The sequence below is a fragment of the Sciurus carolinensis genome, chromosome 12 (assembly GCF_902686445.1).
Source record: "Sciurus carolinensis chromosome 12, mSciCar1.2, whole genome shotgun sequence".
NCBI classification, from domain to species: Eukaryota; Metazoa; Chordata; class Mammalia; order Rodentia; family Sciuridae; genus Sciurus; species Sciurus carolinensis.
The window spans coordinates 35,528,528-35,600,616 of record NC_062224.1 but is presented as its reverse complement, the minus strand read 5'-3'; the positions used below and the strand labels follow the sequence as shown (position 1 = coordinate 35,600,616).

Here is a 72,089-nt window from a genome sequence, read left to right as displayed (position 1 = left end):
CAGAATTCAAGAGAAGTCTCAAGCTGGGAGGAGTAAAACTCAACCAAATTAAGAAAAAATGAAAGAAAGGAAGAAAAGAGGAAGGAAATAGATTATAGATGAAGACTTAAAACTAAATAAAACAAACAACTACTGTTGGGTCATATAGGATTTCTATTTCAATGTGGTTCTGGGGATTGAACCTTTTTTTTCAATGTGGTTCTGGGGATTGAACCCAGGCCCTCATGTATGCCAGGCAGGCACTTTGCCCCTGAATTTTTTGAAGACTGTCATATTGTTTTCCATAGTAGCTATTCCATTTTACATTTCCACCAAGAGTGCATAATGGTTCCAGTGTTTTCATCTCCTTACCAATAAATATTTTCTTTTTATTTTTAATAATAGCCATCCTAACAGGTGTGAGGTGATATTTCATTTACATTTTGATTTATATCCCCTTGATAATTAGTGATATTATACCTTGTTTTCCTCTATGGTACCTGTTGTTAATTTGTACATCTTGAACACCACCACCACATCAAAAGGACTGAAAACATTATAAAATAAATTTTCCTAGAAGAAGAAAAAATATATGAATTAGCAGCATTTCAAAATAAGTTTTAAAGAGTAAGACTTGAAGATAAAATTGAAACTATAGAGAAGAAGAAAAATAACAGAAAGATGGCAAACAGTTTGGAATAGGTTACACAACTAGAAACTAGACTAAGGAGATCCTACCTGTGGGCAGATAGAGTATGGCTGGGGGAGGTTGATCATTGGGGGCATACCTTTGGGGTTTATACTCTGTTCTTGTTGAGCAGAGGTCTCTCTCTCTCTGCTTCCTGGTGCCATACTCCCAGCTGCTTTCTTCTACCATACTCTTTTGCCAGGATATTCTGCCTTATGTTGGCCCCTGTAATGGTTAATTTTAATTGTCAACTTGATTGGATTAAGAAATGCTGATGATTAAGAGGCTTCTGGGTGTGTCAATGAGGGCTTGTCTAGGAATTATTGGAATGTGGGATAATGAACTGAAGTGGAGACCCATGCTTATGCATGGGCAGCACTGCCCAATAGAATAGTGGATTGAATGGAATAAAAATTTAAAGAACAAGGAAGCAAATGCAGATGCAAGTTCAACTTTTCTTGAATGGGTTCTTGATTGCTGCTGTGATATGAGGATATCACACTTTTGCTTCTTCACTCTTTCAAAGCAGACTCTGCCAGTGATTCTAGAGGGAGTTTCCAGAAGCCTTGGTCTCGGATTAAGGTAGCACTGTTGGATCACTCTTGTTCTGGGGCTTCTACCTCTTGGACTGCGCAGCTACTGGTTCTTCCAGCTCTCCAGCCTACAGACAGCCATTGTGAACTATCCAACTTCTGGTTGTGTAAGTCAATCTAATAAATCCCCCTTTTATAACCATACCTCTTATTGATTCTCTTCCTCTAGAGAACCCTAATAAAGCCCTGGAGAAATGGAGTTGGCCATGTATGGACTGAGACCTCTGAAATGGTGAGCCCCAAGTAAACTTTTACTTCTCTAATATCATTCTTCTCAGGACACCAGCAAAAACTACACACACACAGACTAAAGCATACACACAACCACTATTAATGGAATGGAATACTACTCTGCATCAAGAAGAGAAAAACAATTCTACTGTATATATGTATATAACTTAATATCCATTGATTGATCTTCTTATTTATGTCAACTTCAGTGGGAAATTTGTTAGAGAAACAAGTATATACCCTAAAATGTATTGATTCTAAAATTATAAATTTTATAATTTTTATAAAGATATAAATATATACACAAAAGCACATACATATAAATACATGTATATATGTACCTTACCAAAATTCTAATATCTAAAATCCATCTATTTGAATTAATTTACCATATACCTAATCTAAATTTGATTGTTTAAGATTAACTTCTCAATCATGAGAAAAATGTTTCCTTTTAAGTTTCTGGTACAAGTGTTATTACAAAAGGTCAAGAAGTAGACTTACTGAAATAATTGGAAAACATTTTTAGTATTTTCATTATAAAATAGTAATTAGTCATTTAAATAATAATTTATAATAATAATAATTTAGTAAATGGTGGTAATGGTTACACAACAATGTGAATGTATTTAATTCCACTTTCCACTGAGATGCACACATAAAAATGGTTAAAATGATGTATTATAGAGGTTTGGGATTCCCAAAATCTGCTGCCTGCAAGCTGATATGTAATTCAGCCTTAGTCTGAAGGCTTGTCAGGGCAACAAGTGATGTAAATCCCAATCTGAGAGGAGAAATAATGGGATATCACTTGTATACACAAAATGCATTTGACACAAATTGCAGGCCAAAATATAAAAACTGAAATACTATAAACGTTATAGAAGAAAATATAAAATAATGTTTTCATGATTTAATGTTGGCAAATATTGGGTAGGGTACAAGAAGAAAATTTGATAAGCTAGACTACATCAAATTAAAAACTTCTGCTCATCAAAGAAATCCTTAAAATAAATAAAAGACAAGTCATTAAATAGAAGAAAACATTCTCAAAACATGTATCTGACCAAGTAACAAACAAACCTGTATTAACAGAACAAACAATTATGATAGAAAAAAGGCAAACAAATATGAGCATAAATTGGGAGAGGCATTTTACAAAAGAAGAAATATGAATGTTCAATAAACACAGGAAAATGCCTAACATCATTAATAATTAATAGAATCAAAATTAAAAACCACAAGAAGTTATCACTACACATATACTAGAATGGCTGAAATTAAAGTTATAATACAAAAGTAGACAACAGCAAATATGGGTTAAGATACATTGCTAATGGCTGTGTAAAATTACATAACTATTGTGAAAAATGGTTTTACAGTTTCTCATAAAATGAGTAATGCACCTATGTTATGACCTTCTTCATTCTGAAGAAAAAATGCATATGCATCAAAGGATGAATAAAGAATATTCATCTTTACTCTTAGTGTCATTACTCATAACATTCCTCAAAGAGGAATATCACACATATCCATGAACAGGAGAATGGAAATTAATAGAATAAAATTGCTGCATCCAATGGAATACTACTCTGAGAAAAAACAATTCTACTGATACACGCGATAATCTTCAAGAAGCTGAGAGATATGCTGACAGAAGGAAGCTGATGTAAAAGACTAAAAATTATATTATTATGTTTATATGAAGGTTTTGAGAAGGCAAAATTATCATGGTGCAGTAAACCAAAAGAGTCATTAACTGGAAAAACAGTGGGTTTGATTGTCTGGAATGGGCATGAGGAAACTTTCTGGGGGAGATAGGAACATTCTGTACCTTAATAAGGGTGTTTGCTTCTTGGTGAACTTTCCAAGAATGGTCACAGAAATATTTCCAATTCCATAAGCTCTTTCAGAATTTTGCTACCACCATTAAGAACCAGAACAGAGAAACTGATTTCCATTCATCCTGCGTGGGCTTCGGACTATCAAGACTAAATCATAAAAATGATGAAGGTGTTTTTTTGGCTCTTTCTTGAGATAACGTTCTTTGGAAATGATTCCTCATACTGTAAGAGACTCATATGAACAGATTGCAACAAGCAGCATCAACTCCCAGACATGTAAGCAAGCAAGCCTAGAGATGATTCTGGCCCCTTGTCTTTGAGTCAGACATTCAAGATCAGAGATAGCTGTATATACAATGTCTTGTCTGAATTCTTTACTCTCAGAAGCTATGGTCATAAAAATTATTATTTCATGCCACTGTGTTTCAAAGTAATTTGTGGACAGTCATAGTGACTTTAAGAATCATCTTTCATAATTAATCACATATATTTTATTTTGCATTTAAAAATTATCTCTTGAACCAGGCATGGTGTTGCATGGTAATCCCAGTGGCTCAGAGGTTGAGGCAGGAGGATCATAAGTTCAAGTCCAGCCTCAGCAACTCAGTGAGGCTCTAAGCAACTTAGAGAGAACCTGTCTCAAAAAATTAAAAGGGCTGGTGGTGTGGGTCAGTGGTACAGTGCCCCTGGGTTCAATCCCTATTACCCCCTCACTTCCAAAATTATCTTTTGACAACATCAAGAGATAAATAAGTATATATTTGACTTGTACATATTTTAGTGTCTATTTTGCTTTCTGAAGGAAGTTAAGGCAATCCTTATGTGAAAAAACAGCATTGTCTATATGTTGTTCCATTCAATTCTATGCAAAAACCACAAAATCAAAACAATTTAATTTTTTAAAGCAGCAGAATAGTTTGCCAATTTTCTGACATTCTAGTTTTTTGCTTAGGTGGTAAATCACTATAAATATATCCTTCATTAACTTGAATCATTCTATAAGCATGCCTTTTAGAGAGGATATCATAAGGCAAATATAGGGCATTAAATATAGCTAAAGGTAATATGAAACAATTAATGCATATGATTTTTTTCAGAAAACAATGGGAGCATGGCAGGTAGTAATTTAGACATTAACTCTGATAGTATAATTATATAAATCAAATGGAATTATGGTTCTGAATAAATGCACCATGGAAGAGTGGCACTCTGTTCAGTCCGAAAGCTGTTTAAATTTGCAAAATTGTGCAACATGATAAAGAAGGACCAGATTTAGGGATTTGTGCATCTGGTTTTCCATGTGAGAAGAAGTAATACAGTTATTTAACAAATGTTAATTTTCATTTCTTTTTAATTTTTCAGAATGCCTCACACATGCTAAGAAAGTGCTCTACTACCAAGCTGAGTTACATCTAACCCTTAAGCTCTAGCTTTTAAGGTATTTTGCCTTTTAACTTATTTGAATCTAAAATTTCTCTATAAAACTATGAAAATGAAGCAAAAAGTTACTATAAAACAGTTTTTAATTCTAAATTTATTTTAAGACCTGTAAAGCCAGCACTAAATTTGGGAACTTTAACAACGGAATGGGATTTTGAGGATTTCCCATTGGTTAATATTGAATCACCAAAGCATGAAATAGAAATTCTATTGAATTTATATGTTTTTCATGAAATTTCAGCAGCAGAGAGGTTACCTTTGGACTTGCTGATATTCTAAAGTAATTTTAATTCTAGGTTGGAAAAACAGAGAGCAAGATGTTGCTGTATTCTATATTTGATAGGTTAAATTGAGTTTGGAGGCCCTGAATTAAGTAAAGTTTGATTTCAGATATGATTCTGGTCTTGTCAATCTTGCTGACACAGCAAACAGAAAGAACAGAGGGAAATTCAGGGTTCCTTAAAGACACACACACACACACACACACACACACACACACACACATTTCAGCAGAAATCAGAAATGCAGGCTCACATTAGGATCTGTGGAGAATACAGCTTGCTCTCAGGTCACAGGAAGGAAATTCTACTTTACCAGGAATGCAAGTTTGTTGAAATAATCAACTTGCTCTTTTCTTCTTACAGAACAGCAACAGTAATCAACAGTTTCCAACTAGAGAGTTGATGTTTGCTGTGTTGGCTTTCAGTTTTGTCACTCCCTAGCCCCTGCCCTGTACTATGGCTACTTTTACAAAGATTTTACTGATCCAGGGATATTCTCTACAGCATTTTTCACAATTCAGATTCTCCACCAAAGTTAAAAAAAAAAAAAAAAAGGTTTACTTTAGAACACAGCATACCTGGGGGTCCTTTCTTTTAACACATAATGTGTTGGTGAAGATAAGAGAAAAACATTGACTTGAGTTAGCATCTGTAGTGATTCATCTAGGTGATTCTGTACTAATTCTGTATTTGCATGTATAATTCAATCTATACAAAAACATTTACAGTTGAAGAAGCCATGTCAGAAAAACTGAGGCAAAGCAGCAAGTGGAAAATTGAGACTCCAATCCTTATTTCCTATCTTTCAGTCCTGCATTTGTTGATATGGTGCTCGACAATTACAAGCATTAAGTCACTAGTTTCTTGTGAGAGTAAGGGGATGAACAATGGATGAATTAAGGAATGAATTATTGTTTGAATAATCTGTGAAATGCAATGGTCTAAAATCAAAGGAGTATTTCCAAGACTCAAGGAGTTATGGAGTATCTGCATTTGCAGATAAATGGATGGAATTGGAGAATATCATGCTAAGTGAAATAAGTCAATCCCAAAATACCAAAGGCAAATATTTTCCTGATAAGTGGAAAATAAATTTGATACCTCATTTTCTTCCCCCATTTTCTTCTTTCTCTTACTTTTTGAATTTCTGTGAGTACTTAATTTTGGTTTAAATTAAATATCAATTTCTAAAATGCATCTTTAATTCTTTAAATTTCTCAAAATAAACTATAAATGTTAAAATAATTCTATAATAATCACACAAGGAGCCCTGAGAAAGCCTTATAAAGTCTAAATAGAAGTTCACTCAATGATGAGTAATAAAAATAATGCACTATTCAGTAACAAATTTTTGTTGTGCTAGAGAACATCATAAAAATAATGATTAATTGCAAAAAATATGTAAAATGTTAAAATAATTTGAATAGAGATAGAAAATATTTTTACTTCATCTTAATTTTTTTTAGTAAAATGTTATATTAGGCTTAATCTTTTTATTTATTATCCAAATATATTGGGTTAGAAAAAAAACAATTTTATTTTCCAAGTGTCATTAATTCTTAAATGTAAATACCTTCAAGGAAAAGTACAAACATGATATTTAATGAGGTTTTTCTAAGATCATCAAAGCATTACTTGCTAGAACTTCTTTATATTCAAAAAAAAAAAAGAGAGAAAGAAATCATCAGTCTTTTACTTCGTAGCCCCTGTCCCCCTTATTCTTTGCCAGGATGGTAGTCCTTCATTGGTCTATGTAAAATTTTCCACGAAAAGGGTAATTCTAGGTCATTACTTAATTTCAGTGTGGGTTATACATAACTGATTTGTCCAGGCCCTTATATCTGTGCTTGTGAAATCCAGTTTTCTTACTGATTTCTTCTTCTGTCCTTTCATTATCCATATTTTGATTCTTAACAATTTATTCATATACCAGTTTTGAGCAGTAGAAAGATAAAAGGTTAAGTCAGTTTAACACTTTTTTTGTGTTTTGCTTTTAAAAACTGATGAAAGACTTAGGATATTAATTGAGAAAAGCCATAGGACAATTGTTATTAATTATGTTCAATCAGCTCTTATTATTCAGGTCAACAAGTTGCCTTCATGAATGTGGAGAGATAGTAGAATAAGAGTCATTCAAGTTTGACATTATCCTGTGAGACAAGTTATGGTTCTAAATTAAGGTGATTAAATGAATGAGGAGTATACCAACTGAAATTTAAAGAGGTGTGTGTGGAGTGTTAATATCCTCACTTGTTTCTTCTGGCAAAAAGCAGGCACTGCCTGCTTCAGTAGAACAAATTTGCACTGAAAATAACTTTTAGTTGGATTTCATGCTTATGTTAATCACCAGAACATTTGACAAGGTACTTGCTTAAGATCAATCTCCTAATATGCACAGAATTTTCTTGATCTAAACAACACAAAGTACATTTGAAAATCCCCACACAAACATAAAAATGTACAGTATACATATATAGCACTTTTCCATTTTTACCATGTTCTTTGAGTTTTCCAGCTTTAATTATTGCTTTTTGCATAGTCTACCTTTTTTCGTCAGTATGATATGATGTCATCATAGGTACAGCAACTTCCAAAAGATATTTCTCAAAAGTGCAGCCAGAGAACATCTTTGTATAGATGTTCTATGCCTTGCTCTCAAACCTGGACATGTTTTTTTTTTTCCTGAGAGAGGAGTACTATCAATGCTTTTGCTGTTGCAATTGTTGCTGCTAGTGGTTTAATTCTTATTCTTCTCTGGTAATTTATTGTTCACAGTTGTTACATAGAAATCTTTCAAATTAAATCAGAGGATGGTTTATTGTGAGGCTATAAGTTTAAGATGCTACAACAATAACATGCTAAGCATTTTTCATATAAATCTTTACATCTGACTTTATCAGAACTGTACTTAAAGTCAGAATTTATCTTCAGCTTAATCTTTCTAGATGGGAGGTGTCATTGCAGATAAGGGATACTCACTTGTAATATTTGTAGCACACAGACAAATGGCTCAACTTGTAACATTTACAGCATAAATGACTATAAGAATCCCTCTAAGTCAACAGATAAGAAAAAGGATGATAGAAAGTTTGACAAAGACTTGAACAATCACTTCATGAAAAGAAGGCTCAGCCTTTTCAGTAGTAAGGGAAAAGCAAATTTAAGTCACAGTAAGAAACCGTTATACTATATCATTATACACATGACTGGCAAATATGTAAAAATCTCCTAAAGAGTTTACTGTACTAAGACAATGCTTTGGGAGAGTAAATTTATACAAGCACACTGAAAAGTGTGTAACTAAGTCAAAAGCAATATACTCTGGGAGTTGGGATATCCACTCCAAAGTAAATATCCTAGTGAAAATCATGTATAATGTAACAGTATCCTTTATGCAAGAACATTTTTAGCAACATTCTCTTTGCCATTGACAAAACTGGAAACAACACAAATGTTCCTGAGCTGGAGAATAGATAACCAAAGGAGTTTACACATAGTGGAATGCCATAAAACAACAAAAACCAAAGTGCCACAACAACCTCTCAGATGAAAGGGCCCCCCCAAAAAAAAAACATGTTCAACATAAAATGCAATATAGCAAAGAATACTTAGGGTATGGTTCTATTTAGATAAATATTCAAAACCAGGCAAAACTGAATGATGGTTTAGGAGTGCATACTTGAGTGATAAACTATAAAGGTGAGTCAGAAATCAAGTTAGAATGGTGACCTCTGGTAGGGGGAAAGAGGAGGCTGCTGGAATGATCCTTATGCACTGGTTCTCCTCTATGATGGTAGTTATTTACCTTTTGCTTTTTATTTATTAATGCAGTTGTGTTTATGTTTCATGTACTTTCCTGAATATGTTTAGGAAATATACTCACTCAGTACACACCAGTTCCTATTTTGAGAATAGATTATATGTGGGCAAGAATGGAACAGGGAAACCATAAGATGGGGGAGAGATTAACAGGAGCAGGGGCTTGACCAGGACCATGGTCTATGGATGAAGAGATGGGAAGAAATAGATCTATCAGGGTAGTAGTGTTTTCCTGTGCTCACCTTACTGGTCCAAATACAAATGGAGTGTTTCAAGTGCTCCAGTATACAAAGAGAGGTAGCTAGATTCCTGAAGGTACTTAAACAATGCCCTTACAGTCTCTTTTTCTTTTCATATGGTCATGTTTCTGAATGTGGCCTTCCATCCTGGAAATGATGCTCAGACCTGACCATGTGATGTGTTCAGCTTTTCTACTCCCCCTTCTGAAGAAACCAATCAGATATTTATCCTGCTAAATTTATCTGTATTTTTTCCCTTTTATAGTATAACATTTTTGTTTTGGTTTTTTGGTTTGTCTATTTGTTTGTTTGTTTGTGTCACTAGGAAGAACTCAGGGACAGTCTACCATGGAACTACATTCCAGACCTTTTTACTTTTTATTTGTTTATTTATTTTTAAAAAATATATTAAAGTAATCCAGTACAATGGTGCATGCCTGTAAACTCAGTGACTTGGGTGGCTCAGCAACTTAGCAAGACCCTACCTTCAGATAAAAAATAAAAGTGCTAGGGATGTAGATCAGTGGAAAGTTGCCCTTGGGTTCAATCTCCAAAATAATTTTTAAAAAACTATATTTCAAATAGCAATCTTTTCTTAGTAATAAACATCATTGACATATACTTAACAAATATTTCTCTATAAAAATTATCACAACTTCCTAATTTAAATTGGAATTACTATTTAAATTTATCAATACATTATCTTCCAAATGTTTTTCAGTAAAATTCAAATGAAATACATCATAGGTGATATATAAATACCATAATTCTCATATGCCCATCTTGACTGACTTTCTACTATTCTTATGAAGGTGACTGGTAAGTAAAATGGCCAGAAATCACATAAACATACCTCTATCACTTCAGCACCAGGATTCTAGATTGGCCCTTCATCTAAACTATACACCTTGCTGTTTCATCATCATTTGGGGCCATAAAATAGAAAATAAAACATTATACCAACATTATAGTTTACATGCTGTTAAAGTTTACTGAGTTTTTGTGATTTGGACATTATTTAACTTTTGTAGAATTTTTTCTAGCTCATGATATTAATCATCTTTCTGCTATTAGGCTCACAGTAATTGATTGATCTTTATTTATTCTGTCAAAGTTGGATCCTCCATATAGCCATTGCCCTTCCCTCAAGGGAGCAATGGTGGCTTTTCTTAATAATGAAATTTGAAATTTGTTAAATGTACAACAAGGAAAATATCTTTATATCCTTTTCTTTTATGGACTTGAGTTTCTGGCTTGAAATTTATCTTGTACTCTACTTATAAATTCTTTCATTATGATTATAAGAAACAAAAATTAACCATTAACTCTCCTCGAGTATGCCAGTGTTCCAAGTGTCTTGCAGGTACTTGTTTAAATGTTAAAACAATCTACGAGATACAAGCATTATTATCCCTGTTTCACAGTTGAAGAAATTAAAGGATAGCAAGTGGCAGAACCAGAGCCATACCCAGAAAGTCACCCTCCTTTCAGAGTAGGAAATAAACCATAATGTTATGTGGAAGATGGTTTGATTTTCTCTTTAACTTGACATTAAACATGTTGCCTTGAGAGGTTGCACACATTACTCCTATGATAGTATCATTGCACAAAATGTTTCACAGTACAACAGTTAGTTTTTATAAATATTGGTGCTAAGAAATCTTCATCAAATGAGGATGCATCTGGATTTTTAAAAATAGAAGTCATTCAGTTGGGCATGTTGGTGCATTTCTGTAATTTCAGCTACTCTGGAAGCTAAGGCAGAATTGCAAGTTTGAGGTCAGCCTCAGCAATTTAGTGAAACCCTGTCTCAAAAAAAAAAAAAAAAAGGGCTAGGGATGTAGATCAGTGGTAAAGTACACCTGGGTTCAACCCCTAGTACCACCAAAAAAAAAAAAAAAAAAGAAAAAAAGAAAAAAAAAAAAGAAAAAGAAAAAAGACATCAGAGACAAATCTAGTCAATGAAGTCAGATCATTCCAGTTTTGGTGAATGTAATTAGAAGTTTCTCTGTGAGAATGAGAAAGGAGTTCCAAAAACAAATGTACAAAATTCTCTCAGGCACAGTCAACTTCTCTTAAGAATTCCTTTTATGACTGTTTTAAATGCAGTTGTGCTCCATAAGTTTCAATGCATTGGATAAAAAAATTCTTACATGATAACTTTTGTGTGAATGGATTTACATACCTTTATATTTGTATCCACTGAAAATCGTACATTACCTTTGTCAAATATGTGCAGTTATATATGTGTGATGTGTGCAAAGGTCAACCCTTCTAGGAATAATGACAGATTTATTTCAAAGGTTTAAAATAGTAACATTTAAGGTTGGGGGTGTAGATCAGTGGTAGAGTACTTGCCTAGCATGTGCAAGGCCCGAGGTTCAATCCCCAGCGACCAAACAAAAAAGAAAAACAAAAAGTAATATGTAGTGAGAGCACTAAATGTGTTGCATGTTAAGGAGCTTTCAGAACTCTCTCATGTAGTAAATGTAGTAGTCTAAAATATTTTGATTTAAATATTCTTCTAATAAATTTTTTATTTTCTTATTTAAAAAGTTATGTCCTACATCACAATTACCTAGGATAACATGAGATCTGAACAGTAGAAAACACCATATAGCTATTACAAATAATAGCTAGGCATGGTGGCATTCACCTAATCTTAGGGGCTCAGGGAGGTTAAGGCAGGAAGAGCACAAATTCAAAGTCAGCCTCAGCAACTTAGGAAGGCCCTAAGCAATTTAGCGAGACCCTGTCTCAAAATTTAAAAAAAAAAAAAAATATATATATATATATATATATATATATATGTATATATTAAAAATACCAGGGATGTGGCTTCATGGTTAAGCACCCATGGGTTCAATTCCCAGTACCCCCCTGAAATAAACAAATACAATTAGCATGTTTTGAATCTTACATGTTAGAATCTAGGCTGACTGTTTGTCCTGTGTTAATTCTCTCAAACTACCTCTACCCATGACAAGATGACTTTAATCTATTTGACAAATCCTGGGATCAGGTTGAAATATGACATGTTTATATGAAATACTTAAAATTTTCCAAAACAAAAAATATATGCTATATACAGACAGTCCCCAACTGAACAATGGTTTATCTTAAGATTTTTTTTTTTTTTTTTACTTTTTGATGTTGCCAAAGCAACATGCATTCAATAGAAAACATACTTTGGATTTTTATCTTTTCCTGGTCTAGCCATATGCAGTACAATACTGATATTCTCTTGCAATGCTGGGCAGCAACAGTTAGATACAGCTCCCAGTTAGCTGTAAGATCAGATCATGAGGAGAAACAACCAATACTCTGTAGTGTACTGTGTTGTTAAATAGGATATTTGGTAGGGTATTCAGTGCACTTTGATTTATGATATGTTTAAGGTAGAGTGTGGTTTTATTGGAACAAAATCCCATCTTAAGTCATGGAACATCTATATGTACACACACACACACACAAAGAAGTAGCAATTTCTTTTGTTTGTTTCACAGTACCGAAGACAGCATTCAGGAACACTCTACCACTGAGCTACATCCTGCAGACTCTGTTTTTTGAAATGAGGTCTTGTTAAATTGCCCAGGTTGCTTCAAACTTTCGATCCTCCTGCCTCAGCATCCTTAATCTCTGCGATTAAAGGCATGAGTCACTGCACCCAGAGCAATTTCAGTAACAGAAGTATAAAGAGAGTTTGCAGGGATGTGAATATGTGAATTAATGTTGTTTAGCTCATTCCTCTTTCACTTTTAAAAATACTTATGATCATATTTTCTAATTTACATTTTCCGAAGTCCAGAATCAAATTTTATTTCTCACCTGTACAGCGGCCCCCTCACTCACTTCACACAAGTTTGATTTAACACAGACATCTCCTTTCAATTTTTTTATTCTATGCCTTAAATAATTCTTCAGTATTAGCAATTACATAGACTTTCAATCTCAATATTATAATTTCACTTACATTTCCAACAAAAATTTTTAAATTTTACATTATTTTGATTCTGGTAGTGACACATATCATGCACATACTTTGGTCTGTTACCAACCAGATGTAAGAGATGTAAAGTAAGTGCTAAATATGTCATTCTGTCTTCATTCATTGGGTTAAAAGTGGTCATCCCTTAGTTGCTGCTCCTATCACTTGTGTTTAGAAATTTAGGCTTAGTTATACCAACTCTCTCAAATCATTCCTATTTTACAGGTAAATTTGACAGCTTACAGAATTTCTGTAACATCAGTTTGAATTCTGAGAGTACAAAACTTGAAAGAAAATTGACCTGCCTCGTATCTTCTGCCTATTGAATGTTTTTAATACTTTCTCTTTAATATTTTCACCTCAACAATCCTTCCAGCTACGCATTTTAAAAGATGTGATGGAGAAGTTATCAGTTGGTATTTTGGGGTATGCTAAAGTAACCAAATCAATTTTTGTTTATTTTTCTATTCTCAAGGAAATAATGTGGGCATTTCCATTTCTGTTTCAGCTTTTATAGTATACAGGTTGCCTCCATATCTTATTTAGTTTAGATAAATACCCGCTGTTTAATATTTCTCAAAGTGTATCTTGTGATATACCACCAGAAGTGTCCTGTGAGTTTCCTGCCCTCTATTCCTTTCTGTGCTTTGCTCTTTGGTCTTTTTCATCTCCTCTCCCCAAAAAACCCATGGTTTGGAAAGAGGGGAAAATCCAATATAGTTATTACTTAGAATGGGTAAAGTAGGATTTTTCCCCTTGAAAACTTAACCACTTTTAACAGTGGAGATACTAATGGACAAGTTTGACTTATTTTAAAGTAATATGGCTGAACTATGGCAACTGTAAACTACTGCCCAGTGTGTTCTAAACATCTGTGACATTTGTAATAATTTTTTCTGTCCAGACCTCAGTTGTATGAACCTATTCCACTGTATGATGCAAAAGTTTCCATGGAAATTGTTCAGAAAAATCAAGGAAGAAAAAAGCAAGTTGTTCAGTTTTTAAGCATGTTTTTTGACTCACAAGATGTTCAGTTATTTGACATATTTGAAAAATCTTTTCCAAATTACTGTACAAATGATCAAGATATTCTGTAATTAACATTTGAAGGGATACTCTGAAAGTCATTTTTAGTAATTTTTTTTCTACACATCTGCCTCTCTTATGAAATTCTTTCCATGAGGAAAACTGCTTTCAGCAAAATCCACACCATTCTATTGATAATACTGTCAAAATAATGTAATTAGTTACGTGTCAATTCCATTTTGAACACCTTAAATCTTTGCTGTCAGAATTTAAGCATTTGAATATATTTTCAGGTCCCAATGTATCTAACTCATACACACTTAAATTCTGTTGTGAAATATGCATTTGCTTCGAGTTTCTTTAGGAACAAGGATCACAGTAACTTGTCCTGTGGGAGCTGCAGAGCATTTGCGTGAAGGGCTGGGATGGCCTGGTATTGGGATAGGGGGACTGAGCTTGAAGTGTGCTATCTCCCGAGCTCTCCATTGGGTAAGGGGGGGTTGGGGTAGGCTCTGGCCCTGTCACCACCTCTAGAGGTCACCACTGCTCCCGAAAGCAGCTCAGCACCAAGGCTCAAGAGTCCAGATGCTGTACCCTGGTGATGACATCCCTACCGCAGACCTAGTAGCGTTCAGGCATTTCCATGCCCAATGGGGAAGTGCACACCCGCCCTGGACCAAGTGCTGCCCACAGCCGCCTCATCTCACGACAGGACCACGGCCAAGACCCTGGCAGGAGAGCCAGGACCGCCTCGCCACTGCCCGCTCCGCCCGGAGCCCGTGGCGCGCCCGGAGGAACGCAGCCGGGGACCGGGTCACGTCGGGAGGTGGGGGCGGGGCCGGAGCGCGCGCCGGAAGAGCTGCTCTGCGGTCTGTGGATCTCAGCTGCTTGGCGTCCTGGCGCTTTCGGTGCCCGGCTACTCGCCGAGCTTCAAAAGGCCGCCCGACATAGTGCGGCTCCGATGGAAAAGGTCCCGGAGCCATGAAGCCGCCGCCTCCCGGTCTCCGGAGCTGCGGGAGCCACGCCTTGCCGCCCTGGCGGCCGGGCTGCCCCTCCGGCCCTTTCCGGCCGCGGGCGGTAGAGTGGGCGGTCCGACCGCGGCCGAGGAACCCCTTCGCCCGCCTGGACAACTGGGTAGCCGCGGAGGCCCGGGAGGGGCTGCCCGGGGGCCAACAGGAGATGCCGTGCTTGGTGAGTGCCTTCGTGCCTGCCGGGAGAAGGGCTTTAGTCTTTCATGGTGGGGCCAGTTACGAGTTAGGGATGGAAGTTCTAAGATACGGGGCAGGGAAATGGGCGCGAAGAGTTCTGGTCGCCATAGCCTCAGGGTGCCCTGAGCCTTGGGGACGGCTGCTCCTGAAAGGCGGGGTTTGTGGAAGTTGCCTTGCTGCGGGATCCCAAGGGCGGCTTGGACGGACAAAGTCCGGAACCCCTTCCCACCGTGCTTCTTGCACACAAAGCTGCCCGGAATGGAGGAATGTTGAGGACAAATCTCTTCAGACATCATGAGCATTTTTCTTACTCTGAAACCTTTGGGGTCTCTCGGCTTAAGGTTTGTACTGTAAGTTACCAAATGCGCAGAAATGACCATTTTATCTCTTAGTTTTAATATTAAAGTTAAGACCCAAAGTGAAAAATGATAGGATTGATTTGGGTGTGTATAAATTTGTGTGCACTGGCATTTACTGAGAAGTAGTTTGCCAGGTGAGCCTGTCTACACATTTAAAGCAAACTTAAGCATCATTTACGTTGTAAAAGGACAATTTTCTTAACCTGTTTTTAGATACTAATCAAGAAGATGATTTGCCTTGGGAAGAGACGTTATCTGAAAGAACAACGGTTACTGAACTACCCCAGGTAATACTTTTTAAATTTTGTTAGCATGTGTATTTGTATGCTTCTCAGAAGCATTTTGCTTGAAAAATAGTTTTGCAGAGAAGGTTGAAAGTGATTATCTTTACCAGAGTTGAGTAGATGGCATCAGCCAATATAAAGGACTTGGTATGTTACAGTAAGAATTGCTGTAATGGTCACCTGCACGAAAGTAGGCATAGTAGATGAGAGTTGTTGGTTGCTCTTTACTCTCATCAATTTTTTAACACAATTTTTTGAGCTTATCACTCAGAGGAACCCCTCCATACTAAGCTAGTTCTTCAACTTGATCCTTTAGTAAATCTTCAAAACAAATCCTCCAATTACCTCCATAAGTTGTAGCATAGCACTGAACCTTGCTGTCCACTTCTCCAACAACACCTACAAGTACTTCTGTTGTGATCATTTGGTAAATGTATGATTGTTCCTAATGGAAACAGGCTATCAAAATGCCACAAGACTCAATCTCTCCTCTTTGCCTAAGAATACCTTACCTAAAAGAATTCTTGTACTGTGAATAATACTGACTTGAAAAGACAGCAAAATAGGTTAGTGGCAGATTTTTGAGATCTGAAAATGTTTCTTAAATATGGCCTTTAAGGGTCCTACCTAAAGTTAACTGCAGGAAGAGCATCTTAGCCCAAGTTCCAGTTTCAAAGGCTTTAGGTACTTTTTCAGACACTGGGAAGATTTCTACCTTGATAGCAACATCTTAGTACTATATAAAGTGTTAGTTCTATTTAGTAAAAACTAAAAGGTGAAATACGCCCCATTCCAACAACAAATTTTTGCCTCTTAGAGGAAACTACTATTAATAGATTAATTTAGCTCCTTCCAGAATTTTTCAGTATATAGTATATTTTTAATGATATTTAGTATACAGTTCATATAATTTTGCTATTCAGGGACTTCAAATATGTTAGTCAATAAAATCTTTAGATTGAAGGGTTTTTCTTGAAACTCTGATTTTTTTGTTGTTTTCTTTTTCTTTTAAAAGGCTTTACACCTATCATTTTCTGAATCGGGTAGTCTGTCCTCAGAAAATACTGAGTTACCTGTGGACTGCTGAGTATTAAAACCCAACTCCTTGTCACCTCTTCTCAACCCTTTACCGGGCAGATCATTTGAAAGTGCAGGAAGAGGCTCAAGGTCTTGTCCCGCATTGTAGAGCAACAGAAATTACTTTGCCTGAAAGTATAAAGGTAATTATGAATTAAAATAACTGTTTTAAAGTAGTAGATTAAGTATAAAATAGTCTGTAAAATATTAGAGAGATTTCTTTCCATGAAGTTTTTCTTCTAATAGCTAAAGACAAAGAATTGGGGAATTTTGTTTCTTCCAAATGGTGCTTTCATACACATTTTTGATAGATTGTGTGACAGCCCATTAAATGTAGAGAACTGTCCTGAGAATTACTCAGTGATGCAGGCAGGAAGTGTTTGCACAGTTGTAGATGGACACAGTCCCTTTATTTTATTTATTTGTTTTTATGTGGTGCTGAGGATCAAACCCAGGGCCTCCCACATGCTAAGTGAGCACTTTGCCCTTGAGCCACACCCCAGCCCCAAACCATTCTTTTCTAAGGCTTCTTTAGAAAAAAAAAAAAAAATAAAAGGAAATGAAAAGCAATTGACTAGGTTATAAGAGCAGATGGATTTTACTGATTTTTTTTTTTCCTCATAGGATATAGTCTTTTTAAATATGCACTCATTTTGTTACCTAAGTAATGGTCTGTTGTAAATTTAGAGTTCTCAACTGGTTCTGGAGAAATTCAACTTCATTACTTTAAAGCATCTCATCAACTCAAACTAGATTAAACAGGATTACTTAAAACTTGCTATATCTTTTTCAGTAAATTAGGATGATTTGTCATATCCATCATCAGTGTTCACTGACTGCTTCTGAAAGTGTTTTTGTAGGGTACAGGGATTAAATGTAGCGTAGTGCTCTCTGCACAAACATATTTCTACCACTTGTGATAAAAAAGTTTTTGTTAAGGGCAGTAGAGACAGGAGGACGTTGCCATCTATGTAATTTGTGTGTTCCTTCTGATACATGATTTTATTTTGCTGCATATGGATTTCCAGTTTTCCAGAACCATTTGTTGAAGAGGCTGTCTTTTCTCCACCATGTTTTTGGCACCTTTGTCTAGTATGAGATGACTGTACTTAGGTGGGTTTGTCTCTGTGTCTTCTATTCTGTGCCATTGATCTACCTGCCTATTTTGGTCTCAGTACCATGCTGTTTTTGTTACTGTGGCTTTGTATTATAGTTTAAGGTCTGGTATTGTGATGCCTCCTGCTTCACTATTCCTCCTAAGGATTGCTTTGGCTATTCTGGGTCTCTTATTTTTACAAGTGAATTTCACTGTTGCTTTCTCTATTTCTATGAAGGTCATTGGGATTTTAATTGGAATTGCATTGAATCTGTACAGTGCTTTTGGTAGTATGTCCATTTTGACAATATTAATTCTGCCAGTTCAAGAACACAGGTGATCTTTCCATCTTCTAAGGTTTTCGTTAATTTCTTTCTTTGGTGTTCTGTAGTTTTCATTGTAGAGGTCTTTCACCTCTTTTGTTAGGTTGATTCCCAACTATCTTATTTTTGTGTGTGTGTATGTGACTATTGTGAATGGGGCAGTTTTCTTAATTTCTCTTTCAGAGAATTCATCACTTATTAATAGAAATGCATTAGATTCATGAGTGTTTGTTTTATATCCTGTTACTTCTCTGAATTCATTTATTAGTTCTAGAAATTTTCTGGTATTGTTTTTTGGATCCTCTAAATAAAGAATCATGTCTTTAGTAAATAGTGATAGATTGAGTTCTTCTTTTCCTATTTCTATCCCTTTAATATCTTTGGTGTGTCTAATTGCTATAACTAGAGTTTCAAGCACAATGTTGAATAGAAGTGAAGAAAGAGGGCATCCCTCTCTTGTTCCAGTTTTTAGAGAGAATGCTTTCAGTTTTTCTCAATTTAGAAAGATGTTGGTCTTGAGCTTTGCATAGATACCCTTTACACTGTTGAGGTATGTTCCTACTATCCCTAGTTTTTCTAGTGTTTTAAGCATGAAGGGGTGTATTTTATCAGGTGCTTTTTCTGCATCTATCGAAATAATCATATGGATCTTAACTTTAAGTCTGTTGATGTGGTGAATTACACTTACTGATTTCTAGATGTTGAACTAACCTTGCATTCCTTGAATGAAACCCACTTGATCATGGTGCACTATATTTTTAAAGTATTTTTATATGCAATTTGCCAGAATTTTGTTAAGAATTTTTGCATCTATGTTCATCATATTGGTCTAAAGTTTTCTTTCCTTAATGTCCTTGTTTAGTTTGGGTATCAGGGTGATAACTAACTTCATAGAATGAGTTTGGAAGGGTTCCCTCCTTTTCCATTTTATGGAATACTTTGAGGAGTATTGGAATTAGTTCTTTGAAGGTCTTGTAGAGCTTGTCTGAGAATCCATCTGGTCCTGGGCTTTTCTTGGTTGGTAGACTTTTGATGGCTTCTTCTATTTCATTGCTTGAAATTCATCTGTTTCAGTTGTGTATGCCCTCCTGATTCAGTTTGGGTGGATTGTATTTCTCTAGAAATCTGTCTATGCCTTCGGAATTTTTTATTTTGTTGGAGTAAAATTTTCAAAACGGCTCCTAATTATGTTTTGTATTTCAGTAGTGTCCATCATGATATTTTCTTTTTCATCACAAATTTTAGTTATTTGAGTTTTCTCTATTGTTCTCTTTGTTAATGTGGCTAAGGGTTTATCAATTTTGTTTATTTTTTTCTAAGAACCAACTTTTTTTGTCAGTTTTTTGAATTGTTTCTTTCGTTTCAATTTCTTTGATTTCAGCTCTGATTTTAATTATTTCCCATCTTTTCCTATTTTTGGTGTTGATCTGTTCTTTTTCTAGGGCTTTCATATATAATGTTAGGTCATTTTTTTGTTGACTCTTTATACTTTTAATGCATAAGCTCAATGCAATGAATTTTCCTCTTACTACTGATTTCATAGCATCCCAGAGATTTTGATATGTTGTATTGGTGTTTTCATTTACCTGTAAGAATGTCTTCTGCTATCCATGCATCATTCAATAGTGTATTATTTAGTCTCCAGGTATTGGAGTAATTTCTATTTTTAATTTTATTATTGATTTCTGATTTCATTCCATTATGATCTGATAGAATACAGGGTAGTATCTCTATTTTTTTGTATTTGCTAAGGATTTTGGCTTTTGATCTCATCCTTTCTCATCCTTGTTCCCTCTTTGTCTGCCCTCCCTTGTCCCATTCTCCTTTCTCTACTCTACTAGACTTTCTTTCCCTAGTCTATTCATTTGTATTTTATTGTCCTTCATGTAATATTTTCCTTCCCTCTGCTTTTCTTTATTTTACTTTACTTCTGAGTATGAGAGAAACTTTTCAACCTTTGAGTTTCTACCTTTGACTAATCTCACTTAGCATGATACTCTCCATATCCATCCATTTACTGGTATATACCATACTATTATTCTTTTTAATGGCTGTGTAGAACTCCATTGTTTATATAACACAATTTCTTAATCCATTTATCTATTTATAGGCATCTGGATTTATTCCATATTTATCTACTGTGAATCGTGCTGCTGCAAACATGTGACTGTGTTGCTGTAGTATGCAATTTTAAGTCAGTGTGATTTGTATTTTTAGCATATTTCTTTCCCTATTTTCTAAATGTCTACAAATAAATTATTTTTTTTTAAATTTTTTTTAGTTGCCAGTGGACCATTATTTAATTAATTAACTTATTTATATTTAAGACCAAGAATTGAACCCAGTGCCCCACACATGCCAGGCAAGCACTCCACTACTGAGCCACAACCCAGCCATGAACAAATGATTTTTAAAAATGTAGAAATGATATGGAAACAATTTTAGTATATGTTAATATGCTTTCAGTTTAAAAGAGAATTTTATGAAGATAATATGTGCCTTTGTGTGTCTGTGTGTGTGTGTGTGTGTACAAGTATGTGTGCAGGCCCATCTGTATTGGTTGAGGCTAGATAATAAATAAACAGAAGTTCAAAATGTTAGGTAACTTTGTTCATAGCACACAGTACTAAATGTTAAAATGTGGATTAAAACTCCAGTACTGGCCTCTAATTTAAGATCCTCTTGAACCCAATTTTGATGTGGACATTAAAAAAAGCAAATATTTATATATTATAATATACTTATTTCGCTGTAACTATGCATAAATGTCTGTTTGTAAACCCACTAAAAATACGTAAGGGTAACTCAGGTATAGGAAAGTGTATATGAATTTATATAACTCAGATGTATGTGCTTAGAAAAGATGGTTGACCACATTCTACACGTGGACATAAGAAACCCCATCACTTTTACTGTTTGCATGTTATACTCTAAATCATTTCAGCTCTTCAGGATGCTTTCTGTTGTGGTTTGAATCTGAAACAGATAAAGCATTAGGCAATGCAGTAATGTTCACATGTGAAAAATTGGATTATGCAAGCTCAGAACTCATCAGTGGATTAATTTTATTTAATAGATTAATCATTTGAATGGGTGGCAGGTAGGACCCGTAGGCAGGATGGAAGGTAGGATATGGCTGGAAGAAGTAGGTCACTGGGTTGTGGCCTTGGAATTGATATGTGGTCCTGGCCCATTCCTCTCCCTCTCTTTCTGCTTCCTGGATGCCATAATCTGAGCAGCTTTCCTCATTCATGCCCTTGCATATTATGTTCTACCTCAGGCCCAGAACAAAGGATTTTGCTAAACATGGACTAAGACCTCTGAAACTGCAAGAATAAACTTTTCCTCTTGTAAGTTGTCCTTGTCAAGTGTTTTGGTCAAGTGATGAAAAGATGACATGCTTACCTAATAAGTATGGGGTGACTTGTTGCTTCCCATGTGCACACACAATTCTTCACATTTCATTTCCTATATTACTGTATTGCTCTTATCCCTTTAATTTTCTCAGATAGCTGTCTGCATTACCATTTTCATTTCCTTGCTTTTACATGGACACCAACCACTGTAATCTGTTGTGTGTTAATCCTGGCCCTTCCACTGAAAATTCTCTTAATGAGATCCAAGAGATTGTCCCCTTGCCAGTCTCAGTGCTTCAAGAAATCAAAGACATGTGTCTGTTGCACTTTATATTGTGTTTCTCAGTCTTGTCTGGTATCCCCACAACCAGGGCACCTTCTCTGAAACGTGGCAGAGGGAGAAAAAGAGTTCAACAAAGAACAAATATGTTCCTAAAGCTTTTGCCACTTTGTTCCATTGTCCAGTGCAAGTAATATACCCAGGTCTGACTCCCATGTTGTAGGGATATAACATTCTTCCCAGCAGTGTTGGAAAAGTGGATATTGGTGATTAATACTACCAGATCCACAGTCTCCTTTTGTTCACCTGCTAAATGTTGGTTCCTGCCTTGACCTTGACCTTCCTATTTCATAAATCGTAAAGCACTGTGTGTGTGTGTGTGTGTGTGTGTGTGTGTTTAATAACCAGGATCCAAAATCCTTCTGGATTCCAAAATCTCTATGAACAATTTTAATCTCTCTTCTGAATAAGTCTATCCTTGCATTTTCATTTTCTTAGCATTGGTTTCTGGAGAGTAAAACATTTTAAAATAAAGTCCAATTTATGGATATTTTCTCATCTAGTTCAAGATTTTTTTGTGTCATATGAGAAATATTTACCTAATTGAGTTCACAAAGGTTTTACTCCTGTTTTCTTAAAGAAATTTTGTAATTTTGATTCCTACATTTAGGTTCATAATCAAATTTTATATAGGATTTCATATTTATTTGTGGCCTTATTTTTATATGTGGTATGAAGTAATATTTGATATTCTTTCCTCTCCTCTTTATTCTTTTCTCTTTATTTATATAGGTATCTAGTTGTTCCAGTGGTAGTCAATGTAACATTTTTATGTATCTGTTGTGCCTTTTTTCTGATTTTCCTAATAGGGTACCTCTAGCTACACTAATAAGTGTTCCCTGTGGATCCATCTTCTAAAAACATGTGTATAGATCCAGTATATCTTTTTTGTTTCTTAAATATCTCTGAAACTCTATTTATTTTATTTTACTTTTTATTTTTTTATTTTTACAGACTGCATTTTGATTCATTGTACACAAAAGGGGTACAATTTTTGTTTCTATGGTTGTACATGATGTAGATTCACACCATTCATGTACTCATACATGTACATAGGGCAATGATGTCTGTCTCATTCCATTGTCTTTCATGCACTTGCCCCCTCCCCCCTCTCATTTCTCTCTACCTAATCCAAAGTTCCTCATTCTCCTCTCACCCCCCACCCTCATTATGTATCATTATCCACTTAGCAGAGAAAACATTCAGCCTTTGGTTTTTTTGAGATTGGCTTATTTCATTTAGCATGATTTTCTCCAATTCCATCCATTTACCTATAAATGCCATAATTTGATTCTTCTTTATGACTGAATAATATTCCATTGTGTATATATACCACAGTTTCTTTATCCATTTATCAATTGAAGGGTCTCTAGGTTGGTTTCACAATCTAGCTATTGTGAATTGAGCTGTTATAAACATTGATGTGGCTCTATTTAAATCATTATTATATTTTCTATTTTTTTCCTCATAGCTTTGTGTTTTCCTCTCCATCCTTGAGAATATTTATACTATTTCTAATAGCTATTTTAGATTTTTGCCTTTTAATTCCATCATCTTTACCCTTTATGTCTGTACTAGTGACTGATTTTTCTCTTATTAGGTATTCTATATTTCCTCCTTTTTGTGCCTGGCAAATTCACACTGATTACTAGACAGTACATTTTATGTATTGAGTGTTAGGTTTTGTTTCATTTTATTAAGAATCATTGGATTTTGTATGGGCATGCAGTTGTTTGCAAATTGGTTTGAGCTTGTAAAGGCTTTGCAGCTTGGAAAGGGTAAATCTATAACATTCGCTACTCTTAGACAGCCATGCCTATTGTGATGGCTACACCTTTTGAGGTCTTCTTAATGTCCTGAGTATTACAAATCTCTTTACTGTGGCTGAGGAAGCACAATTTTTTCCAAACCTTATGTTAGCTTTGAGAATTATTTGGTCAACTATTACCTACATATTCTTTCCGACTTCATGGAGATTTCCCTCTCACCTACTAAATAATTTCTCAGCCAGACAGTCAGGGGATTTCTCAGTTGAGTTTCTCTCTGGAATTCTCTGGATTTTTCTCTCTTTTCTCTGGTATCCATAATTTATATGTTCAACAGCTTCCCTGAGCTATGGTCTCTGCTTTTTTAATTTAGCAAACTATCCCAACTCTATTTGGCTTCTCTCTCCTAGACTTGAACTGCCTCTAGGAAGCAAACTTGTTTTCTTTATTCCTTCGTCTTGTTTTATATGACATCCGGTACTTCACCTGAGATTTTTTCATATACAGTCAAAACTCATTATTTGGAAATTTCACTTTATTTACTAAAATATATTTGTCACACAAAATCAATACTCATGATGCTTTTGTGTCATTTGTAGTCCTGCACAGATTAGGGGAAATTTTGAGTAGATAACCTGCACTCCCAGCTGAATCCAAATGAGAAGATGCTCTGCCTTTATTTAACTCTTATAGTAAACAAGTGTTCTTTCCGCTCATAGTTTTGTGGTTTTTTTTTTTTTTTTTTTGTTTGTTTTTTTTGGGAGGTTTTGTTTATTTATTTGATGATTTTACTGTTTAAAATGACCCCTGAACATGGTGCTGAAATTCTGTCTGGTGTTGCTAAGTACAGGAAGCCCCTGATGTGTCTTGAGGGTAAAATGTGTGTTAGATGAACTTCATTTAGGCATGACTTAGATTATTGCTGGCCCCTAGTTTAATGTTAATGAATCCATGACATACATGAAATATAGTGTCTTTAAACAAAAATATACATAGAACAAGTTTCTGAGTTGATTGCTTAATAAAAATGTTGTGATCAGAACCTTTGGTTTGCTTCCTTTTTTATTACAGAATGTACAATTAAATTCTTGGTGGTCTAAAAGAAATTGCATAAACACACATACTTTAGGAAAATTTATTTGTAAAAAATAAGTGTGCATTTTAAGTTCCCAGTCAGTAGTCAGTTCTCTCCTTCCCTTTAAAAAATTCCCATATTGTTTTAACACTTAGTAACCTGTTTAACATATGCAATCCATACTTCTTATTTCCAATGTGCACTAGATATCCTGGGATATTAGTAATTAGTTCGTAATTAGGACATAAAATTTGATAGTGTTTTTGTGGGCATGTGTCTAAATCAGATGATCTGTGCACATGAAATATAGGTAGCAACTGAACTATTCTGTGAGCCTTGATAAGATCCTCTCCCGCACAGCCTGAAATACTATTATTAAATAATTCCTTGAATTAGTCTATTATTATTATTTGGTAGTGGGAATTATAGAAGCACATGACCACTGAGCTATATCTCCAACCCTTTTCTTAAGTAGCTGACCTCCTACTTCAGCCTTGAGTCCCTAAGATTTTTCAAGTATACTAGATAGAATATTCTGATTTTCAATGGGAACTGTGTTTGAGGGTTTCACATGTGTTCCCCAATAAATGACTTTTTCCAGTGCTTGCTTTAGAAAATAAAGTGGCCCTTTGCCCAATGCAAAGGTTCCAAAGAGAGCTACAAGTTGTCTCCCCACTAAGTATGAAGTGCTCTTAGATAAGATGAGAAAACAAATTGCAAGGTAAAAAAGCAAGAAAAGACAACTATATGAGAAAGGAGGTTGATATGAGCAGTTCTAGAAAGCCAAGGATTCAGAAAAGCTGTGAGTAAAGCAAAGAGGTGGCACCAGAATTAAAATAACAATTTTTAGTGGCATTTAGAAAAGCCATAATTACATTTTTACTAAACTTCCACCCAATTTATTTTTGTCAAAATATTCTAATAGAATGAAATTAATTCCATAGTCTTATGTTTATAAATTCAACAATTTCCTGACTCCCTGAAACCTGCTGTTGTAAAGTTGTTTAAAATGTTGTTAACATTACTTCGTGTGGTGCTAAAGTATGTCAGCCACAAGATTTACCTATTCTTTACCAAAAGTATGTGGAGATCATGTGATTCTTTGTGTTATGTATGATTTCCCCAGTAGTCTAGGAATTGACTACAGAAAGAAGCAGTGCCCCTCCACAACTTCTGCACATAAACACAAGAGGCATTACTGTAAATATGTGGCACTCTTGGAAAAACCTGAATGTAAACATCCTGAGTGTCTCAAATTCCTGTTTTGGATGTGTCCTGGGATCAGGCCCACCACACATTGGTTTTCAGGCTTTTCCAATGTCCTGAGAGATATGGTCCATAATTGATGCTCGCAGTAACTGTTGCTATGATTAGCAAATTAGCTGATAGATTTTCCCAGGCAGGTATATGTGATTATCTAGAAAACATATTGGACCCAATCTTGCAACTGGTTCAATGTTATGAACTTAATGGAATCCATGGCTTTTTTTTCCCCCAGCTATTAACTGCCTTTGGGATTAGTTCACTTTTTTCTATTCCCCCCTAAGTACTTCACTAATCATAATTCATCTTTCTGATCAGTGGAATAGATAAAGGGGAATGAAAGGAAGGGAGTGGGAATAGAATATGAATCTGACCTTATGTACATATATGAATATACCACAATGAATCTCATCATATGTATTTCCACAAGACACTCATTTTTAAAAAAATAAGCAAATAGCAGAACAGTAGAGTAAAGGGAAGGGAGAAGGGGATGGAATTGGAAACACTGGGGAGTGAATTAGAATAAATTATATTTCATGCTTTTATAATTATGTCAGAATGAATCCTAATTTTATGTATAACTAAAAAGGACCAATAAAAATAATAATTTATCTTCTCCCCGATCAAACTGTAGGTCTCCTGACTTCACACCTTCTTCTGTTTGCTCTGTAGATTCTCCAGGGTGAAGTCAGGCAATTTTTCTAGCATCTGTTCATTTCAGTCATTGGGTTGTAGTATTTCAAAATTTCTCTGCCTCTGATAAAGTCCAGCATAGTCATCATCTGACTCTGCTGGATGCTTTCTCTCTTTCCATCTTCATTGATCTAATTCCACTATTCACATGCTACTTTATGCCTTATATCCCGTAGGAATGCACTGACCTCCCAAATAGTAATTACAAGTGAGTTATATGACCTGTGTTTTCACAGCATTACTATTGTATCACTTCTTTTTTTCTGTAGTTTAATCATCATTTAACTCTGTATCATACTAGGCTATATGTTTGTTTCCTGAAGGTAGCTTTGTATGTTGACTATGACTTTCTGGAAGAGAGCAGAGTAGAAACTTAGTATAATAGTTTTTGTTGGTACATTTAGAGTCTAGAGACCTGTTCATTTAAAGAAAGTGAAACCTTATATTTATCCCCTTTTTAGTATTTGTTCATAGCATGCCTTCTTTCATTAATGAGCCACAAAGAACAAATCCAAAATGAGGAGAAAAAATTTATGGTTTAGAATGTTAAGAAAATACATCAGACTCTAAAATTCATGGTTATTTAAAATCTTGTCTATTTTTCATACTTCTGTGGTGGAGATGTCACAAAGACTAGTTGAACACTTCTAATAACAGGGACCTCACTGTCTTTGATAATAATCTATTTCATGATTGAAAACTTTGATCTTTTAAAAGAATTTTGTATCTTCTAATTTACACCCAGTAGAGTTTTACATTCTGAAGTTTTAGAAATAGCATATTTTCTCCTCCAATGAAGTATGAAATATATGATTAAAAGTTTTTAAAATTCTGGAGGTATCTGTGTAAGTGTGTGTTGGGGGTTGTGTGTATTCCATTAATACTATTATATAACAGCATTCCTGAGGCTGGTTAATTTATATGGAACAGAAATTTGTTTCTCACAGAGCTGGGAAGTCCAGCTACAAGGTACCAGTGTGTTCAGTGTCTGGTGAGGACGAGTCTCTAGTTCTAAGATGGTGCCTCACCTCATTAAAGGCATCAAGCCAGAAAGGGCCTAGACTAGTTTTTCTAGTCTTTTTATATAGTTGCTAAGTATATCATCATGATCTAATCACTTTCTAAAGGTTCATTATTCTTTGTAATGTAAAAGAGATAGAGTTGATGCTTGTCCAATATTTTAAGCAGTGCTCTTTCATCAGGAGTTTGAATGGAGTGTAGTTCAACAGTTAGCAGAGTAAAGGATGCAGTTGGAAATTGAGTGTTACTTGTGAATGGCAGGGAAGATAGGCATGTCTGTGTTTGTGTTCGGAAAGGTGCTTTTGTAATGCATAAAGGAGTGAGAATGAAGGAAAGTAAGTGTTTTTTCTTTTCTGAAATTCCAATGATGCTGACTTTCTTGTCTCAGCACATAGCACTTGTATTAAGAACAGAGAAAAGAAGGATAAAGAAAATGGGCTAAAATAAAAAAGCTTAGAAGACAGGGTGGCAGTCTACCAATATTATGAAATTTATCTTTCCTTCTCTCACTGTACCTTCATGAGAATCAGTTCAGTGCAAAAGATAAAATATTGCTCAGTAGGAGCAGATAAATCTTAAGGTACACACACATATACCTACACAGCTAAAATGAAGATTTTTGAATACAGACTAATATTTCTAGTAAGAAGAAAGTCTCTCTTTAAAATTTATATCTGTGTATTAAATCCAGTATATATGGAACAAGTATAAATTACATTGAAATTTTCTGGCAGTAAAAGAAGATAAAAGTAGAGGCTAACGAGAAACAATACACATCAAATTAATAATCTAGATTTATCCATTCAGTTAGGAAATGTGACCTGCTTGTGAGAAATGGTGGTATTCATAGAAGTAATATCTTCTGTTTTTCTCTACTTCTCTGGTAGTTCCTCTGTATATGAAGATGATTGAAAATTCTAGTATCATTAAATTTTATTTTGAATTGTTTTAATAATAGTGTATTCTATGTTGGGGTCTTAAATGCCATCTATATGCTAAAGGCCTGGTCATCCGACCATGGTACAATTGCGGGTGGAACACTTAAGAGGTGGAGCATAGTAGAAGAAAGTTAGGTCAGTGAGGGCGTACCCTTGAAGGGGATATTAGATTCCCATTCCTTCCTCCTTTCTTTGCTCTCCAGTCATTATGTGGTGACTACTGTGAGGTGAGAGACTTTGCTGGAGCAGCTACTCCCAGTTAATCATGTTTTGCCTCAGCTCAGTCCCAAAAGCAAGAGTCAACCAATCATAGACTGAAACACCAGTAACTGTGAGCCAAAATAAATCTTCTTTATAAGCTGATTATCTTAGGTTTTAGTCAGTGATGGAAAGCTAGCTAACAGTGTGCTTTTCAGAAAATAGTAACCTTCTTTCTTTCTTTCTTTCTTTCTTTCTTTCTTTCTTTCTTTCTTTCTTTCTTTTTTTAAATGTTGATGGACCTTTATTTTTTTCATCCATTTATATGTGGTGCTAAGAATTGAACCCAGTGCCTCACACATGCTAGGCAAGCGCTCTATCACTGAGCCACAACCCCAGCCCTGTTCTTTCTTTAATAAAAAAAAAAAAAAAAGAAGCAAAAACATTACTTACTTTCTCTTGACTTGTGGTACAATGGCAATCTAAATATGGGATGCTGAAATATTTCTGCTTTTAAGACAGTTCTTTTTGCTCAATATTGTGGAGATGGGAAAGTTGGAGAGGGTTATCTACTACCTCATATAGTACTTTCTTTGTGAGAAACGGAGGCAAGAAATTCCTGTGCTTTGTAAAAATAATAGTTACAGATTCCTCCTAGAAATTAGATACAAATTACATACATTGGTCTGTGTAACAAACAACATTTCCCTTTTTCTTTGGGTACTGTGAAATTTATGGCAAAGTTTTGGGGTCTTCTGTGGTGTTGGCAAATATTTCACAGCTCTTAGGGGGAAAAAGAAGTTTTGAGTTTAATACTTGCTAATTTCTGAGGTGCAAACTATTGTACCTTGACTGATTTCAATCTATCCACATAACATCACAAGATGTGAAGTTGAAGATGTGTCTCTTTTTAGACACTTATTTACCTATCCTGTTTCTTGCTAAGACAGAAAGAGAAATTAATATTTCTTTCTTACGTAAAGCCAAAGTTGTGAGTGAAAATATGTCTTTTGTCAAAATCATGTGTCTGGTGTCTTAGGCAATGGAAATTCTATATTCTTTCAAGAGTGTAGATTTACGAAGCCTCTCTAGGCCAAATGTTTTGGCAAATGCCATTATAATTAAGGAAGCAATGTAGTCCAATTACAAAATATGCTTCATAGAAAAATCCTCTAAAAAAGTAAAAATTCTCAAGTCCTTGTGGTAATCTAAAGCATAAACAACCATATTTTAGAGATAATTATAGTTTATTGTAATGTGATTGTATCTGTCCGCATAATATGCACTGACAGAACCTTAGAAAAATGGAATGTTTTAGGCTATGAAGCAAGTTAGATTAATATGCATAGCTGATTGACTACTGGTTGTGCACAAGGACCAGAGTTTTGAATTCTTTGGAAGAAACTAATCGTTTTGTTTAAGTCCTGGAATTCATGTTTTAACTTCCTTTGGGGAGACTGGTGTATTTCATAGGCATTTTAAATTCTTGTCCCAAATTCTTTTCTGAAAGTGTCTTTAAAAAGTTAGCAGAGGAATTATTCCCTCAAAACCCAGAGTGGCTGTGGTACATATGACTTACCCAGGCTCGAAGGTGAACCACAGGCAAAAGTGGAGGCAGAATTGGATGGCTCAGATAATGGCAGAAGACCTTTAAACTTTCTCTTATCTACAAAAGAAAGTGTTTTAATAGATTAATGATAACATTTGATCTAAAAGCACAAGTAATTATCATGGTCAGGGATTTAACATAAAATTGGCCAATAATGAATTATTTCAGCTTACCTTCATTTCCCTTTCTTGGCTTACCTAATGAAGGAAGGACTAACAAACAATCAAATTAAAATAGTGGACAAGAGAAAGGAAAGGCAGAACTGGAGTTCATGCAAATAACCATCTCCTGAATCATGAAAAGTTGGTTATAATTAGAAGTGGAAACAAATGTATTCTTTACCATGCAAACAAATTAAAAGACAAACTCTAATAAAAAAAAATATGTATATATACATATATATTTCAAAGGTATTTCCTTACTCATAGAGACTAAATTTAAAGAAATTAATCTTTAAAATTATATCCTTTTAAAAGCCTATTAGCATTCCCAGTCTGCAAGCATCAGAGTCTGTGATTTCGAACAATTTGGCTCTACTACAATCTTTGTAAGCTGGTAGTTCCAAATAAGATTTCACACTGTGCCTTGTTATGAGGACTTCCTTTTTCCACCAGCATTACTGTGCTTGCCAAGAGTGACAACCTTGAAATTATTCGTTACATTTTCCAATGAACAAACCCAGCTTGGTAATGAAATGGGCAGCCTATTTCATTAGCAAGGAGTACAATGGAAGACTCAGAATTCAGTCTTGACTGGTAGGCCCAGAGTATTGTTTCTGGGAACTTTCTCTCATTTTAGAAAGAATTCAGTATTTTAACTGTGCAGGCAGGCTGAGTACATTTCTGGAGGTTCTTAGGAGAGTGTGCCACCTTCTCTACTATGTGAGAGCTAAAGCTGATACAGTCTTCACATTCCAATCCACATAACTTTTACACATCCATGCTAATTGCACTTGCCACATATTAGTGGTCTTTATTTGAAGCAGTTGACTGGCAATAAAATAAATTCTGGACAGCAACCGATACTGATTTGTTTTCTGATTATGCAATTAATACATGTATACTGAAGATAATTTAAAAATTCCAAAGACTCAAGTAGAAAATCAAGTCACTGCCTTATTAGCCAAAAAGACAGTACATGTGTGAGAGTGAGGTGTATCACTTATGTCTTTGCAGGAGGTTCTACCTCCTCTGTTTATACTTTGATGGCTTTAAAATGATGTTGGAAAATGAGGAAATGAGGTAAAAAAAAATTTGTGACTGGTTTTACTCAAGATATCACTCTTTGGCCCACTGAATTATTATTATTTTTTTTTTTTGAAGAAAGACTAATTCATTATCCCCTGAGGAAGTCACATACTTTCATTCATCTACTTGATCCAACTCCTTGTTAATGGTAGTAGTAAGATTACAGTGCTCACAGATACTTAGTTCCTTCCTAAGCATGAATGGCCATCTGTTTGTCTAGGGCTTGGGCCAACAGCTTTTGAGTTTCTTAGTGAATGAAATAAGTTCATCCCACTTGGGACATGTGTGAACTTAAAATCAGCAAACATTCACAAATATACCCACAGTCAGGAATATATAAGCATACAACCTCATCAGAATGCATATGCCCTGTATTTACCTTCCTAATATTATATTTTGAGGGAGGGGAATTTGCTTTCCTTGAGTGAAAACAAACTATAATAATGGATCAAAAACATGTGAGATGGCAAGGGAAGCTCAACCCCACAATAAAAAGTAAACAAAAAAACACACACAAAAAAACCCCACTTTCATCACAAATACCTAACAGAGGGATTGGAAACATGAAAGCAGATGATGGACTAGGGACATAGTGGTAGAGTCCTTGACTACAGTGATCCTCAGCACTACCTAAATAAATAAATAAATAAATAAATAAATAAACAAATAAATGTCAATATGAAATAACTTTAATGCTTTTGATGTATATAGGTGTGAGAAAATTTTGGAAGCTCATCAACATGTCTTCAGCAATCTTAAAGGAAATCTTGTCTATTATATTTTTAATAATATAAAATATTTGCTTTGGTTAAAAAATGAGTAATTTTAGGAAATAACATCAAATAACCTTAACTTGTTACTCTTTGTATGATTCCCCAGGTGACATGGAGGAATCATTCTGTATAATTACTTGAATGTATTCTTGTAAATCCTTATCCATGGAAGTGGGCTACACTTACATTCTCAAATAAGGATCCTTAAGGACATTTATGGTTCAAATAATCCCCAGGAGCTTTCCCTCTGTTTCTTAGCATAATAAGCAAAAAATTCATAGTGATAAGATCTCTGAGATAATAAACCAAGCTGAGCACAGGACTACACATTCCCTTTCATCTCCTCTCTCTAACTACCACTTTTTAAAATCTTTACTCTTTCCTCAGAAAATGATCTATAGGTAAAAGAAGGTAAATGTAAAATGTATTGAATAGTTCATTTATTTCCATATTTATTGAGCAATTATCATGTGACAATCACTGATCTAAATATTGGGGGTTATAGGAGGGCACAACCAAAACAATGACAAAAACATCCCTTGCATTCATGGAGTTTCTATATTCAAATAGCTTTTTGTTATCTTGCCTCATGTTCAAAGTATTTTTTTCTATCAAGAATTTGAAGCCAATTGCTCTTACAGTAGCTCTTTTTGCCTTTGGAAGACATAACTATAAGCCAGTGGGGAAGATTGAGTTGGGACAGAGTGAGAATCTGACCTGTGAGGCAGATATGCCCAAGATCCAGCTCCTCTTACAACCACTGGGTGGCCAATACAGATTAAGAGATGGGACCCTGGCCTTGGTATTCCAACATCTTAAAATCATTGGTCATAATCTTGGACAAGGCAATTCCAGGTAGGTAAGAGCAGTTTCCTCAAGAGTAAAGCACTTGGTGGTTACAAGGTCTGGAGATGAACACCTTCAACCAGAGAAGACCTGGTTGAAGTACCACAGCATATGCTGCCTCAGTCTCAAAAGTAGGAGAAATATACTTCAAATACATATCCTGTATGTTAGTAATCCAATGGAGCATCCATATCTGTATACCTTTTTATTTACTGACTGCTGCATAAATTAGAAGAAGTAATCTATTCCTTAGGATTTGAAGGCTATTTATCAAATATTTTGCATGTTCTCTAACAAATTTTAATTTTTAAAGAATAATATTTCATCTGGAAATGGAATAATTTTAACTCAATTGAAATTTCCATTCTATTTCCTAGACCAGCTCTATGCTTAGGTTACATTCTGTGAGAAGTGGGATAAGAGAATATCTTATTTTCTTTAAAATATAATACACATACCAAATATTAAAACATATCCTTGAATTAACACTAATTAATCAGTAAAAGGGGGAAAGAAGGATGACAATACAAAACAGGTTTTAACATAAATAGAACGTACTTGAAATACTTTTATATTTTGATAATAAAACATACTGATTTTGTAAATTCAGTTTCTTTTTATTCTGTGTTTATAGAAAAATGACTTGATGAGTGTGGGACATAAAAATTCATTGTTATCCAACATCATTCCAATATTTTAGGTATTTTCCATATTTTCTCAGTTACTATAAAACTTATGTTTGTTTCTTTTCTAAGGAATTTTTTTTCATTTTCTATTTTCCTTGTTCTTTTTAGATATACATTGCAGTAGAGTGTATTTTGACATATAGTTCATACATGGAGTGTAACATTCTAATTAGGATCCCATTCTTGTTGTGCATGATGTGAAGTTTCACTGGTGGTGTATTCATATATGATGAAAAAGAGTAAAGTGTTATTTTGGAAAGGCTAGGCATTATTTAAAAGAAATATTCAAGGTGTGTTCTTCATGACTTACTGAGAAGTATTTTTTTTTTTTAATACAATTAGGAAAGAGTTTTTGTTTTGGGTTTTTTTTGTTTGTTGGTTTGTTTCTTTGGTTTTTTGTTTGGTTTGGTGCTGTCGAATGAACCCAAGACCTCAAATATTCTTCACATGCACTCTGCTTCTGAGCTACAGCACAAACCTCATAGGAAGCGATTTTAACTGATTTTTGGTTCTTAATCCTAATTTATTATTTTTCTTTCTGTTATTGTTTCTGATTTCAGCTTTTCCTATCATTTACCCTCAATGGCTTTCCCTCAGTTTGTTCCTTTAGGAACAGCAGCCCATTCACTTCTTTACCAGTGCAGACGACTTACCTGACAGGTGTCCAACTCAGCATAAGCCTAGTCATAGGAAGGCTGTTTGAGACTCTTGAGAGCCTTGCCACCTGTTGAGTATATGTAGGTGAGAGGAATTTCAAAGTATAAACACAAGTGAAAACATACTGGGTTATTTTGTGTGGACTTCTGAAATTCATTTAATCATTGGCTAGTTCTGTGCCATTAGAAAAATTTATTAGGAATGACGTCTACCATACATTTGATTTTTGAAAAATTTGTTCTATATAGTTATTCATGATAGTAGAATGCATTTTGATGCATCATACACAAATGGAGTATAACTTTTCATTCTTCTGATTGTACATGATGTAGGATCATACTGGTCATGTAATCATATATGTACATAGGTTATTAATGTCTGATTCATTCTACTATCCTTCCTGTGCCCATACCACTTCCTTCCTTTTACTCCCCACTGCCTATTCCATAGTACCTCTATTCTTCCCTGGCCCCCATCCCATTATTGTGAATTAGAATCTGCATGTCAGAGAAAGCATTTGGCCTTTTATTTTGGGATTGGTTTGTTTTGCTTTGCATGATAGTCTCAAGCTCTGTTCATTTACTGGAAAATGCCATAATTTTATTGTTCTTTAAGGCTAAGTAATAGTGCATTATGTATATATACCACATTTTCTTTATCCATTCATCTGTTGAAGGGCATCTAGATTGGTTTCATAATTCAGCTATTGTGAGTTGAGCTGCTATAAACATTGATGTGACTGTGTCACTGTAGTATGCTATTTTTAAGTTCTTTGGATATAAACTGGGGATGGGATAGCTGGGTCAAATGGTAGTTCCATTCCAAGTTTTCTGAGAAATCTCCATATTGCTTTCCATAGTGATCTCAACAATTTGCATTCCCACCAGCAGTGTATGTAATTTTGTACTATTTTGTATATTTGTACTTTTGCCTCATATCCTCATCATTTGTTGTTGATTGAATTCTTGATAATTGCCATTCTGACTGGAGCAAGATGAAATCTTAGGGTACTTTTGATTTGCATTTCTCTAATTGCTAGAGATGTTGAAAATGTTTTCATAAATTTGTTGAGCAAATGTATTTCTTCTTCTGTGAAGTGTCTGTTCAGTTCATAGCCCATTTTTGAGTGGGTTATATGGTTTTTTTGGTATTGAGTTTTATGAATTCTTTATATAACCTGGAGATTAATGCAGTGTCTGAGGTGCATGTGATAAAGATTTTCTCCCTTGCTATAGACAATCATGTTAACAATCATGTTATTGATTGTTTTCTTTGCTGTAAAAAACTTTTTAGTTTGATTCCATCCCATTTATTGCTTCTTGATTTAACTTCCTGCACTTTAGGGGTCTTGTTAAGGAAGTCTGTTCCTAAGTCAACATGGAGAAGATTTGGGCCTACTTTTTCTTCTATTGATTATTTTTCTCAGAAGATTCATTGTTGGAGTGTAAGACAATTAATTATTTTTGTGTGTTTATCTTGTATCCTGATACTTTGATGAATTTGTTTATGAGATAGAAATCTGTTACATCTTTTTTTTGGGGGGGGCAGGTATTCTAGGTGTAGAATCTTATCAGCAAACAGAGATTACTTGACTTCTTTTTTCCCTATTTCTTTTCCTTTAATTTTCTTCTCTTCCCTGATTTCTCTGGTAGAGTTTCAAACACTGTGTTGAATATAAATAAAAGACCTTTTTTGGTTCTGAGTTTATAGGAAATGAGTTCAGTTTTTTCTTCATTGGTAAGATCTTGGCTTTTGGTCTGTCATATATCCATATCTTTTTAGGCATGTATTAAGATGATCATGTGATTTTTGTCCTTGATTTTATTTATGTGATAAATTACATTTGTTGATTTACTTATATACTACCAACCTTGAATTCCTATGATGATTACAACTTGATCATGATGTACAATCTTCTTAATGTTTTTAAATGTGGCTTACTAATATTTTATTATGAAATTTTGTATCTATGTTCATAAGTAATATGGGTCTGTTGTTTTCTTGACATACCTTTATCTTATTTTGCTAGCTACACAGAATGAGTTTGGAAGTTTTCCCTCTTTTTCTATTTCATGCAGTAATTTAAGAAAGATTGGTGTTAGCTTTTCTTTAAAGAAAAGAGCTACTAGAGCTACCTACTAGAGCTAGTAGCTACCTACTAGAGCTCAGCTCAATATCCATTTAGTCCTGGGCTTTTCTTCGTTGGAAGGCGTTTTTTTTTTTTTTTTTCTGCTTTATTATCATGGCTTTATACTCGTCTGTTTAGTTTTTCTACATCCTCATGGTTCAATTTTAATTGGCTGTATGTGCCTAGAAATTTGTCAGTAGCTTTCCAATTTCTGGAATATAAGTATTCAAAAAGTTCATAATGATCCTCTGACTTTCACACATGTGTGCAGTGATATCTCCTTATACATCTCTAATTTTTATTGATTTGGGTCTTATCTCACTCTTTTAGTTAATGTAGCTATGAATTTGTTGATATTGTTTATCTTTTAAAAGAAAAAGTGTTGCACTGATTCTTTGCATTGGTTATTTTATTCTCCATTCCATTAATTTCAACAATGATCTTAATTATTTTCTTTCTTCTGGTTTTGGAATTAATTTGTTCCAGCTTTTCTAAGACCTTGAGATATAACATTAGGTTGTTTATTTGAGGTTTTTTTTTTTTTTTTTTTTTTTTTTTAATGTGGACACTTGATGCTATCAACTTTCCTCTTACGTCCTCCTTCATTTGATGCTATCAACTTTACTTTTACTTTCTCCTTCATAGTGGTCCACAGATTTTGGAATGTGGTACCACTGTTCTTATTTGATTCTAGGCCTTTTTTTTTTTTTTTTTTTTTTCTTTAATTTTCTCTCTTATTTCTTCTGTGGTCCATTTTTCATGCAAAAGAGCATTGTTTAGTGTCCATGTGTTTATGTGGTGTTTATAAGTTTTCTTCCTATTGATTCCTAATTTCAGTCCATTATGAACTAATGAGATATGTCAGATAATATCTTTTTTTTTTTTTTTTTTTTTTTTTTTGCATTTGCTAAGACTTGCTCTGCATTCTAAAACATTTCCTATTTTGGAAAAGGTTCTGTGAATTGCTAGAAGACAGTGTATTTGGCTGTTGTTGAGTGAAATATTCTAAAGATGTCTGTTAGGTCAATTTGATTTATGGTATTATTTAAGTCAGAACTGTCTTTATTGATGACCTGTCTTTATTGGATGACCTATCTCTTGTTGAGATGGGTGTGTTGAAGTCACAAAATATTATTGTCTCATGATTAAAGTCAAGAAGTGCCTTTTTTTATGTAATTAGGTTTACTGATATTTGTAGCATAAATGTTTACCATCATGATATCTTCTTGTTGGCTTCTTCCTATTAACAATATGTACTGGCATTCCTTGTCTCTTAGGATTAACTTTTGGCTGAAATCTGCTTTGTCAGATTGTTTTTGAACTCTATGGAATATCATTTCCATTCTTTTATTTAGTCTATTAATAGCTGCATGAGTCTCTTAAAAAATAAATATAACTGGATCTTATAGTTTAATCAATTCTGCTCTTCTGTTTATTTTAAGTGGAGAGTTGAGACTCTTTACATTCAGAATTATGGGAAGAAGATGTTTTATTATTTCCATTTTGGTTTGTTTTTTTGATTAATTTATTTGTTTAATTGCTTAACTGTTTAATTTCTATTTGTTTAATTGCTTTTCTGGAGCTTCAGTAAGATTTCTGGGGCATATTTTTGAGTTCTTTGTGTAGTATTTCTTTAAAGTGTTTTCTGTAATGTAGGCTTAGTGTTCAAGAAGACTTTTAGTTTATTCTTATCATGAGAAGTTTTTATTTCTCCTTCAATTATGAACAATGAATTTTCTGGCTAAAATTCCTTTCAGAGCTGTGATTATCTCATTACAAGACCTCCTGGGTTTTAGAATCTTGAGTTGAGAAGTCTATTAGTGATACATTCAGATGAATTTTTAAATTTAATTTCTTGTGTTTTTATATCTAGGAGTTCTTATTGGTTTCTTTTCAGAATTTGTATTTCTTTAGTCACATGGTCTTTCATTTCCTATAATTGCTCTTATTTCATTCCTTAATTTATTCTTAGATAATTTTTAGCTCATTAATCATTTTAATAATCATATTTTTGTAATATTTCAATGGAATTTAATTCTCTTCCTTTTCTGTGTATTTCTTTATTGGAGAATTATACCTTTTGGGGGGAGGGTGCTTGTTTGCCCATTTCCTCTTGTATTCAGAGATATTGGATTTATGCATCTGTTGAGATGGATTTGTCTTTTTCTTTTGTGAGAATATCCTTTGGTCTGTAGTTGTTTCTTTTATAATTAGTCTTGCGTTGTTGGTGTCTGAGTTTCAGCATGTTGGCTCAATGTAAACCAAATATTAATTTCAACTGCCAATGCCCCTCAATTTACTGCTGCATGTTTTAGTCAGTTTTTTTTTTTTTACTGCTATGATTAAAAAATCCAACCAGAACAATCTTAGAGGAGGGAAAGTCTCTTTGAGGGCTCACAGTTTCAGAGGTCTCAGTTCATAGATTGCTCCATCTCTCCAGGCTCAAGTGGGGCAGAACAACATGGCAGAAGAGTGTGGCAGAGGGAAGCAGCTCACTTGATGATCAGAAAGCAGAAAGAGAGAGACTCCACTTGCCAAATACAAATGTATATCCCAAAGTCACACCCCCAATGCCCACTGCCTCCAGCCATACCCCGCCTGCCTCCATTTACCACTCAGTTAATACCATCAGGGGTTTAATTCACTGATTGGGTTAAGGCTCTCACAACCCAGTCATTTTCCCTCTGAACCCTCTTGCATTATCTCACACTTGAGCTTTTGGGGGATACCTGCATCCAAACCATAACACTACAGAATTGTTGATTCAGTTCATTCTTATAAATCTGCTGTAACTTTGTGGATTTTTTGAACTTTCTTTTTGGAAACTTTCTCTGGTTTTGCTGTAGGATTAGATGTCTAAGAGTGGGACTTGATTTCATTCCCACTTGTGACCTAGTCACTATTTGAATTTTTTGTCTTCCCTATGCTAGGTGGTAATGTATTATTGAAGTATGAGTGGAGTTAGCTTGTGTGTGGTGGAAGATCCATTGTAATTTTGGTGCATTGTGGGTGTAGTGTAACCATGGAGTCTGTACCCTGTGATCTTGTAGTGTATCATTTTCAAGCCCCTCCCAGAAAAGGGGGAAACAAGTACAGCAACAACTGAAGTGATCAATATACATTTGAAATTTGTGCACTGCCTACTATGACATGCACACCATTGACTACTGCAAAAGGAGAACTCATGGGGTCAACATTTAACAATAGCAATGATGATAAATAGCTGTGAACTGGATGAAACATTAAACAGTGCAGGTCAATTATGCCTTCTCCAGTACTGATAACTGCAACAACAGGAATGGTGAGCATAGTAATTATGTAAGCTGTGTATTAAAGCCAGTAAAATTACAGTTCATTTAGAGGACAGGAAATGAAGTAAGATGGTAAAAAATGTTTAAAATGTGAATAGAGGTAAAGTGAAGAATTAGTCAGAAATGGCTATAAATAAGGTGAAGGAAAATAATGACTAAATAAAGTGAGAGAGAAAGAAAGGAGGAGGAGGAGATTGCCAGTGTTACTATCAAGAAACAGGAGAGAATTTGGCATCACAGCGGCTATGGTCACTGCAATAGTGGTTTCTGCAACAGCAGCACTAGCAACTGCCATACCTACAGCAACAGCAGTCAATCACTTGGCCGAAAATACAGCTGCAGCCTTACAGACTAAAGAGACCCTAAACCAACATCTAACAGCAGGCTTACTCCTTGTAAATCAAAGAGTGGACTTACTACAAGAACAAGTGGATATCTTGCAAGAACTTTTGGGACTGGGATGTGTTTATCCTTTAAGAGCAGTGTGTGTCACCTCTATTGCTTATAATAACCTTAGCTCTGTGGTTATATTATCTAAAAATCTCTCTGTCTACCTTACTGGTAATTGGTCATCTACGTTTGATACTCAGAGTCAATGCCACCAGGGTTCAATTACATCGGTATCTGAGATGTTCTCTTTGTTATCTAAAGCCCTGGGATTGACAAAACAGTGGGCTGGAACAGTAGCTGTTCTGATTATTATCTGCTTAGGGATAGCCTATGTTATACGCAGCCAAATCAGAGCTCACCAAGATGCCCGCTGTCATCATCGATGGGCTATAGTACAGACTTTGACAGCCATTGAGACAGGCACATCCCCTCAAGTATGGCTAAGCATGCTGGACCAGTAGTCAAAGACGGGTAAGATCCGTGGAAATGCATACCAACCTAAGACAGGGTTCTGACGCCTGGAGGTCAGAATTCCAATGACGGGTAAGGGTGTAATTTGCCATGGACAACCTAAGACAGGCATGGTCCCAAGTCATCTTTTCTTTATTTAAAGAATAAGGGGGAGATGTCAGGGGCGGGCTCTGAGGGCCCCAGAACCGCACCCTGGCCTGATCTCTAAGATGGCGCCTGTCAGCTTGCCAGACATAGCTGCACTCATAAACAAGTTTTAGGAAGTAACTCTGGTTGGCTGTTGTACATGAGGCGATCCTGGTATCTGCCTGGAGACTGTTCCTTGATAGGCTGACTTTCCTGGTAGTCTACTCTCTGATAGGCTGATGTTCTCAATATAAGTCGGAGACTTGTGGAATAAACCCCTTTTGGTTCCTGTGATCAAGAAAAGCATACGCGTTGTGATTGCCCACCGCCTGCGGGCGGTGGGCGGTCATAGGAGATGATGATGATTCGGCTATTGAAAGAGGAAGAGAAATGAGAAGGAGTAATAAGTAATAAGAAAAACAAAAACAAGGGCCAAAACAAACAAAAAATCAAACTGAAACATAAACAAAAATGCTTACCCTCTAAAGTCCAAATAAGGCCAAAAAACAAAACAAAACAAAACAAAACAAACAAAAAAACCCAACCAAACAGATGAGGAAAGAAAGAGAAAAATAAAAAAAGGAAGAAAGAAAAGTGATAAAACAAAGAAAAAATGAATATATGTGTGTGTGTGCGTGTGTGTGCGTGTGTCCATGAATCGATCCACATAGCTAGGATACCCACACATTTAAACTCATACTCAATGGAAAAAGGAAAAAACTAGGATGTACTGATTAGGTGAATAAGAAAATCTTAATGAAAAATGAAGAGGTTGTGCTGAGGTGATCAAACTGTTGACAAACATTGATATCATACTGTCAGTTTCTTCTTGGACCATGTAACTCTAAGAAAGAGCAAGGACTGGACATTGTTTGAGTTGCTCACAAAGCTGTCAACTGGAGTGGCTTGCAACTGTAACTGGTTATATTGGCTCTCAGCTTTCCTTCATATCAGTTTAGGTTAAATTAGAATGGGAAGTGCTGACAATCAGAGTTTTGTCCAGTAAAACTAGGTAGATGCCCTTCCAAGACAGGTTTAATGCAGAGTTCTAAATGTGAAGTTCATGCAACTGGTTTTCATTTCTGACTGACCTTCTAATCTTTGTCAGGAAGTGTCTGTTCTAGAGAGAATAGCTTCACCGACCTCATTGCCAGGCAGAAACTGATCTTCTGAGTGTCTGGTTGGTGGAGAGGGGAATACAGTCCTAAGCGTTCCATTCTTGGAACAATTTTTTATTCTCATACTATCTGTAGCCCACAAATATGGTCATCCCATGATCAGACCTCAAGCACAAACTTGCCTGCCTATCCAACTTGAGGGATGTTTCCCACTAATTTTGCAAACCACCAAACCCAAAGGGAAAGTGAGTAGCACTCCACTCTGTATATCTGAACTAAGTCTCCTGGTCACAATTCCTTTGTGTCTGCCTCAGTTATGTCCAGTCAAAAGAACTTTAGATCTCATGGAAGGGGCATGGAGGGATAATTGGAAAATGCCTGATGTATACATCCTGTCTCCCACTGACAGAAAGCCACACGGGGAAAAAAAAAAAACGAAAAGCCATAATGTGGCTTCCCCAAGATGGTGTCCCATGTCAGCTCTCAGCTCTCTGACCAAGAAGTGTGGAGCATCCCTCACACATCAGCTCGTTGCACTGCCTCTGAGTCACTCAAGTTCAGACTGCCTTGCTATTCTGTGGGTTCCCTGTGCTAGATTTTCTTCACAAATTCAGTCTTTATTTCTACTTGGATTTTCCATTTCCTCTGTAGTGGACCAGTACCCATTTTTGCCTGGATCACAAGGTATTCTTTCTTATCCTATTTTCAAATTGTCTACAATTCTGTCTTTATGATTCTGACTTTGAGATTTGGTAGACTATACCTGTCACCCAGCTCAGTGAGAAGCATTATTCCCATGGCTTAAATCCCAAGACATAGAACAACTGGAAATTTTATCTTTCCTCTACTTTATCATTGTCTTACTACTGTGCCTCACTTGCTAACACTTTTGCCCTTTTCCTGTGGAACTTTTAACACTGGCACACAAAAAATGAATAATATGATAGGCATAAACCCAAATAATCATACCAGAGCAGGATTTTGAAAAGGTTAGCATCTTACATCTCTTTCTAATCTTAATTTTAAAGACACCTTTATTTACAGAAGTTGTGGACCAAGAAGAAAATATTTTCATTCGAGTATTACAGACTACTAATAATATCCATGACTCGCCATTTATTTTTCAGAGATTTATTTGGCCTTTCAGTTGTTATCTAATCTTTGTTTTGTTTTCATAGTTATGTATAAAATATTTCCTAGAAAGTTCTGTTAACTTGTGTTAACTTTTTGTCAATCTGACCAAACTATATGAACAGAAGAACTTAGAAAAGGAAAAGGTTATTTAAGGTTCACAGTTTCAGAGGTATCAGTCCATAGATGGGCAGCTCCATTGTTATGGACCCAAGGTAAGGCAAAGCATCATGGCAAAAGGTTGTGGCATACAAGTGCTGATCTGCTCATGGTGACCAGGAAACAGGGGCGAGTGGAGGGGTCACAGGGAAGATGAACCCTCTGGGGCATTATCCCCAGTGACCCACCTCCAGTCATGCCACAACTGCCAACTTCTACCCTCAATCAGTCCATTCAAACTAGGATGCACTGATTAGGTGATAGCGCTCATAATCTCATCATTTTACCTCTGAATATTCCTTCGTTAACACAGAAGTTTTGGGGGATACCTCATATCCAAACAGTAACATGGCTGCTCTAATATTCTTGATAAGCTGTTACATTGTTTACCAGCAGAAAACAAGACAATATTTTGTGAACAGTACTTTGTACCAGGTATTGTTTTGTTTTGTTTGTTTTGTGGGGCACTGGGAATTGAACTCAGGGGCACTCAACCACTGAGCCATATCTCCAGCCCTATTTTGTATTATATTTAGAGACAGGGTCTCACTGAATTGCTTACAGCCTCACCATTGCAGAGGCTGGCTGAACTAGTGATCCTCCTATCTTAGCCTCCGAGCAGCTGGGATTCCAGGTACTGTTTTAGGTACTTATATCCATTTAGTCATTAATTATCACAACTTACGAAGGAGATAGCAGTAAAACAAAGCCCAGAGAAGTTAACTGACTTGTAGCAATACAAGTAATAAATGGTAAAGGTAGAAGTAGAACATGATATAGATAGGTTTCATCTCTCACATTCCTGTCCCCACTTTCTCCTAATATTTTACTTAACTATTGGGAAAGTCAATTGCATCTTTCCATTCCATCCTCTTTTCCATCTAAAATACAAGTTTAGAATTACTGTAGTATTTTAAAAATTCTATTGTTTAATTAATTCATATGCTATAAAAATTGGCATACAAGCTTTTGCTTACTTATATTTCATACCTGTTCCTTCTATATATGGTGTACTTTAGGGCTGTGCACTATTAAACTCTGTTAGTGCCCAGTGCAATGGAATAGACATGGTACCTTGTGCTCTTGTCTCTGTCTTTGTCCCTTTATATCACAATGTCAATGAAGTTGGTAGAGTAATAGTTAATTTCTAGAACTCATTTCCGAAATAAGACAGCAATTCTAAAAATGTATTCTTTATTATCATTCATGGTTGTGAAGCTGCAATAATATTTTCTAATAATGAGAATAAGAAACCTTTTGAACAATCATGCCAAAGCAAAGACTTGTCTTTCTATACTGCTGTGGCCTAAATGTTTATTACTCTCCTCAATTAATATTTTGACAATCCCCAATGTGATTGTATTAAGACATGGGGGTTTGGGGACATGATTACTTCATGAGTAACCCACCTTCATGAATAGGATTAATGAGTTTATAAAAGTGACTTGAAGAAGGTCATTCTTCCCTTCCATCTTGTGAAAACATGGAGAAGAGACTGTCCCTATAAGGAATGGGCCCCTATCATACATGGACTCTGCTGGCATATTGACCTTGGACTTCGCCTCCAGAACTGTAAGCAATAAATTCATTATTCAAATTACCCAATCAAAGGAATTGTGTTACAGATGACAGAAACTGGTACCAAGGAATGGATTGAGGCTGTACCAAATACCCAATACTCCATCTTCTTTTCCATCAAACTTCCTTTCATGTTAACCTTTGGACATTTTGAGGCTCCATAAAAAGAGTAGTTGAATTGAGGATACATTGGGGTTTAGTGGTATATTTTCACAGGTTGCAATTACTGCTTACATAGTAAAGTTACTGCTAGCTTTCCATGGGTATACCAAGGCTTCCACTGGCTGTGTATTATAAAATTCAAGAATAGAGGAATGAATTAAAGATGGAATTTATGATCAAAAGGGATGCAGAATGTAAAGATTTGGAAAATTTTCAATCTGTAAAAAATGAGAAACTACATTCAGGAGAGAACACTAATAGTATATCCAAATGAATCTTTGATAAGGAGATTAGCATGAATAGAAAGAAGCCAGAGATATTCAAGTAAATGGAAGAATGACCCGAAAAGCATTTCATAGATCTTTGGAGCTTCTCCAGCTAGTTACAGACCCAGAATGCCAGAGACTTAGGGTAGAATGATTTAATAGATCCACGTCTTGCAGTTGGACACTCCAACTGTGGTTCAAACAGACCCAAGTATGGCTTTGACTGCCCCTCTAGAGTGCACAATTAACCTGACTATATTCCTTTGGTGTTAACTCTGTGGGCGCACAAAACACATGAACTGTGGAGACAGGATTACCTCAACTTAGATTTCAAAAGATGCCTTGAAGAGCCTTGGAGCCCAGACACAAAAATGTCACAAGGACCATGCCACTGCAGAGAACCTTGACTAGAGCAAAACCCTGTGGAGCTGAAGGAACAGTGCACTACAGAGAACTAACACTCGGGCATTGCCTGGTGGAATCATGGGCTGCACCCATAACCGATAACCTGAGACTGGTAGACACATGGGCACACATTGGAAAGCCATTGGCATCTCTTTAGCCTATCTACATCTCCACAAAGCTATAGAGACCAGATTTCTTATCTACGAGAGCTGCCCTATAAGCTTTGGATCAAGGCTACCTGAAGTCCTGGGGTTCCATCTTCTATCACAGAATTTCTGGAAGGTGGAACATGGGATCAAAGATTATTCTGAGTCTTGAGATTTAATTTTGTTTGCCCTGTTGACTTTTGGGCTTACTTGGGGCCAGTTCTTCCTTTTTATCTTTTCCTTTTGGAATGGGGATGTTTTCTCTGTGCCTGTTCCATCATTGTATTTTGGAAGCACGTAAATTGTTTGAGTCTATAGAAGTAGAGAAATTTGTCTCAAGAGAGTGATACTTTGAATCTCTGTCTTGTATGATTTAGATGATATTTAATTGAGAGTCTAGATTTTAGATTTTGAGTTGATGCTTAGAATTAGTTAAGAAGTGGGAGAGCCAAGTGGATGAAATAGATATAATACTGCATATGAAAAAATAAGTTTGGGGATGACAGAGTGAAATGTAATGATATGAATGCTAATGTACCTCTGAAATTTATATGTACAAATTCTAACCCCCAAGGTGATGGTATTAAGAAGGAGGATTCATGGGAAGTGACTCCTTCATAAGAGCTCTGCTGTCATGAATAGAATTAGTGCCCTTATAAAAGAAACCTATTCACTTTTCTTGTGAGATTAGAATGAGAAGAGGGCTGTCTATGAGGAAGTGGACACTTATCAACAACAAATAAGCCAGTGCATTCATTTTGGACCAACCTGTCTTCAAACTGTGAGTGCCAAATTTATGTTGTTTATATATTACTCAGTCCAAGACATTTGTTATAGCAGCCAGAACAGAATGATATACACTCTTAAAAGATGTTAGAGGTTATAGTCTGTTATAAAAATTTTAAAATGGAAAATTATGAAAATGTTTCAAGTAGATATTTAGAGCATGCTGCTTTCCTAAATTTTATGTTTGTATGCCTTCATAAATTTGTAGTTTGTTATTTCTTTTTTACATTTTAAATACATACTAACTTTCATATCTGCTTTGGCATCCTTATTCTGGTTTTTGTTTTTTTCTTTCTTTGATCCTCCTGTAGATTGGGGACTATTATGTTTAAGTTTTCTGGGAGGATCAGCACATGCTTATGTACTTGTTTTATAACATGTGCCATATATAGAATAATCATTTTTTTATTCCTTATATTCAATTTAAAATATTACTTAGTGAAATAATGGTGTTTTTTAGCTGACAGTTTAAGGCAGAATCTATAATAAAATCTTTCAATGTGAATCTTTAGCATCTTTCCCCCAATTAATAAAAACCCTATCCTCTAATTTACTGACAAAATCTGATAATCCTATGACATAATGTTTGGCAGTGAGATTTATGAGATTTGGTAGTGTCTAAAATAATGGCACTATAGAGACAGGTAAAGAAAGAACTCCAAGCATTTGGGACTATGGACTTCATAGTAAATACTTAACAGATCATCTGAGTGTTAGTCTGTTTTTAAAAGACTTCATTTAATCTTATTATCTTTTCCTTGACTTGTCTAATTGAATAGATTTCATATTGGTTCTACATACCATTTCTCCTTACCTAATTCTCTCCCAGGATTCTTTATACCTTTGAGTTTGCATGTAGATTCATGGTGGTTCATTGAGCATATGTCAGATCTTGTGCATAATTTTAACTTTATTATTTTATTAAAAAATAAGTGGAATGTGGCATGGCTCAGTGGGAGAGCACTTATCTAGCATTTGAGGGGCACTGGGGTTGAATCCTAAGTTTTGCCCAAAAAGTGAGACTCAGACTCGGATCGCTTATCACTTTTCTCTGGATTATCTGGGGGGACCTTAAGAGTACACCATCATTGTAAGACTAAATCAACTGCAAAGTGAAAATTTCTACATCTGAACCACTGGGCTAATATTACCACATGCTTAATATACCAACCTCTAGACTTGCTCAAGATATACTAAGGTATACTTGCTGATAGTGTGTGTATCCTCTAACATGACTTTTCTGGGTAGGCACAGGAAATAGAGCAAGCTTTCTGATATCATTAATATTGGAAAAAATGAAAAATATAGGACAAATATAAATTGTGTTTTGGAGTTACAAGTATCATCCACCTTCATGTAATGCATGATTCTCTTGATATCATTTTTAATATAAGAGCATTGTCACTGGTAAATCACAGGAGATGGGGAATATAGTAGTCTCTTCCAGCATTTCAATTCGTAATGAGGCAGTAATTTTAAAATGCAATACAAATGCGAGAGAGAGAGAGAGAGAAAGAGAGAGAGGAAAAGGGGTAAAAGAATGAATGATAGGAAGGAAGGAATAAAGGAAGAAACAAGGAAAAACACTTCCCTAATTGAAAATTAAGAAAATTCAATTAATATTTTTATATATTTATCATATTGCATCTCTTCTACCAGTTGTAAGTCCATCCTGTGTTGTGGGGCAGGAACACAGACCTTACTTTTTTAGAGGGGGAGTATCCAAGTCATTTCAAAAGAAGGGCATGAAGGATGGGAAAGATTTTGCAGCCATTTTTCGAAAATATAACCACACACAGTAATAAATTTTAATGAGTATTTGGGGAAATGAGAAGAATTATAATTTAGTTCTGTCAGTCTAGGCATTGAATACACTTTACTTTCTGGAGGGCTTAAAAATGCATATATCCTTTGACAAAATAATTTTAGTGTTTTTTGTTTGATTTTCAATCCTTTTGTTAGTTTGCATTTGTTCTACAGCATAATGGGTTTCATTGTGCCTTATTTATACATGTATGTAAAATATTTTGGTCATTTCCACTACCCCAATAACCCCTACCTAACATACCCCTTCACCCAATTTTTTCTTCTTCTATAATAGTTTCTTTTCTACTTTTATGTCATCTCTTGTTTTCCTTTAGATATCCCATATGAGAAAGGAAAAAAAAAAAAAAACAAAAAAGCTTGTGACAGTTGTTTTTCTGAGTCTGATCTTTTAGTTCCATCTATTTTTCTGCAATTAACATGAGTTTGCTTTTCTTATGGCTGAATAATAATCCACTGTGTATATATACCACATTTCCTTTGTCCGTTCATTTGTTTATGGGCATTTAGGCTGATTCTATACCTTAGTTGTTGTGAATTGTTATAAACATGACTATGTGGGTGTCTCTATAATATGCTGACTTTAATCTTTCAGATATATGCAAGGAGTACTATAACTGGATCTTAAGATAGTTCTATGTCTGGTATTTTGTGGAACCTCTATAATGATTTTGAAAGTGACTGTACTAACTTACACTCCCACCAGCAGTGTTTAGGGGTTTCTTTTTCCTCACATTCTCACCAGCATTTCTTGTTTTTGTGTTCTTGTTGGTAGCTATTCTGACTAAGATGGAATCACAATGTAGTTTTGATTTGTATTTCCCTAATGAGTGAAAATGTTGAACATGTTTTTTGTATAATAACTGGCCATTTGTTCTTCTACTGAGAAGTATCTATTTGGGTTTTTTGCTCATTTATTATTTGGGTTATTTGTTTTTGTTATTTTTTGAGTTTTTTTTTTAAATATATTTTGGATACCAGTCCCCTGTTGCAGGAGTAACTGGCAAAGATACTCTTCCTTTCTGACTCTTCACACTGTTAGTTGTTTTCTTTGCTGTGCAGAAACTTTTAATTTGATACAATTCCATTTGTTGACTCTTGCTGTTATTTCCTGTGCTATAAGATTCCTATTTAGGAAGTTGTTGTCTGATCCTATATCTTGAGGTGTTTCCCTATATTTTCTTCTATCAATTTTAAATTTTCAGGACATACACTTTGGTCTTTATTAGTGATCTAGTTTCAGTCTTCTACATATGGATATTTAGTTTTCTGAGCATCAGTTATTAAAGAGGCCATCTTTCCTCCAATGCATGTTTTTAACATCTTTGTTAAAGATCAGATGGTGGTAGCTATGTGGGTTTATTTTTGTGTCCTGTTTCTAATTCAGTAGTCTAAATGTCTATTTTTATGCCAGTGTGGTACTGGCATAAAAATGTTTGTTTCTATGACTTTACAGTATATTTTGAAATTGAATATTGTGATATCTTCAACATTTGTTTTTGCTTGAAATTGCAAGATTTTTGGTCTTTTGTATTTATATATGAATTTTAGAATTGTTTTCTAGTTCTGTGAAGAATATCATTAGTATTTTGATGTGGATCACATTAAATCTGTAGATTTTATTTGGTAATAATGACCATTTTAACAATATTGCTTCTTTTGATCATGAACGTGGGAAGTTTTTCCATCTTCTAGTGTTTTCATCAATTTCTTTTTATTGTGTTCTGTAATTTCCACAGTAGATGTCTTTCACCTCCTTGGTTAGGTTTATTTCTAGGCATTTTAATTTTATTTTCTTGAAGATATTGTAAATGAAATTGTTTTCTTTCTCAGTGTGTTCATAACTGGTGTATTGGAAAACTATTGACGTATGTTAATTTTGTATCCTGCTATTTTGATAAACTGGGTTATCAGATCTACAACTCTTGGTGGAGTCTTTATGTCTTCTAAGTATAGGATCATATCATCTGCAAATAGGGAGAATTTGGCTTCTTTTCTGTTTGTATCCTTTTTATATCTTTCTCCTGCCTAATTTCTCTGACTAAAATTTCAAGTACTGTGTTGAATAGGACTGGTGAGAGTGGAAATCCCTGTCTTGTTCCTGATTTTAAAGGAAATGCTTTTAAGATTTTTCTCACTCAATATGATTTTGGTTTTGAGTTTGCAATACATAGCCTTTCTCATTTTGAGAAAGCCTAGTTTTCTTCTGGGCTTTTATCATGAAGAGTTGTTGAATATTTTCAACATCTTTTGAAATGATCATGTACTTTTTATCCTGGGTTCTATTTATGTGGTATATTGTGTTTATTGATTTATTTACATTTAAACATCCTAGAATTCCTGGAATGAAGCCAATGTGATGATGATGTTTGATCTTTTCAATGTGTTGTTCAACTTTGGATTCAAATATTATACTAAAATTTTTTGCATCTGTGTTTATCAGGGATATTGGTCTGTAGTTTTCTTTTTGTTGTGTCTTTATCCAGTTTGTGTATCAAGGTGATACTGGCTTTGTAGAATGAATTTGGGAGGGTTCCTTCCCTTTTGATTTCACAGAATGCTTGAGGAATATTGGTGTTATTTTTTAAAGAACCGGTAAGACTCTGCAATTAATCCAACAAGTCCTGGACTTTTCTTTGTTGAGAGACTTTTCAATACTACTTCATTGTCCTTGTTATGCTAGCTTTTAACATGCTAAATCTTAAATAGCCATGCTTGTTTCTATAATCTATAAGTGCTCCAGTTCACCAGTCTGTGAAAAGTTTAACTATGCCCAATAGTATCTGAATTATTACAGCATAAACTTCTAAGCTGTAGGATAATGCTGTGGGTTGAATGTGTCTCTTCTAGATTTTACTTCTGGAATTGAAACTTAATGCCCCATACACTATTATTAAGGGGCATGGTGTTTAGGAGGTGATTAGGTCATGAGGGCTTCTCCCTCAGAAATGGGGTGAAGTCCGTCATAAAAGAGGCTTTATACAACATTTGGTTCTCTTTCGTCCTTCTGTTTTTTCTTATCTGAAGACAGTCCTCACCCTCTCTGCCAAAAAGAGGACACAGCAATAAGGTACCATCTTGGAAGCATTGAAACCAGCCAAATTTTCATCAACACCTGACCTTCTAGCACCTTGATCTTGAACTTACCGTTAGAAAAGAAATGTCTTTGTTAATTACCCAGTCTCAAGTACTTGTCTTGGCAGCACAAATGAACTTAAGACAAATGACTATAGAATTTTGCTCTTTTAAAATGCCTCTGCCTCCACCCATTTTTTTCTGAAAGGTTCTAAATGTGTATCTCAGAGGTAACTACAAGTCAGTCACCCCCAGCTCTCCATCCTGTTTCTGATCATAAATGCATTTAGTGATGCAGACTATGAACACTTGTTAATGTTTGAGGCAGTATGATGAATTGTTGCAGTTATTTTCACTTTGCTTTTCTGAAGTTTCTAAATTTTCCACAGTGATTCACTCAGAAATAGATTATTAAATAAAAATCAGGCTTTTTTCTGTCTAATCGTTTGTCAGTTTGATAATTGGTAATTATCAAAATGATAATTTTGGCCTGCATTTTTTAATTCTGTCAAAGAAGGGCATACATAGAAAGAGAGAGGTGGACAAATTTATAGTCATAAATATATGTGTTATAATTATCATCTAATCATATTTCACATATATGTGACATATCATATTATGTATATAAAAGATTAAACCCAAACCTCATGCATGCTAGGTAAGCACTATACCACTGAGACACATCCCCAGCTCTTTTTATTTTCTTCTAGAGACAGGATCTCCCTAAGTTGCCCAGGCTGGTCTTGAATTTGTGATCCTTCTGCCTCAGTCTTCTGGGATTATAGGCATGCACCATCATGCTGAACAATATATATCTTTAATATAAAAAAATTCCAGACTGATCCCTCTTACTGACCTCTCTGTCCTATTCACTTCAATCCACAGTTCAGGCTACCCAGACTTCAATCCACAATTCAAACTACCTAGCCAGAAAGAACTTTAGAAAATGCAAGTTTGAGTGCATTATTTCCCTATTTAAATTCCTTCATTACTGTTAGCATACAGTATACTTTCCTCATGTAATTTATATTCTCTGGTAGAATTTTGTTTCTGCTTACCTCTTCCCACCTTCCTCTTCCCACTCTCTGCCCCATCCCCATCCAGTATGTATGCTGAACTGCCATCTTTTGGAACTAATCCATGTTTTTAAAATTTCCATACTTCTTCATCCTCTAGATGTACTTCAGTTAGGCAGTAGTACTATAGAAAAGTAATTTTTGTTGCTAACATTTAAAAATTAAGATGTTTTATATTAAAATATCTAGATTTTAAATTTTCCTAAAATTTGGTTCATTAAGTTTGCATTCCCAGTACAGTGAGACAAGCCTAGGATTTATAAATCACAGCAGTGGTCACTGCTTCTGATGGTCCCTATCAGCTCACGTCACATTCCTAGTCCCTCTACACATTGAAGTTTGTGGCCTTGTCCAAAAGTGAGATATATAGCAAAATAATGTATTTATTCTCTCTTTTTGACCAAATGTTTTGACATCATTTAGAAGAAACCTAGCCTTTTCTTGGTTAAAAATGAATTAAATCGGTTTCTCAATTATAACATATTCTGAGGTTCATTAATTACATTTCATGTTTTCTTTAGTCATTCTTTTCTATACTTATACACTTTTAAACTCTGCTTTTCAAAAGAGCACTGTATTATCATGTTTAATAACATTTACATGGTTCTGGCTTCTATTTAATGGATAAGTTCTCAGGAGACAATTGCATATTGTTCATAATGCAATGTTTTTTCCAATAAATTTTTAAGAATCTTTCTCTTTCTTCCATCCCATAGTCTTTTCGCATACCTGTGACTGGCAGTAAGAATGTTTGATATATCAGGTCATTGTGTAAGTTTTGTAATCACTTTTTGGATGAGAACCAAGATTTAAGTGCTATGAAAATAAAGTATATAAGTTTATTCATGGATTATATAAATCCCTTTAGGAAACAACAAAAGGCTAAAATCATACTTCAATGCATGACTAAAGACACCTAAAGCAAGTTATAACAGCTATAGATCAATACTTCTTCTTTTGCAAAACTATCTTTTAAACTTCTCTAAGTCAATATTGAATTTATATGCATTGGTTCAATTTATACTCATTTTTAAATTGAGAAATTCAGCTATATCACAACAGTTAACATTTTAATAAGTACATTTTGTTCTAAAAATCATATCATCAGGGTCACATTTTATTAATTCACGTTGAAATCAATTTATCTATGACCTATTATAAACAAGATCAAATCATAGGCATATGGGTACAAAATTGATGCTGTTCAACTCTAAAGACAAAGAAATCTCTATTGTTCTCTTAATGGCTTTATTTTATAATTTGAGATCTAAAACTATTTTTAAAAATTTTAAGTTTATTGTAGTCTTTATTTACATATGTTTGTTGGGGGGCCATGTGTATACTGATTGAGGTTGATTTTTGAGAAGAATATTTTCATAACTTTTGATACATACATTAGGCAAAATCAACAATAAGAACACAAGAGAAAAAACAATAAAGTTAGTTTCTTGTAGGTTAGTAAAGGAAATTCAGTTTGTTACTTTGAAATTTTGAAGATTATTGACATATTCAGATTTAAAATAAATTGGTAAGGTAGGTAAAAGACAAACCCTCAAACATAAAACTAATTAGAGTTCTCTCTTTAATTTTGTATGCCTACAGCTAAAACTTGAGCTGTACACTCTCATCACTAAAATATGTTTCTCTAAGAGGAGTGACATGATTAGTTGTTTATTTTAGAAAGACCACTGTTTTTTCAGAAGGGAGGTGACCCAGACTAGAAACAATGCATAGATTCAACTTTTTTTTTTTCAGAAGGGAGGTGACCCAGACTAGAAACAATGCATAGATTCATAAGGTAATGTAGGCCAGAAATATCTTTAGATTGGACAATGGACTATTTGGTAATGAGAGAAAAATTTAAAAGTATCTGGAAATTACAACACACACGCACACAAACACGCACACACACATACAAACACACAACTCAAAATTCATTGAGTTTTGACATAAGAGCTAAAACAATATAAATTTCAAATGAGAAAATGTAGCAAATCTACATAACATTAGATTAGGCATAGTTTTCTTAGACATGACACCAAAACCACACTCAAAAAAGAAAAAAGTAGATAAATTACACCATCAATTTTTTAAAATTTAGGCTTTACTGAAAGTAAAAAGACAACCCATAGAATGGAAGCCAGTATTTCAAAACATGTATAACAGGTCAAATTATTTAATTTTAGAATGGTCAAATGGTCAAAGGATCTGCTTTTACATTTCTTCAAAGGTATACAATAATCAATAAGCACATGAAAACATGTTGAATAAATTAACCACCAAAGAAACACAATTGATTTACGTGTGTTAATTTTATTTCCTGCTACCTTACTAAATTCATTTATGAGTTCTAGAAGTTTTCTGGTGCAATTATTTTGTTTCTACATATAGAATCATGTCATCAGCAAGTAGGGATAGTTTGAGCTCTTCCTTTCATATTGATATCCCTGTAATTTCTCTCTTTTGCCTAATTGTTCTGGGCTTGACAGGCTTATATTTTGGGTCAAATTTGGGGTTTCAGAACTTTGCTCCCTAGTTGCCAGCCGCCATGCCTGGGATGCAAAATTGTTCCTTCCTATGTCTTCTGTGGGCAGCTGGGAGAGATGTGGCTTCTTTCCTACACAAGAATATTGTGTAGCATGCCTTTCAGTTTAGTCAACCAGTGTCTTTGATCTCTGATTTCTCCATACCAAGACCTGCCTCAGGTCTCCTAAAAATTTGAGTTCATTTAATTCCCTTATTCCTCCTCTTTGCTCACAAAGGTACTGCTGTGACTGGTGCCTCTGGGGCAGCAGTGGCAGTGGGAATATCTTCCTTATTTTATTATATCCAACCTCCTGAGTCTCCAATCTGCTTTGAATGTCCAGTGTTAATTCCCAGTAAACCCCCCACCCATTTCACCTAAAAAATTAAGTATCATGTTTACAATTCCTATTAATAGAGCATTTAAAAACTATTGTTGATTAGGGCACTTAAAAACTAGTATATGGTTAAGATACTTACTGGGTTTTTATGAGAGTATTCTGATTAGGATTTCCAGAGAGTCTCTATTAAGTTATTTGGATTGAGGACCTGGATTTGGAATCTGAGAGGCTGTGCTCTAACCTCTGCTTCAAGGCAGGAGCATGCCTGGCATATTCAAGATATATTGAGGAAGCTGGTGTGGCTTAACACAGTGAAGCATGGAGAAGCTAAGTTTGGAGAGTTAGGGTATGGACAGATCATATAGACCTTGAAGACCACTATATGAATTTGGATTATTGTTTAAATGAGTTTTGCCAAGACCATGATCTGACTAGTATTTTAACAGGACCCTGGCTATTCTGTAGAAACATATTGAAAGTTGATAAAGGTAGAAATAGGGAAATCCAGAGGGAGAGATTGTGATAGTACAAGTAGTGATGATGTTGGCTGGACCCAGGTTGTGGCAGGGAAGTAGCCAAAAATAGTCAAATTTTGGCTGTATTTTGTAAATCAAACATATGAATATTTTGAAAAATTTAATGGAGGATTCAGAAACAGGAGTCAGGAGTAACTCTAAGGTTTCAGCCTGAGCCTTTAGAAGGATGGACTTACTACTGTATTAAATAACAGAGATTTCAGAAAGAGTAAGTAGGTTTGGAAGAGAGAGTTTGATACAAGAGGCTCAGTTGGGAAGAGTTTAAGTTTGCAATGTCTATTAGCCATGCAAACAGAAAGGCCAAATAACCAAGAGTTCTAGCTAGAGATACTATGGAGAAACCACTGGCAGATAGATGAAAATTAAAATCAAGAAAGTTGATATAATCATGTGAAAGGAGAAGGAAAGATATCCAAGGATTGAGCTCTGGCATTTTGATATTTAGTAAAGGGAGAGGACAAAACAAGGAAGAGGAACTGAAAAGGAGTAGCTTTGGGGAAACCAAGAAAGTACGGTGTCCTAGAAGCTAAAAGAAGAGAGGGCATTTACTCTCTTAAGGTATATGAAGGCTGAGAACTAACCACTGGATTTAACAATGTATAGCACATTGTGTTACTGAAGGGAATACTGGCACAGGAAAAACGAGGTCATTTCAGAATCAATGTCCTTGAGTGGATAAGATGCTATGGGATTCAGCATAAGGCTCACTTTGCCTTATTTCCAGTTAAAAAGCAAATCGAGCAGAAAAATCCCCAAATCCAAAAGTAGCAAGCCATTTGAGCAATAAGGAAGAATATCCTAATAAACCTGTAAAAATCTAGAATGAGACTAAATCTCCTTAACTGGGAAGTTACTTCAGTCTTTAAAGTTACTCTGTAAATAATACGATACTTCTCACTTGATCATCAGGTGAGACAGTCCTGTGGTAATGCTAAATTTCATCTCATTATTTACTATACAAGTAGCTTGTTTACTATCTCTTGGTATAGTGCAAAAAAAATTCCAAAAATAAAATTTTTGAACACCAATAAAACACACACTTGGGATTTCTAGTCATTTTTTTATTGTCACTGTTTCAATGCAATAGGTTATTCTTTTGTAAATCTAGTTAATGAACAAGTTGGAAAGAGAAACCTGAGGCAAAGCCTATGGCAGTCAATGTTCCAGAGATTTATTAATTTATAGTAAAAGACTAACATGACCCAGGGTTTAGTAATTTTACTTCTGTAATAATGAGTATTGAGACTGGAACATTTCACAAGTTTGAATTCTAAAACTTTGGCTTGATTCATAAATTATATACAAAATAGCAAAAAAAAACCTGGCTTTGAAATATTCATTTTATAATATCCAGTTTGAGTTTTTTTTCCGTATTAAGAATCATGAATTATTACATGAGATATTGTTTTACTTTTTTAAAAAAATTAAAGTTCATAGACTAAGTGAATATAACATTAAACAAACCAACTGAAATTCTTGTACATACCTGGTTGTTTCCCTTATTTGAGATTTTAATAGTTCAGTCCCTACCCCAAAGATGGAAAGGAAAGGTGACAGGAGGTGAGGTGAGTCCCTGGCTGGGGAAGAGAAACAGGAAGAGTGGAGCAAGAGGAGAGATGCTTAGTCATTAAATGACGTGCTTACCTAGACAATAACAATATCTAGATTTGGTCAGTCCTATTCAATTCTGTCTCAGTTTTGACAGCAAAACCAAACCACGTAAACAAATAGCTTAGATGTTTGTAGAATTCACCTCAGCCCAACACATGGTGCTTTCTACACTGAGACCCAGTAGGTCAGTGCCTTTGGTAAGTAACCTCTGTAAGCCTGTTTCCAGTGAATCTTTCTGATATTATAACATTATTTCTGACATCATAATATTATTATGAGAGTCAAGTAAGAATTTAACTAGTAAAGAGCATAAAGCTCCTTAAACCATTACTATTGCAATTTAATAATAATATATTGTTTTCCTAATTGTAATGATCTTTCAGGGACAGAGAAAAAGAGGCAGAAGTATCTATATGGTCTTGAAATTATGAATGATTTCATATTTCATATGAAATTATGAAGAATTTATTGTGTCTGTATGGTCTTCAAATTACATGTCATTAACAATGACCTCTAGTAGAACTATTACAGCAGTAACATGGTTGAATAAAATTAAAAGCAAAAGATGCAAGGTCCCTATCCTTCTTCTAAGCTAGTAAATTCCTTTATAATTCTTTAGCCCAGAGTCAGGGAGGGGCTCAGGAGGTGGGCAGCCAGGGCCCAGGGCTGAGGCAATAGGAGGCAGTCCGTGGGCAGTGATGTGCTTCTTGTAGGCCTCACGGATGATCTTGAAGGCTTGAGCAATGGCATAGGGTATGTCCATAACAGGGTTGCAATATCGAGCTGGGCGATGGGTCACTGGGCAGACCTCCCGAACAGGGACTTTTGGGGGTTGAAGTTGGGGGAACCATTCCTCAAATGTCACATGATCACTAAATGTGATGAAGGCACATGATCTGTGAGCAGGTGGTACCACGGGTGCAGACCCAGCATGGGGAGTTAGTGCAGAAGCTATGGGGAGCAGGGTCAAGTTCTTCTACATCCACATTCTCTTCCTTGGGGCCCAGCTCCCCAACAAGTGGCGCTGTCATTGAATGAGAGGTGATTATGAGCCCAGGGCACTTCCATTTCTGCTTCTTTTTATCAACCTCAAGTCGCTCATATGTCTCCAGTGAACGTAAGTCGAGCTTTTCTGTGATCTTGGCTTCTCTGAACTGCTCTTCTTGGGTCAGTGGTCTCTCACAGTGGGGCCACTTTGCTGCCAGGACTGGCCCTGCCTCTCCTGTACCTGAAGAAATGTTTGTGGATTATGTTCAGCTGTAGATTGATGTATAGGTTTCTGACTGTCGGAGCCATCATCCTGTACAGTGGCAGCAGTCTCTTCCCTTCTCGGGTCTTTTGAGAGCTACCAGCTGGGGTGCTGCATTTTGAGTCTCAAGCTCTTTAGAGGCGCCTTATAGACTTTGATGACTACTCTGTGCTTCCTTCTTGACTCTTCTGTTTCACCATCACTGGATGGTTCATCCCCTTCATCAATGTCAAAGTCAGAGTCCACCTCGTGCTCTGTGTCAGACTGGTCCCCTTGATACTCATCATCTCCAGTTTCCTTGGTGAACCTCCATAAATCGTCTGGTAGAACTCATCTTCTTCCTCTGCCTCCAGAAGCTCAGAAAGCCTATTCCCCGCTGTCTTCCGGGGGCCCAGACCCCAGCCAAGCTCATTTCGCCTAGCGAGACTGCATGGCCACCAGGGGCCTGCTCACCTGCTTGGTTCTCTCTTTAGCCTCTTCTTAAACAGATGAGCTACACATGTTCATCTGTGATAGTTAAATAAATTATCCCTATTTTCTCAGGCATAAACAATTATAAACATAGACAATTATATCTTCATTAACACTGATGAAAAATATAAATGTTTTATAACTAAAACTGCACATATGTTCAATTATTTTGTCTTTAAAATAGTAGAGAAATAGTATTTACCAAAATGAAAAACAAAAGGTAAATAAAAGGAACGGATGTTAGGGATTCAATTAATGGGACACATCCATAGATTTTGTTTATTATAGCATTTCTCTTACAGGAATTCTACAGCTTACTTTTTGCTCTGACACCTGCTTTGAACGAAAATGAATTATTGAATAGTTAAAAATTATACTGGGCAGGCCCCACATGCCTGGGTGCACTGACTTCTTTCTTAATATACTAATGTGCACCTTTCTGAGAATGTTACAGAGCACAGAAAACTGAGTTTTTAGATTTTGTAACTTAAAAGGAAACCATGATGCCTCCACATCTCCAATCACCATCACTCTGCTTCATTATTCTGCAGCATTTAATCTTTTTCTAACATGTTATATAATTTATCTTTTTATAACTTATTTTATGTTTCATTCCATAAGAATGCTTGGTAGGGATTTTTGTTTCTGGTTCCTTTAAGTATGCCAACAACTTAGAACAGTGCCTAGGCACATAAACACAGATAAATATTTTTGCTGAATGAATGAATGAATGAATTCTTGTCTCCCTCTTTTAAAAAAGACTCAAGTATTCTTCCTTGGATCCACATTAGGTTTATAAGTTTCAGTGGCATCTTTTGATATCTTTGGCTTAATACCTGTTCTGTTTTATCTTACTTAGGTACATTGTGCTGCAGTCTTCTAAAAGCAATTCCACAAGATTTTCTGGAATGACTAACCAAGTTGACCTTCCCTGCTACTGAAAGAACAGTAAATCTTGTGCATGAAACCAATAGTAAGCTCAACCTAGAAGCCTTTACATACTCAATTTGACTGTAATTTCTTTTGTTCCAAAATTTTTGTTAATGACTTGAATGACTTGTTTGATTAAATTTTTAAGTAAAAATTGTGTATGTTTATGGTATACGGTTTGATGTTTTGATATATGTATACATTGTGGATTGGCTAAATCAAGCTAGTTAACATATGTGTTACCTCACAGACTTTTTTGTGGCAAGAACACTTAAAATCTACTCTTGGCAATATTGAAGTATACATTGTATTGTTATATAGTTACTGTGGTACATAGTAGATTTATCTTATTCCTCTTACGTAAAATTTTGAATGATTGACCAAAATCTCCCAAACCTTCCCCACATCCATTCTCTGGTCTCTGCTTTCAAGTTTGACTTGTTTGGATTCCACATGCAAATGAGATCACACAGTATTTCTTCCTTCTCTTCCTCACTTACATCCCTTAACACAATGTGCTCAAGGTTCATCCAGTTGTTGCAAATGACCTGATCCCTTTGTTTTTAAGACTCAAGAGCACTCCACTGTATATATATACCACATTTTCTTTATGTTTTAATCTGTTGATAGAAATTAGGCTGATTCTCTGTCTTGGCTATTGTGACTAGTGCTGTAATGAACATAGAAGTGAAGAAATCTCTTCAATAAACCAATTCCATTTCCTTTGTATATATCCAGTGGAATTACTGGATCACATGGTAGTTCTTTTTAAATTTTTTTGAGGAAACTCCATGTTGTATTAGTTTACAATCCTATCAACAGTTTATAAGGGTTTCATGTTCTCCATATTCTTGCCAACACTTTCCTTTCACCTTTTTGATAACAGGTGTGAGGTAATAATTGTAGTTTTAATTTGCATTTTCCTTATTAGTGATGCTAAATAGTTTTTAAGTATACCTGTTGGTCATTTGTATTTCCTCTTTTGAGGAGTGTCTATTCAGACCATTTGCACATTTTTATATTGGATTATGCTTGAAATGACAATTTCAGGGATAAAAATTATCTTTTAGCCTTGAAGATTAAGGCACTATGTAAGAATTTTAGTGGATTATGCCCTTGACATCTGACTTTAATCTTTGCCTGAGAATCTACTATCTTTTTTTGTTACCTTTTATGTGCTATTTATCAAATGCCAGATACCATGTAGAACAGTCCACATACACTGTTCTATTTGCTCTTCACAAAACCCCTTTGCTGGAATGACTTAGCAATGATGAGAACTTTCCATCTTTTCCCTAATTATTAAGAATACTTCAGACAGGTAGTGCTTTCAGTATCAAAAACACACAGATGACTAGGAGAGGGATCAGACATAAACCAAACAAAACAAAAACCACATATATTTAAGTGATAAATGCTATATCAGGGACATGGACAAACTACTCTAAAGTCTATGGGGAATTATAAGCTATATGGGGCTTAATTCTACCAGATATGCATTCCAAAAGCACTATACTTTCACTTTAGGATTTGTATACACTGTGACTTCTATCTTTGAATTCCCTAACCTCTTCCCATCAAAGCTGTAGGACTGAAAATAGGCATTGACTGAAGGAGTAACACCAACATACTATTCAGAGTTCCATGAAATTAACTGATTTAAAATTTTTGATGTTTAGAGAATCATAAATTGCTGTACTCAGATGTGTTTGGAAAGTGAGGAACACCAGGAAATATGTGCAATTTAAACTTGAAAATAATTTATGTTGAATTTAACTTATACATGAATTTTGTGTGAAATGTAAATAGCTGTAAACAAATTATGAAAAAATATAAAGAAAAAAATAATGAAAATATTCTACCCATTTACACTTTTCCAGTAAATTTCAAAAGGATTATAATTCATTTTTAGAATGACTTTTCTTCACATATATAATCACAGTGCTTAGCAGAAGCACTTTCAGAAAGACTTCCTATCAGTTTAGCGATCTCTCTTACATATACCATGCCTCTCTTATATTTGTATAACAGCCTTTTTGGAAATGCTTCTCCCACAAACCTATAAGTTTCTTGAGGCCAGGCACTGTATGCAGGGACTGTCACATAGAATATTCTCAAGAATATTGAATAAACTAGCCAGTGAATAATTATTTAAAACTATGGGGCACAATGCTAAATGTTCTATAAAGAGTAATGACCAATTAGCATAATGCTATAAAGTTACATATATATTAAAGATAAATCAAGTAAAAGCATATTTATCAATTACAAAACTTAAAATTTTTACACTGTCTAGGTAGAACAGTGGCCTCCAAAAGTGTTCATGTCCTAATCACCCAAACCTGTGGATATTAGGTTATATCACAAAGGGAAATTAAAATTGCAGATGGAATTAAACTTGCTAATCAGTTGATCTTCAAACAGAAAGATGTTCTGATTATCTGGGTGGGTTCAACTGGATAGCAGAGTTCTTTTTATGTGGAAGAAGGAGGCAGAATAAAAAGAACCAGTGAGCTGGCAATATAAGAATGACTGCCCGATGTTGCTGGCTTTGAAGATGGAAGAAGATACTAAAGAGCCAAGGAATGGGAGCAGCCTAGGAGCTGGAAAAGGCAAAGAAATAGACTCTCCCCTAGAGTCTTCTGAAGTAGACTCATCTTGCCTGAATTTTAGTCTCATGAGACCCATTTTGTACTTTGATGTGTAGAATTACAATAAATTTGTTTCAATCCATTAAATTTGTGGTAATTTTTTTTTACATCGGCAATAGGAAGCTAATACAAATACCCATGGTGAACAAGATAATTTTGGCTGTGTATCTCAGAAACCCTAAGATAACTGTAACTTATAACTTAAATGAGATAGAAGTTTATTTCTGTCCATGAAAAATGGGTGAAGGTAGGATGTCAAAGACTGATTATGGTATTCCAGTGTCATGGACTCTGCTCTTTCAGTCTTGTTGCTCTGATTTCCTTCAGGAGCTTGAACTAGCAGGAAGAAAAGAAAGAATGGCAAATCATCTTCTTTTGAAGAACTTCCTTAATGTTGCACACACCATTTCCACTTTTATATCTCATTGGTCATATCTAGTAGCACTTAGGTACATGCAGAGAAGGAAATAGAGATATTATTCCAAGGAGCTATGTGATAAAAGTAGATAGTTCTATCATTAAAGATAGGAAACATATTGAGGATAACTATCTAGGGTCTGTGGTATTGTGTTTTTTTCCCTCTCATTGTTTTAAGAACAAAGGTTAAGCCAACTAGATTTTGGATCAATTAGGGCAGAGGTCTGCATTCTACCCAGTTATTGAACAATTGCTATGTAACTGTATTTACAGACTTTGCATGTACACATACCTTAGCTGGAGAACCAGGGACGTATGGAGGGGTGCACGGTGACATGGGTATTACCCCACATAGCACCAGCCCCAGTGGCATTGCCCTCCAGCACCACTCCTCCAGGCCCTGGCTAGGCCAAGATATCATCCAGTCAAGCACTGACCTAGGGCCCAACCACCCACAGGCAGTGAGGGATGTTGACACCTGATAGTGGTGGATAATCCAATGCAGCTAGGTGGTGTTAGGATAAGTTGGAGTTGGAAAATGTCACACAAACTCTGGTGGTGTGCCCCTCTATTCCTAGAATGCCAATACAGGTGACATCTGGATCCTGTCAAGTATGAACACTAAGGGGAGCTGGGTGGTGGCTGTGCTCCCTAGTGAGGGTGAGAGGCAGTGTCAGTGAGGATGTGTGTGGGAGGCAAGGAGCCAGCAAGCCAGTGATCATCCAGATGCCTGCACACACTGCACCTGCCAGGTCCCACTGCATCTGCCACTGCCCCACACCCAGGCCTGGCCACAAACTCCCTTGCCTGAGTCTGTCTCTCAGATACAAGCCCTCTGTGACAATGCCAAGGGTCACTGAGCAGCCTTTAATGTACTGATTAGGTTGGCATGATTGGGGGATTGATGGTCCTTGAAGGTGTCCTGTTGTGAAAAGTGCCTCTGGAAGGGTAGGGGCAGGGCCTGAGGTGACGCTACTTGTCAACCTTCCAAAATGTATTCTTATTTTCAAGAAGCTGACCATGTACAGGAGACCAAGAGTCCCAAACTTTAGGAACTTTCTGTCTGTGCAGGACCAGAACAACCAAAATGACAGCCTTAAATACTCTGACCTGGGTGACTTCACTGGTGACTGTGGAGGAGGGTGCCACAATGCCTGACCATTGGATGCCCGGGCCGTCAGAGGCGTCCCTGCTACTTCAAGTGCATTCACCGCTGCATCTGGTGTGGTGTCATATTTTGGGGACCGCAGAAACCATCACTGGCCTGGCTACCAGTGCTGACCCTGCCCCACCCACCAGGGAGCCTTCCCTATTACTGCTCTTTGGGTGGATTCCCAGGAATGACAGTCACCATGGTTACACGTGGCCATGGTGGAGGGGGCCCGCATCCCTAAGGCGACCCTTGAGGGCGTTCATAGCTTGCAGGGCTGCTCTGCAGTCAGGGCTGTCAGTAGGGATGTGGGGCAGATGGGGCAGACGTCGTGCTGTCCCCCCTCCTGCGCTGGGAATCTGGGACCTGTGCTGCGTCCTTTTGCAAGGAGCTTGAATCTTGCCCTTCCAGCTGGTTCAGTGCTGTCAAGGGCTGGGCTGTGGATCAGAGACCTAGAGCTCCAGGAATGGCAAGGTTAGGGCAGGAGAGGAGCATGGCTGTCTAGGGCCACCTGTGAGTTTGGCGGGACTCCAAAGCCCCAGGCCTTGCCCAGACAGCACCTGCAGGATAGGACAGTGCAGAAGCCCAAAGAAGGAAAGGAATTCAGGCAAGATCACACAGTGACTTTTACAAAGGGAACTGACACAGCCTCCACTCATCTCATACACAGCTCCTTGCCTGCAAGACTCCCTGGGTGACACCTACTGACCAGAATCACCATAGCTTCAGAAAGTGCTGGCAGTCATTTCCAGGGCATGTTGTAACACCCACAGCCCTAGAATGGCCCACAAGGCTGAGGTTGGACCTTGTTTCTCTCTCTGATCCGATCTCCAGCTGCTTTCCTCCCTACTGCTCTGCTCCCTCACTAGCAGCCTGCTGAACCTCTGCACACAAGGGTGTGCATATCACAGACTTTGGTCCCACAGAGGCCTTCCACTTGTATTTTCAGGACTTCCAGCTCAGATTTTCTACTTAAAATTGCCAAAAATAAAATAAAATAACACTGCAGAAGGACTAGAGAAACTGAAATTCCTATTTCAGTGTTCATTAAAAATCATTATTGGAGCATATCCACACCTGGTCTTTGAGGGCTTGTTAAGGCCTCCTCTGCAATGAATGTAACAAAGTGGAGCAGTTGCAGCAAGAGGCCTGTGGCCCTCAATAGCTGCAGAATTAACTTTCTTGGTTTGAACAAGAAAGGGTTGACAACCTGTTGAATGGGAAGGGCATGTTTGCTCCCACTTCAGGAGCCCTGCAATAGTTTCCCTCTGCTGCCTGACCCTTCCTCTGATGATATGTGACCTGTCCCTTATTTCCAATCATGACATCCTCATAGGGTCTGTCCCACCCACCTCCTTGCAACTCTGTGAACCTTCTCAGATTCACTTACTGCATTTAACATTTTTCCTGGGAGCTACCCACCTGCCTTTGTCTTCCCAATTTTTCAGGATTCTCCCTAGTGTCTCAGTTCCTGCCCTCCTGGGGGAACTTTTCCTGCATCACACCTGGTGATGCCTGGATGCAGAATCAATCTAGGGCCTGCCACATAACAGGTGCTCACTGAATGTCTGTTGACTGAATACTGACTGAAATATAACACAAGGAGCAGACCCAGAAGCCAGGAGCAAACACCAAATTCACACACAGGAAGCCTTACTACATTTTTTTGGGAAATGGACATGGAAGGGAAAGTTTCTGTCAGGAATCCCTCTTTGAACAGAGGACAGTGGAGGGTAGAAGGTCAGTGTGAATGAGCACAGTCCAGGCAATAGGAGCTGAGGTTGCAGTATCTCCACTCTGAAGCCTGCTCCCCTGCCTGGCAGGATTCCTACCTGGAAACAGGGTCAGCTGCTTCCAAGGCTTCTTGAATATATGAGTCACATGACTGCAATGTGTCCTATTTGCAGATGCAATTCTCCCAGGCCCCTTTGTTTGTGACATATCAGAGTATGTAGGTGAGGTCTCAGAGTTGGATTCATGGGGGAGGTTTGCAGAGAAATTTGGGCCCATTCTGTCACCCTGAAGCCAGAGCCCTCCAGAGAATCATACCCACTCAGAAAAATTTAGTTCAGGAGAGGTTATTCCTGCCAACATCCACCACAAACCAGATGAGGTCTTCCTTGAAGATCATTCTCCCTGCTTTCTTTACTTGCATTTCTATAAAAATTCACAAGTTTTTCTGTTGTCTGTCCAGTGAATTCTTGCAGTTCCAAAAAACTGACTGGATGCAGAAAACTGGAAGTGCAAGAGTATTGATTTATGCTAGCTTCCAGGAAGAACTTCCTGGTAACACTCTGTGACCCCTAGATGGCTATTCACAGGACGTGAATAGGAAGATTCAATAAATACAAGCAATAACTCTCATGGCATAGCTAAATGATGACCCACAGATGTTGTCCTTGTACACTTTCAAGGGGTTCACCCTGTTAAAGATACCAACCAACATCACCACTTTAAGGAACAAAAATGAGGTTCAAAGAAGAAAGAAATGAGGCCAGAGCCAGCAAGTATGTAGCAGGACTATAAACTCAGTTTGTGTTCTGCAGTTCCAACGGCTGTGGGACTCAGGCATCTGCTCCACTCCCCATACTGTGTTTATCTAAGCCTTGCAGCCACAATTGAATTTGGTTGAGATGCCCCAATGCACCCCTACTGTAAGAAGGCAGGAAGAGATGTATGTGATTCCCCTCCATGACATTTCTTTCCTGTCCTGCCTTCTCAGCCACTCACACCCAGCATCCCTTTATCTTACTTTTCTGGACTATAATGTAACCACAGGGCACCAGAGACTTCATCCCCTAGGAGATATGGGGACACCCCCCTCCTGGGCCTTATGGACACAGTGCCCCACGGTTATGGCCGAGCCCTGTTGCCAAATGTGCAGAAAACCAACTAGGAAGAGCATTAGCCCTCCCTTTGCTTCCACATCTGTCTTGACATTCAGCTCATGTGCACACTTCCCTGCATGGCAGCTACTGCAGTTGCCTCAGGAGACACTGAGCTGATGGGAAATCAGCACCTCAGTCCCTATAGGGATAAAGGGGGTGAGATCTGACAGTCAGGAGGCTTATATGACCAGGGAGGCACATTTTATGCTGGCAAGTCTGCAGAAGACTTTGGAGTCTAGATCCAGTCATTGGGCCTCAGGGGACCCAGAGGCTGCAGAGGACTGGAGGCTTCTGTTGATGGGGGAGAGCAACAAGTTTCTGAGGAGAATGTACAATTATGTGTGTGTAAATGTAAATGAGGTGTGTTATTTTTTAAAGAAAAATTCAAGTTTTTTGGTTTTGGTGGGAGTGGAGTTGAGGGTGTGGGTGTTAATTATTTTTTAAGTAACCATTTTATTTTGTAATAACTTCAGGCTTACAGCAACGTTGCAAAGCTGGTGTAGATAATTCTTGCATATCCTGAATCCATTTCGGTTTCCATTTCAGTTTCCTCTAGTGATATTTTATATTGCTGTGGTATTTCTTTCCAAACTACAGAATCAACTTTGGTGCATCACTGTTAACCTAACTACAGGCTTTCTTTTGTCTTTACTGTCCTTTTTCTGATCCAGGGACTAATCTAGACTTCCACAGTGTGCTCATTATGGTTCCTCAGTTTCCTCTTGTCTGTGACTGGTTTCCAGTCTTCTTGTTTCTCATGACCTTGACAATGTTAAATAATATCTGTCAGGAGTTTTGTGTAAAGCCCTTCAGTTTGTGTTGTCAAATGTGGGTTGGTCTCTCGGGAAGGGAGTGATTGCAACGATGCCCCTTAATTCAGACACTGGGAGCCAGGTTCTGTGACGCAGACTATATATGGAGTGAGAGCCGATCATATTAATGAGACAGCCAGGCCACTGCTCAGGTTACATGTTTATAGTACCGTACTACTGTAAAGTCTGTCTGGAAGAACAGACTTCTACTAGGGACCAGGAAGGCTCAAGAGGTATTGGGTCATCACAGAATGTACTCATGTGACATGTAGAGAGCCCACTGTTCTGTGCTCAAGCCCAGTCCATACCTTGAATCCATGCCTGGTACACCCCAGGATTCTCCTCAAGTTTGTCTGGAAAGAAATTGAGGGAGCTCTCTGGAGTTCATTGTATAGGAACCCTAATTCCAGTCTGAGGGCTCCACTCTCTGATGTAATCCCCTCAAAGACCCTGCATCAGAGGATAGTATTCCAAGGTAAGAATTACAGGAGAACACCAACACCAGGTGAAGTATTCTTAGAATCCAGAACTGTACCTGGCCTATGACAGGCTCCCAGTATACATTTCCTGAACAAAAGATGAATGAAGAAACTGAGGCAAGAGAGATACACAACTAGCAAGTGCTGAGCTGCATTTTGATCTAGGCCAGTGTGATACTGGAACCAAAGCTCTCAATTACTGTACTACGGTCCTAACTACTATACCTGTCCCAGCCAGTCTCATGGATCTGAAAGGTCAAATCTATTCTGTACAATAAGACCAATACTATATTTGCCTGGTTCCTTCTCATTCTCCCATGAGTACATGGTGGGATTTTCCAGAGGCTCCATGATGTGTGCTATCTCAATTGATCAAAGGCTGAAGCAAATATGATCACTCACCTTTTTTCTTTTCAGTCATACATTTGAGAGCTTTTGTGAACATGTCAAATTATGTTCTTCTCATAGAAATGTTTTGAATTTAAATAACATATATTTGCTTGTTTAAAGAAAAGGTGACATGCTCACCTTTCCTGCTAGGCCCTGCAGCTGACCTATTGGTCCCTGTCAAGAAGTGGCAGCCAACAATGGAGTGGCAGAATGTCAGCCCAGATGGTGGCCTGGGTGGGTCAGATGACAAGTGGCAAGCACAGCCTGAAGCCTGGTGGAGCCTGCCATACAGGTGCAGCCAGTCAGTGCCCAGGAGAGTCAAGGTGCACCAACCTGTCATCCTTTGGAGGCAGGTCCAGACACAATATGGACATCTGCTACAGATGCGCAGTTCACACATTGCTGCAGCCCCATCACCTCAACCTCCCACTTTTGGACCTTCCATAGAAAAATAAAAATGGGGTAAGACTTGATGAAAATTGACTTCAAAAACTGACCAATATGCACTTATACATTGCTGGCACAAATGCAAAATGGTGCAACCACTCTGCAAAGCAGTATGGAGAAACTTGGAATGGAATCACCTTTTCACCCAGTTATCTCACTCCTTGGTGTATATCAATGGATATAAAATCAGCATACCTCAGTAACACACCACACCCATATGTGTAGCAACTCAATAGCTGAGATATGCAACCAACCTAGGTGCCCTTCAATAAAAGAGTGGATAAAGAAAATGTGGTGTATATATATATATATACAATGCAGTATTACTCAGCCATAAAGAAGAATGGCTTTATGACATTTGTCAGCACGTGGATGGACATGCTAAGTGAAGTAAGCCATTCCAAAGGCCCCAGAGGTTGAATGTTTTCTCTGAGAGGTGGACGCTAACCCACAATAAGAGGAGCAGGGAGAGGAGAATAGAAATGTAGTAGATTAGACAATAGGGAATGAAGGGAAAGGATGAGGGCAGTAAGCAAAGGAAAGAGTGTGGAATGAATCTGATATAGTTTTCCCATGTACATACATGAAAACAACACAGTGAATCCCACCACTAGGTACATATAAGACTGGCACTCTAACTAGAATTAGATATATTATATGCTTCTATAATTGTATCAAAATTGATTCTGCTGTCATATAACTAAAAAACAACCAATAAAAAATTAAAAAGAAGACTCAGTATACAACATGAGTTATTTATGCAGTGTTCAAGGATAGGAAAGAAATTTCAATCAGAAAATGAATTGCTGGTCTGGGAGATAGCTCAGTTGGTAAAGTGCTTGCCTTGCAAGCACAGGGCCCTGGGTTTGATCCCCAGCACAGCAGAAAAAAAAAAAAAAGTGAAAAATCAAAAGCTGAATTGCTCCCAAATTAATGCATAGAATATATAGATGCCTTTAAAATCAAAATCCCAACAAGGGTTTTCAAGACTCATGGAAAACTGATGCTAGAATTGGAGCCAAGACCATTATGGATACATTAGCACTGGCAGTTACCAACATTTTTTAGAATCTAAATATTTTAAAGAAAATGTTCAGTTATATTGAAATTTAAACAGCCTAAAATATTGTTTATTATTTTTAGTTGTATTGTTCTCCAGATATTTACAAACCATGTATGTTGTAAGACTACTATGAAAAATAAAAGATATAAAAGCATTTGATTACCCTAACATATTTCCACATGCACCTGTTCAGTTTCCTACAACCATTCTAAATCCCTTACAAGCCTTACTCTTTTTTTTTTTTTAAAGTATAGACTTATGAAATGTCTTGCAAATGGAAGCATGCTGGTGGACTAGGGATCAACCACTGTGTATGACAGGAGAGGGCACCACACTGAAAGAGTTCGTGATTCTGTTTGGGTACTCCTCCCAGATCTTGCTGATGAGGTGGCTCCCCATCCCAGACCCAGTCCATCCACCCAGGCAGTGGGTCATTTGGAAATCCGTCAGGCAGTCAGAGCTCTCTGCCTCCTCACAACATCCAGCACAGTCCACTCGCGTCATGCTTTCTGTTTAATGCCCCTTGGCTTAGTCATTTCTAGCACCACTCTGAAGATGAAGTTGTCTGGCCTGAAGATCTGCTCAAAGGGACGCAAGTGCATCAAGTCCATGTAGCTGGGCTCCAGGTCCATGAGCACAGCGAGGGGCACGTACTTACCATCAGTGTCCCTGCTCTAGTTGTACACGTTGATGCGCTCCAAACTGCAGAAGACTGTCCCCATGGTATATACTGGTAGAGTCAATGCCATCCTCCTGGCTGATCACCTCCCAAAAGTTGACACTGATCTGGTTGCCACACTGCCCAGCCTGCAGATGCAAGATCTCCCTCCTGGTGGTGGCGGTGCAACAAGTAAGATGAACTAAAGTGCAGAGGGACAAATGCGCAGAGTGTCCTGAGTAAGGTTTTATGTATTGATAAATCTTGCTTTTTCACGCGTTCTCCTTTTCTTGTTTTTTGATGATGCTATCTTTTTTTTATGATAGAGATATTATATTTGGACATTTGGATAAATGAGACAACATCTAAAAGTAAG

At 36.3% G+C, this 72,089-nt stretch overlaps 1 protein-coding gene and 1 pseudogene across 1 annotated transcript; one reads left to right on the top strand and one right to left on the bottom strand.

Moving 5' to 3' along the window:
* Positions 1 to 14,778: 14,778 nt before the first annotated feature.
* LOC124961223 (protein downstream neighbor of Son-like) lies at positions 14,779 to 63,489 on the top strand. The gene is made up of 4 exons (XM_047519910.1): positions 14,779 to 15,319; positions 15,909 to 15,982; positions 47,028 to 47,117; positions 60,688 to 63,489. Exons 1-4 carry the CDS (start codon positions 14,779 to 14,781, stop codon positions 60,709 to 60,711), a joined length of 729 nt encoding a protein of 242 aa, XP_047375866.1. The 3' UTR covers positions 60,712 to 63,489.
* LOC124961873 (vacuolar protein sorting-associated protein 72 homolog) lies at positions 58,825 to 60,356 on the bottom strand (annotated as a pseudogene).
* Positions 63,490 to 72,089: the final 8,600 nt, after the last annotated feature.

Bases quoted from the DNA above. Each gene is read 5' to 3' on its own strand.
- LOC124961223 (XM_047519910.1), top strand. From the start codon at position 14,779: ATGGGGAAGTGCACACCCGCCCTGGACCAAGTGCTGCCCACAGCCGCC. The intron at 15,983-47,027 runs GTAATACTTTTT...TTGTGAGATTAG, and splicing joins CGGTTACTGAACTACCCCAG to AATGAGAAGAGGGCTGTCTA. The intron at 47,118-60,687 runs GTGAGTGCCAAA...TATCTTACTTAG, and splicing joins GACCAACCTGTCTTCAAACT to GTACATTGTGCTGCAGTCTT.